General features: G+C 40.7%; 4 protein-coding genes and 1 pseudogene across 9 annotated transcripts; 2 read left to right on the top strand and 3 right to left on the bottom strand.

Moving 5' to 3' along the window:
- Positions 1-9,081: 9,081 nt before the first annotated feature.
- Positions 9,082-9,968, bottom strand: LOC134223412 (uncharacterized). Of its 3 annotated transcripts, none has more exons than XM_062702546.1 (2): positions 9,826-9,968; positions 9,082-9,704 (listed from the first exon to the last, which is right to left on the bottom strand). In XM_062702546.1, exon 2 carries the CDS (start codon positions 9,636-9,638, stop codon positions 9,144-9,146), a length of 495 nt encoding a protein of 164 aa, XP_062558530.1. In that variant the 5' UTR covers positions 9,639-9,704; positions 9,826-9,968; the 3' UTR covers positions 9,082-9,143. The 3 variants fall into 3 exon arrangements, with proteins under 3 accessions (XP_062558530.1, XP_062558529.1, XP_062558528.1); XM_062702545.1 differs by having other exon boundaries at positions 9,767-9,924; XM_062702544.1 differs by having other exon boundaries at positions 9,082-9,674; positions 9,749-9,918.
- A 3,070-nt stretch (positions 9,969-13,038) lies between these two features.
- Positions 13,039-20,646, bottom strand: LOC134222863 (integumentary mucin C.1-like; annotated as a pseudogene).
- LOC134226261 (glucose-6-phosphate 1-dehydrogenase) lies at positions 20,095-43,614 on the top strand. Of its 4 annotated transcripts, none has more exons than XM_062706919.1 (4): positions 20,095-20,271; positions 40,447-40,625; positions 41,826-41,972; positions 42,037-43,614. In XM_062706919.1, exons 2-4 carry the CDS (start codon positions 40,560-40,562, stop codon positions 43,312-43,314), a joined length of 1,491 nt encoding a protein of 496 aa, XP_062562903.1. In that variant the 5' UTR covers positions 20,095-20,271; positions 40,447-40,559; the 3' UTR covers positions 43,315-43,614. The 4 variants fall into 4 exon arrangements, with proteins under 4 accessions (XP_062562903.1, XP_062562902.1, XP_062562901.1 ...); XM_062706918.1 differs by lacking the exon at positions 20,095-20,271 and adding an exon at positions 20,688-21,007; XM_062706917.1 differs by lacking the exon at positions 20,095-20,271 and adding an exon at positions 23,269-23,407.
- A 127-nt stretch (positions 43,615-43,741) lies between these two features.
- LOC134226262 (irregular chiasm C-roughest protein-like) lies at positions 43,742-64,954 on the top strand. Its single transcript, XM_062706921.1, has 4 exons — positions 43,742-43,881; positions 60,424-60,494; positions 63,165-63,524; positions 63,928-64,954. Exons 2-4 carry the CDS (start codon positions 60,455-60,457, stop codon positions 63,966-63,968), a joined length of 441 nt encoding a protein of 146 aa, XP_062562905.1. The 5' UTR covers positions 43,742-43,881; positions 60,424-60,454; the 3' UTR covers positions 63,969-64,954.
- Positions 56,301-59,509, bottom strand: LOC134222861 (uncharacterized). Its single transcript, XM_062702007.1, has 4 exons — positions 59,401-59,509; positions 59,169-59,338; positions 57,412-59,111; positions 56,301-56,968 (listed from the first exon to the last, which is right to left on the bottom strand). The coding sequence occupies exons 3-4, from the start codon at positions 59,009-59,011 to the stop codon at positions 56,301-56,303; spliced, it is 2,268 nt and encodes a 755-aa protein (XP_062557991.1). The 5' UTR covers positions 59,012-59,111; positions 59,169-59,338; positions 59,401-59,509.
- Positions 64,955-71,798: the final 6,844 nt, after the last annotated feature.

Raw genomic sequence — 71,798 nt, 5'->3', positions numbered from 1 at the left:
AGAGCTCTTTATCCTTTTGGTTAATTTATTTAACAAATGTTTTCAATTGGCATACTTCCTAGATAAATGGAAAAACGCCAAAGTTGTTCCAATTTTGAAGCCGGACAAAAATCCAGCTGAGGCTTCTAGTTATCGCTCAATCAGTTTGCTTTCTTCAATAAGCAAACTGTTTGAAAAGATTATTTTAAATAGAATGATGGTTCATATTAATGACAATTCTATTTTTGCTGATGAACAATTTGGTTTTCGCCATGGGCATTCAACCACCCATCAGTTATTAAGAGTAACGAATTTAATTCGGCTCAACAAATCTGAAGGATATTCGACTGGAATTGCTCTTCTTGATATAGAGAAAGCATTTGACAGTGTTTGGCATGAAGGTTTGATTGTAAAATTGATGAATTTTAATTTTCCTCTGTACATCATTAAACTGATCCAAAATTATTTATCAGATCGCTCACTGCAGGTAAACTATCAGAATCTTAAATCTGATAGATTACCTGTAAGGGCTGGTGTCCCCCAAGGCAGCATACTGGGGCCCATATTGTATAACATTTTTACTTCTGACTTACCTGATTTACCACCAGGGTGTCAAACATCTTTGTCTCTGGTCTCTCAGCCAAAGGGCGAAGCCTTCGTGTCATTTGTAGTAGATTGCAAAAAAGTTTGGATATTTTCTCCTCTTACTTGCAAAAATGGAAAATTTCCCCGAATGCTTCCAAAACTCAGCTTATAATTTTCCCACATAAGCCGAGAGCTTCTTATTTGAAACCTTCTAGCAGACATATTGTCACTATGAATGGGGTTCCAATTAATTGGTCTAGCGAAGCTAAATATTTAGGACTTCTGCTAGATCAAAAATTAACTTTTAAAAATCACATTGAAGGCCTTCAAGCCAAATGTAACAAATATATTAAGTGTCTATATCCACTTATAAACAGAAAATCAAAACTTTGTCTTAAGAACAAACTTTTGATTTACAAACAAATTTTTAGACCTGCCACGTTGTATGCTGTGCCAATATGGACTAGTTGCTGCAATACCAGAAAGAAGGCACTCCAGAGGATTCAAAATAAAATTTTGAAAATGATTCTGAAGTTGCCTCCGTGGTATAGTACCAATGAACTTCATAGAATTTCTAATATTGAGACATTGCAACAAATGTCCAACAAAATAATTTCCAATTTTAGACAAAAATCGTTGCAATCTTCTATTGCAACGATTAGCTCCTTGTATCCTTAGTATAAAATAGGTTAAGTTTAGTTTAAGTTGAAAAGATTGTAATTCCTACATGGTTCAATTCAACCAGAGGAAAAATTCTGCCAGAGGCAATTGAAATGTATTAATAATAACTAAAAAGTAACATAGCAAATAAGGATGATAGTGTTAAGAAAACACGGAACACCTAGTCTAAGAGATGAATGCATGTATTAGATAATTAGCAAATAAATTTAGTAAAAAAAAAAAAAAAAAAAAAAAAAAAAAAATGTCTCCGGGATTTATTTGAAAAAAAAAGCACAAACAATGCTTCGATTAACCTTTTCAAGACTTTTTTTAAGCAGATTTGACGTACAAATTTAGGTTTTTTCATTGGATCCTGCCTGCAACAACTAGTATAGAAAGAACTAAAATGGCATTAAAATATTTTTCTCGGATGTCCTAGGCCGTTCAAACTGTTCTGGAGTATATATCCTCGAAAGCATCAGAAAATATGTCTAGAAACAAAGTGTCCTAAATCGAGGTGTATATATGTTCAAAAATGTCCATGTGATCACAATACAAAAGTTAATCGAGTTTTGAATAAACGTAAACTATTTTAAGTTCTCCAAAACGTCATGGAGTTTAGAACATGTGATCTACCCGATCAACCAAGTCCTGAACGATGTATCCGTGCATCGCTGAACATCCCAGCAGGTTCATTGTGCCGATAGGCTGGCACTCATTACTTTTACAAGCAACTACAGGCCTGCTGCCAAAACTAGTATAGAAAGAACTGAATAGGCATTGAAATATTTTTTTCGGATGTCTTAGGCCGTCCAAACTTTTCTGGAGTACATATCCTCGAGTGCATCAAAACTATGTCTAGAAACAAAATGTCCCAAAGCGAGATGTGTGTCCGAAAATATCCATGTGATCATAATACATAAATGAACCGAGTTCTGAATAAACGTAAACTATGGCAGGTTCTCCAAAACGTCCTGGAGTTCAGAACATCTGATCTAACCCATCAACCAAGTCATGACAGATTTATTCGTTCAGAGCTAAACATCCCAGCAGGTTCATTAAGCCCCTAGAATTTGACTAATTACTTTTACAAGCTACTTCAGACTTTTTTTATTCCTCCAAAACGTCCTGGAGTTCAGAACATTTGATATACCCCATCATCCAAATCCTGAACGATGTATCCGTGGATCGTTGAACATCCCAGCAGCAGCATTACACTCATTTGTTACACAAGTTTCAGTGGATCCTCCTTGAGTCGATGTTCTAAGACTCATTGTCAACTCGCGGAAGCATATGGTTCTGTACTAAATTTGTTTTCTTGGTTACTCTGCCTTTCTTAGTTGTGAGGCAACATGCGCGGCTACAATACAAAACCATGCTGAAGGTGACTGGGCTCTAATTCCGGTCGCAGTCTAGGAAATTTTCGGGTTGGAAATTTTCTCGTATCGTCGTGCTAGCCTCATGATATACGAATACGAAAATGGTATTTTGGCGTAGAAACTTCGAATTTGATAACTGTGGAAGAGCTTAGTGAACACTAAGGCGTGATACGGCAATGCCTCAGTGTGGGATGTAATGCGAATAAGAAAAAGAAGAAGTTAATCTGATGGTCCTTTCGACAATTTTCAAAGGAACTTCAGTTCACATTTCTGAACTTCTGTACGAATGTACATTGCTCGACACAAACACTTCCATGGTCATTATGCATCTGGTAGATTGTAGATACCTTGATCTTAACACAATATTATTTTGGAATATCTTATTCTTAAGCATCCCATGTTAAAACAAATTTAAGTCATAAACTTTTTGAATCGGATTGGGTGTTATGATTGGGACATTTCAAAAGACCTGCTTGATCTGGTAGATACCTTTAACTGAACTCAAGAACATCTCGTGTTCAAGAAATTGGGTTTACATTATGTGCATATGCTTATTGCACAAGATTGGGTATATCCCGATTATGAGGATTTTGCCAAAGACTTTGTTGATCTGGTAGATACCGTGGGATGGACTCGAAAACGTTTTGCAGAACCTTGCGTTACAATATCTAGCGATTGTCGGCGGAAGGAGTATCGGCTGAGTACCGCCAGAAGCTCGACGAACGGATAAGTGCAATCAACGTTAGCGACAACATCAACGGTCTATGGGAGTCGATCCATGGAGCGGTGAGCACAACAGCACGAGAAGTGGTAGGCACTGCACAGAGGCGACCCAGGACGGGTTGGTTCGATGTGGAGTGTCAGAGAGTGACAGACGAGAAGAACGTTGCCAGAAGCCGAGTGTTGGTGTCGGGTACCCGATCGAATAGAGATCGGTACAAGGAAGCAAGAGCAGTCGAAAAACGAACCCACCGCAGGAAGAAGAAAGAACAAATGATTAGCGAGGCGCAGGAAAAAATGGAGCAGAACAATATGCGGAGGTTCTATGAGTCTGACAATGGCGTGCGGAGAAAGACAGCGCCATCTCCCGTCATGTGCCAACAAGGGAATTTGCTGACAGATAAAACCGGAGTGGCTGCTAGATGGAAGCAACACTTGTAGACTTTGTTGAATAGTGGAAGTGACGCATCGGTGAACAGAATAAATATTAGCGACGATGGACAAGCTGTGGAGTCGCCTACAATAGATGAGATTCGAAAAGCTATTAAAGAGCTGACAAACAATAAGGCTACGGGGAAGGACCAGCTCTCGGCTGAACTTTTCAAACATGGGAGTGAGCAGCTTTATGAAGTTCTGCACCATATTATCGAAAATATGGGAAGGCGAGGAAATGCCTGCTAGCTGGTTGGACGGCCTCATTTGCCCTCTCTTTAAGAAAGGGCACGGACTGGAATGCGCCAATTACCGAGGAATAACCCTCCTTAATTCGGCGTACAAAATTATGTCCCGTATTCTGTTCAACAAATTGAGACCGCTTGAACAGTCCTTCGTCGGCGAATACCAAGCAGGTTTTCGTGAGGGCCGATCAACGACGGATCAAATGTTTACCCTGAGACAAATCCTTGATAAATTCCGGGAGAACAACTTGCAGACACATCATCTGTTTATTGATTTCAAGGCGGCGTACGATTCAGTGAAACGGAATGAATTATGGAAAATTATGCTTGAACGTGGTTTTCCGGCGAAACTGATACGGCTGATTCGTATAACGTTGGACGGATCGAAATCAAGTGTAAGGGTTGCGGATGAATTATCTCCATCATTTGGTACCTTAGATGGATTGAGGCAGGGTGATGAACTCTCGAATCTACTGTTCAATATAGCGCTCGAGGGAGCGATTAGGGGAGCGTGCAAAGAAGCGGTACCATTATCACAAGATTATCACTGGGTCGGACGATATTGATATTATCGGGATTGATCGCCGTGCCGTGGAAGAAGCTTGTGTGCCTTTTAAGAGGGAGACAGCGAGGATTGGACTCACGATCAAAACCAGCAAAACGAAGTACATGGTCGCTGGCAATCATCGTGGGACCTTAGTGGTGGTGGTAGTTAATTGGTGCTAGATGGTGAAAAGTTTGAAGTGGTAGAAGAATTAGTGTATCTTGGCACTTTAGTGACACTGATTGCGCCCGAAATACCCCGCCGGGAGTGTAGATCGGTTCCGCTGTTTGCCGTGGGAAGCCTCCGTGACAACTTCCCACAGGTTATGGGCCCAGTTTAGGTGGAAGAAACCGTTAAAATCGGCGTGGAAGTTCCTCGTAAATCGGCCGCGGAGTGTGAAAAATTTTCTTTGCAAATTTCCGTTCGGCAGATGCAAATTTGTTTTGTTCGTTTTCTGCCTGGATGAGTACTACCGGAGGACCGAGAAACAAAATGAAGGGTACAGTGAGCGTGAAGACCGTGCGCTTAAAGCGCAGAAGAGAGGTTGGCGGAGAGTAAAGGACCGCATTTGCTATGGATGCCGAAAACCGGGACACATCCGGATAAATTGCTCGGTGCTGCAAAGGGAGAATGTGCTGGAGGTGAAGACGGCAGCAAAGAAGAATTCCCGAATAGGTTTTGGCGTAGGAGGAGACCTGCAGCAGGGGAGCTGATACGTGGACAGTGGCTGCTCCAGCCACATGACCAACGACCGGAAGTTCTTTAGCGAGATTGACGAGAGCGTAAAGTTGGATGTTACGTTGGCGGATGGTTCCGCCGTGAAATCCGCCGGTGTTGGCGAAGGCTCGCTAAAATGTGTGGATGGTAACGGCAGATTGAGCGAAATGTTAGTACGAGATGTGCTGTATGTCCAGGAATTGGACAGCGGACTTATTTCAGTCCGGATGTTAGCACAGAATGGACTTAAAGTGAACTTTGTGGAGTCTAAGTGCGAAATTATCAACCATATGTTGAATGTATGTAAATAATAGTAATAAATTGACCACCGCGTAGAGAGTAACCGCTTGTATTTACTTCCACTGATCGCGTCCGAAATACACCGCCGGGAGTGTAGATCGGTTCCGCTGTTTGCCGTGGGAAGCCTCCGTGACAACTTTCCACACCTGCGAGGTGAAAAAACGTATTGCAAATGCAAATAGGGCTTATTACGGACTTCGTAGCCAGCTTAAGTCCCGTAGTCTGAAAGCAGAGATAAAACTTCAAACTGCGCGTACTCAGTCTGGTTACATCTAAATTAGTTTAAAAATTTAGGAGGATTAATAAAACAGCAAATGTCATCGTGTAAGCATAGAGGAGCGAAAAAGCCAAATTTGAATCACTCTAATGATTTATTTATATATCTATCGATATTTTATACAGTTTTAAGGCTATTTGAAATTCCTACTTATTTTAGAGCAGGGGCCCCGAGTATGCTTACTATCAAGGGCCGCACAGAAATTTTGAGTAGTTGAAGCGGGCCGTATATTTGCAACATTTGTTTTTCATTGTTCATATTAGAACAAAATTTTGTATTTTTTCAAATAAAATATTTGGGCTTGTAAGAACATTTTAAACAGAATTCGTTTGGGATTCGAAAAAGAACCCGTTCGTGATTCTGAACAGAATTCCTGCCGGGACTCGGAGCAGAATCCTTTTGGAGTTTGTTTGAAAATTTTAATAGAGCCAGTTTATAAGTTTCTATTTGTAAGTTCTGAGCAGAATCTGTTAGTGAGTCTGAAAAAACAGAATCCAGAGTCATCGTATTTTATAGAGGTGATAATCCAACAAAATTTACCCTATATTATGGTTCATGAAATTCATAACTTCACACATAGATGATATCTAGGCCGACAGCAAATATACTTCGATGTTATCGCTCCGGGTTATGATAATAGCAAGTTTGTATTCAATCGCAGATTTAAAGGAACTCAAGATTGAACTTCAGGTAAAAATAATGTTGTCATACACTGCTCCGTAATAAGAATGTCTTTATTCCTCAAAATAAGTTAAGTTTTGGAGAAACTAAACTTAAATTTGGTGGATTAACTGATTCTGTTTAAAATACTGATCGGATTCTGTTCAGATTACCGGACGAATGCTTTCCAGAATATCAAACGGATTCTGTTTAGAATCTCAAACGAATTTTGTTTGGAATCTCTAGCGGATGCTGCTTAGAATCCCAATAGAGTTTTATAAGAACCCCTTTGTAATTTGTTACGGAAAGTTATAGTGAACAAGTATCTAAAACATAAGATCAAAATTACAGAATCAGTTGCCACATAATTATTTGGGAAACAGCATAGAATATTTTCTGCCAACAGAGCCGACAAGATACTATGACGAAAAAACAATTTCTTATGACAAGTCCGCTACCGCAAAAACGCTAGTTTAGACTAAAAGTCAGCTACGGAGATAAAATCTGTAGAATGTAGAAAGTACATATTTTGTTTGAAAAAGATTCAAAGGAATACGATATATTGTTCGAATATTCAATATTCTATAATATGCAATATAAACAGAAAAACAAATTTTGCAAATATACTGCGGCCCGCTTCAACAGCTCAAAACATCTGTGCGGCCCTAGTGAGCATACTGGGGACCATAGGCTTAGATTATTAATCTTCAACGGTTTACAAAACTAATTGGCATACCACCAGCACTTCTGATCTACACGCTCGCCTGAATAAAAGTGCACGATTGGCTGTCCACAGAGCATCCTACGAAGTCTTTAGCTTCCCGCCAACAAACAGATCGCCAGTTTTCTAAGCCAGGCAACATCCAATCATTGAATATGGCAATGCCGGATTGCCCCATGAGTTTGAGCGTTTGATTTTTATTTGAATAGTTGAATGTTTGATTTACGTGATACGTTCAAAACTTCATTTGGTTTTACAATACCTCTATTGTATATAAACTATAGAGGAAGATTGTCGCTGTCGTCACTGGCGAAACATCTTTTGCTGGCGAAGATAGGGCACTAAATGTCAACGAAGGAAAAGTTAGAACCCAACATGTTTGGGAACGATAACAAAGGGAACCGCAGCGACAATCGTCCTCTATAGTTTATTACCTTCATTGGGTTTTACGATTACGAACGGCTACAAAAATGTACGCCACTAGAAACCTAACTAATTACATACTAAAAATCAAACGATTCGGAATAGGAGTATCCTGAATAGAAAAGAAAAGCAAATAAATACTTTAATTCGAGTCATTTGTACATTCCACTAGTTTTCTATTTATGTACTGGTCACCCTGGAACTAACACCCCCGCACATTACAGTGCGAATCGTGAACGCGCCGCCAGCAGCTTCATATTGTGGCAGTCAGCCAGCTATCAGCGTGGAAGAAACCGTACAGGAAAATGCAATTTTCTGCAATGGATGCAGAAAATCGCAGCAAGCAAGCACAAAAGTTGACGAGCTTCGCGGGGGTTTGGGGATTCGGTATGAAAACAGTAGCTCATATAGGAAAAACTTATTCGCATAATAATGCATATGTCTTTTTCCTATAATGCAGCTTTCGCATCCTGGCGGACGTCCCTTGCCCTTGTTTGGGATCACCGCACATTGGCACCGAGTTGTTGTGAGGATGGTTGGGGGGGTGGCAGTTAACGATTGCGTCTCGCGGAAAGTGTGCATCGCGGTAGCTCTTGATCTTCTCCACTGCTGTAGAGGGGGAACTATTAGAATTGAGTTATCCAACGAGAGGGCTTGGCTTATGAGTATCGTGGTTCATACCTACTTATGCCAGACATTGTGGTTGGGTGCTCTCTCTTTGTGTGATTTTTGAATAGAATATGTTTTTCTTTTTTGAAAACGGATGGTAAATTGTTGTGAAATAACTGATGGTAAGCAATTTTCTAAATGAAGAAGTGCTAAAACTGTTATTTAGTTGTAAATCACATTTTTTTTAAAATTTTATGATAAATACAGTTACTTTACGGGGCATAAGACCCAATTTCGTAATGTTTAAAGGATGTAAGCACAATGGTAGAAGCTACTCTATAACTGCTTTTCTGGAGGAAAACAAAATCTTAACATGAAGATGCATTGTTCGAAAATTTCAGAAGATGAAGGTTTTATCCTGAGCAGGAGCGATGACCTCGATAACAGAAATTGATATGAACTAGCATTTCATAAGAGGTAAAATACCAAAAATTAATATACAAAATACTTTCGGCATAACATGCTTAGGTATTTCAATACCAAACGAATAATAATTTGCGATGCATTTGGTATTGTAATAACAGAGTATGTTATTGTGCATATTAATTTTTGTTATTATTTTTTGGAATTTCACCTCTTATGCAAGGCTAGTTCATAAATGAGTATGGTATCAATAACAGAATGAGGTATTATTGAATTAATTTCTCCTGCGCGTGATGGTTAGCGGCTTCAGTAACAGAGCGCGGTTTCATGTTGCTTTTTTGGCAACATCCAATTCCATTGGACATTAACTACAATATGATATTGAGTTCGAGAAACTAAGTACTAACTTGTATTGATTCAAATGTATAATAGATTAATTTTATTGGTAATCATCATAGAAAAACTAAAGTTATCTTTCGTTGTCCATAGCCGCTAGAGCATTCGTGTAAATTCGCATCATTTGATCGTCATCAGAAGATACGACACCTCCCGACCGTTCTTGCAGCAATTGCACGGTTGGATTGTCGTCCACTTGAGCACTACCATCCGATTCCAAAACAATCCGCACCTGTTGTTGAGAATCGTCCCGATGGAGTGGGGCTTCCTGATCAGTCGTCAAATTGTTATCTTTCACAGGCTGGACTCCGTCGGCATTCGATGGTCTGTTCCTTTGTCTCAAGCATCGGCATCTTCTGCAAGCCTTCAGCATGATCAGCAGTGCACCAACAATGCACACCTCCACGGCACAAATAACCAATATCAGCAGGTTGATGAGTTTGGGTTGAATTTCGATGAAAGCTTTGATCGGGTCGTCGGTTGTAGTGTCGTTGAACAGATCCAGAACTTCGGTCGTTGATGCGTCAATCGGCCAACAACCGCGAATGCCACATGCCAATTGGTTCATGTTGAATATGTTTACTTCGAACGAGATGCTTGTTGACTGGAAGATTTGTTTCCGAATGAGATACAGCTGCAAGTGGGTCAAACCATTTTATACTACGATCAGCAACATACCTGACGATGTTTTCGTACCTATTTTATGGCTTCGAGTGTCAACAAGGAGTTATATCAAGTGAAGTAAACAAAATTACCTGCAATTTATCTAACCAGGTTCGTTCTAAATTTGTAATGTGCAGACCATTTGTTTTGTACCTAATGTACTACAGAAACTGAACAGATTTGAACACAATTTTGATCAATTTTTGGTAAGCTATAAAGTTCAGCGAAAGGGAAGCAAAATTTTTGGATAAAGCGGGTATTACACTTTATCTTGAAAGAAAATCCTATAATTTGAGCCTTTGAATAATCAATACAAGATTAGAAGGTATATTTCAAAAGAAAATTTTTAAATTCAAAATTTGTTTTGCATAATCTAGCGTTATCTTAAAGAGACTGACTTTTAATAAGTTTGAACTTGAGATTCGGTGATCTAACACAAGAAACTTTACAAACTTATAAATTCGACCTTTTTATCTCCTTGCGGAACGTGTAGGCAAACATGAGAATATTTTGGAGGATAATAGTGATTACAGAAACTCCACAATATCCCTGTGAAAATGTTATTTTGTGATACGTGCACTCAACCAGCGATTGTTAGATTTTCTAACAATTCTGTATAACCTACCAAAACTTGTATTGTCGGCGTAGCACCAACTTAGAACTTTCTTCCGAAGTTTTATCTTTTATTTATAGGCGAATCCAGCGCACTACTTCCGAAGTTGGTTAAATTGCCTCTATCTGGAGAAAAATCCAACTTCGGTATAAAAATCGTTCTAACTTTGTTCCGGATAGACAATATAAGAACTAGGCATATGCGAAAATTTTAGATACCATACAAATATTGTATGTGACCTTTAAATTTTGTAATCTTTCCTTACAATATTTGTTTGTGAGCTTAAATTTTTATATAAGATGCCTGTTCTTATACAGGCTTTGGTAGACCTTTATACATAATTGTTAGAAAAACTAGCCGTCATCTTCTAGTCAAATGATCGCTATGTGGTGAGTTATTTTTTTTAGATTGATAACTGTTCGATAGCCGAAGAGCACACCACTAGTTTCTTTCCTTTTGTGGACTCCGTCGGGGCTTACGGCGGATAATTATTAATTTAATAATTGACCACAAACGTTTTTTTTATTCGCACCTGGACTTTTTTTTAAACTTTATTAATGTGTTTTTTTTTAAATTCAGGATGAGGCTCAATACCTGGAATCAATCTTCCAGCTGCAACGACCCAACATGTGCTGCTCCCTGGAAGAAGACAATTTTGAGTTGTTTTCACCATAGTCCCGGATGAGTGAAAATAACATAAATTTGAGTTGGTGAAACCTCATTGTTAGTTAAAATTTCAACACGGGAGTAAAGGTAAATTACTCACTGCATAGTGAAAAAAAGATCTGGACAGCGACGACAGCGACAATCTTTATCTTGTAGCTAAATAAAATATTTTTTCATGGCACTTGTTGAATTCGTTACAGTGAATAATTTATATTACGTACTAGTAAATTCAAATTATGTAGCGTAGCAAACAAAAACTGTATCTGAATCATTTGTTTGAGAAAGCATAGCATAGCATAGTTACGGTGTACTTCGTAGATTGGACACTAGTGATACTCATGTTTTTCTTTTGAAATCCTTATTCGGATTGCTATCAGAAATCAAGGTGGGTGTGGTCCTTGATTTCAATCTAGGATAAAAATCACAAATGCATGAGGATTACTACTCCTGGCCACGCCCATCTTCACCGTAACTTGGGAGGGGAAGGAATTGTTGGTGTAGTACTAACTTAACGAGAGGCCCCCGACTCAGCGACACCCTCAGTACCACGGAGTTGGATATCGGGGAAGGTATTCGTTGGGTCAGGATTCGCCTGTAGCTGACAATGCGACCGTGGTAGATCTTACACCGTAACACACCACGCAAAGGTGTCTACCCAGCGTTACGGGAATATTTGAATCATTTGTTTGAGAAACTGCATAAATCCATTTTACACAATTTCGAGAAAACAACAAAAAACTGTTTTTGAACAAATTGGCACCGAATCTTTTGATTTCTTCGATGCAGATCAATAGTTTTTGGCAAAACTCAACGCCCTGGGGCACTTCCAGTGCAAAAACAATAAACAGTACTTCACAATTGCTCTTCAAAGTGCGGACTTATGTAGTTTCTCAAACAAACTAAAACAAATTCATACATTCCTGAACAAATTTTTTTTTTCGTTTTTTTTGCCAGAATACGTAGTTTTGGACGAGGATTCAGAATATATAAAAATCTCATTTTGGCCAAAAATGTTACATATGCAGTTTCTCAAACAAACGGTTCATTTATTCTGCTGGATGGTTTGTGTTTCAACCATCCTAAAGATTTTTTCAATAGTAACGCAAAAATTGAAAAATGTCTCCTAACAATGACCAAATGCTCTCAATTTTCATAGCTCAAAGCCACAAAAATCCTTAATCTTCTGTACTGATAAAAATGTCAACATTGCATCACAATTTTAGAATATTTATTTTTTGAGTTGTTGTCTCACTACACACTCAGTTTTTATTTCTGCAGCTCGGCAAAAATCCAAGCCGTGCGCCAGCAAAATAAATAACTGATATTCCGGCAAAAATTACGTTTGTTAGCTGATTTTCGGCAAATTATTTTCTGATTATCAGCAATTTTGACAGAAATCTCGGTAAAAACATGTTTGCTAGGGCACGGCTGTGCGATTCACGGTAAAAGTTCAACATTTTGATTAGATCCCGATAAAAAAAATTAAGTGTGTATGGGGACACTTGATTCCTCATTAGTCACCCATATAAAAAAAATAACGAAAAGAAATACTAACACAGACTGTCACATATCAGTAAAGCTAAATAATGTATTTCTTAAAAAGTCTGTATTAAAGCCGTGTAAAGTTCATTAATTTTTGGCTGTAATAAATCGGAAATGAGAAAAAGGGGATCAAGTCTCTCCTGCATTTATTTTTAGTATTTTCAGTAGTAGTAGTAGTAGTAGTAGTAGTAGTAGTAGTAGTAGTAGTAGTAGTAGTAGTAGTAGTAGTAGTAGTAGTAGTAGTAGTAGTAGTAGTAGTAGTAGTAGTAGTAGTAGTAGTAGTAGTAGTAGTAGTAGTAGTAGTAGTAGTAGTAGTAGTAGTAGTAGTAGTAGTAGTAGTAGTAGTAGTAGTAGTAGTGGTAGTAGTAGTAGTAGTGGTAGTAGTAGTAGTAGTAGTAGTAGTAGTGGTAGTAGTAGTGGTAGTAGTAGTGGGGGAGGTGGTGGTGGTGGTGGTGGTGGTGGTGGTGGTGGTGGTGGTGGTGGTGGTGGTGGTGGTGGTGGTGGTGGTGGTGGTGGTGGTGGTGGTGGTGGTGGTGGTGGTGGTGGTGGTGGTGGTGGTGGTGGTGGTGGTGGTGGTGGTGGTGGTGGTGGTGGTGGTGGTGGTGGTGGTGGTGGTGGTGGTGGTGGTGGTGGTGGTGGTGGTGGTGGTGGTGGTGGTGGTGGTGGTGGTGGTGGTGGTGGTGGTGGTGGTGGTGGTGGTGGTGGTGGTGGTGGTGGTGGTGGTGGTGGTGGTGGTGGTGGTGGTGGTGGTGGTGGTGGTGGTGGTGGTGGTGGTGGTGGTGGTGGTGGTGGTGGTGGTGGTGGTGGTGGTGGTGGTGGTGGTGGTGGTGGTGGTGGTGGTGGTGGTGGTGGTGGTGGTGGTGGTGGTGGTGGTGGTGGTGGTGGTGGTGGTGGTGGTGGTGGTGGTGGTGGTGGTGGTGGTGGTGGTGGTGGTGGTGGTGGTGGTGGTGGTGGTGGTGGTGGTGGTGGTGGTGGTGGTGGTGGTGGTGGTGGTGGTGGTGGTGGTGGTGGTGGTGGTGGTGGTGGTGGTGGTGGTGGTGGTGGTGGTGGTGGTGGTGGTGGTGGTGGTGGTGGTGGTGGTGGTGGTGGTGGTGGTGGTGGTGGATGATGGTGGTGGTGGTGGTGGTGGTGGTGGTGGTGGTGGTGGTGGTGGTGGTGGTGGTGGTGGTGGTGGTGGTGGTGGTGATGATGGTGGTGGTGGTGGTGGTGGTGATGATGGTGGTATGGTGGTGGTGGTGGTGGTGGTGGTGGTGGTGGTGGTGGTGGTGGTGTGGTGGTGGTGATGATGATGATATGGTGGTGGTGGTGATGATGGTAGTAGTAATAGTATGATAGATGGTAGTAGTATGGGTGGTAGTAGTAGTAGATAGTAATGGTAGTAGTAGTAGTAGTAGTAGTAGTAGTAGTAGTAGTAGTAGTAGTAGTAGTAGTAGTAGTAGTAGTAGTAGTAGTAGTAGTAGTAGTAGTAGTAGTAGTAGTAAGGAGTTTAAATAGCAACCCTTCTAAGAGTCATCCACGCATCAGAGGAAATCTTCTTGGAACCGTTTTTCAGTTAAGGTACCCCGGGGCAAGTGAAAATACGGGGTAAGTGGGTACTATGACTGCAGATGAATCGATGAACGTTTTTGATGGTTACAATGTTCTAGGAAGATGAAGCAGAACTATAAACGAATTCTCCCGACACAAAAATATTTGGAATCAAAACCATTAAAAGCACCAAACTAATGATATTGCTTGATCATGACTTTAAACTACCGATAAAATCTATTACTTTTATTTTATTTCAATGGATTTCAAACTAAATAGTCGCTTCTAAATTTATCATTGATGTGGAAAGTGAATGTTTTGAGCAATTAAATAATTGTGTGACATCGAAAACGATTTGAAATTTTTAATTAAAGCCAAAATCTGCCATTTTTATTTGCCCTTGTATTTTAACATACATGGGGCAAGTGGGACATATTTGAACAACATATCCGAAAAGCTATTTTAACTATTTTCAGATGGTTTCTAGAGAGAAATAACTTCGTCATTCATATATCATATGGATCTGAATCAGTTGCAGTTGGATTTCGATGTTAAAAAGTATTGTACAGTTAATTACCAAATGTGTATTTTGCATTCTGTAAATTATCTCCCGCATGAAGAAGAGCAATGGCTATAACTATGATGCGATATTCTTCCGTTTACAATGCAAATAATCTATTTATTCTACAATAGGTCAACAGGATTTGTCTTGTGTTTTGTTATTTTCAAACTTCGCATCAGATTCTCAGATAAATAAAGTGCGTAACACATAAATTGGAAATTTTGTTCTGTTACAAATTAAAAACACTGCGCATCGCCTGAATAAAAACGTTTCTTCTGAAGTACTGATTTATATAATAATTTATGTGTTAAACAGAGAAATATTTATTTGTACGAAAAGTGAATAAATATTTGCTTATCCTTGCCACCTAAAACATTTGGTACAAAAGTAAACTTATGGAAAACAAGACAACAGCCAACTAAACAGTAAATCGGCTGTTGTCTTGTTTTCATACCTGCTAACATTATAATCCCTTTCTTCTTGCAAAAATAAAGTCCACATGCAACCAATCTCTATCCATGATCTGGAAATACTTATGTATTATGTAGTTTCGTTCGACAGTAGAAAACAGAATAGGTCCCACTTGCCCCGTTTGAAGGGGTAAGTGAGTCCTGAAGGTAAATTTATTTCTAGCACTACCAATATTTTTAAAATTGAATAAATGGCTTCCAACACCTCTACACTTCAACAATGGAAGCATATAATGATGTATCTGTGGTTAATGTTCTTAAATACCCTGTTTTCTAAGTATGCGTTAACAATTTTGCTGAACTAGCGTTTTTTTAGGTCCCACTTGCCCCGGGGTACCTTATTCCGTATTTCAGTGTTCCAAACAAATATGACGTCTAACGCTAAATAAATATAATAAAAACGTGACGATGTCGGCAATCTGCTGACGAAAAAACGGAAGAAGCAGCAGACTTCAATTTTGGAAACGTCACCTGGAATTTTTACATGGAGACGAGCTGAAACAGGTGAGGCAACCAGCACGCTACCGATCAATGTACAAAGATGGAGGTGGTTGTTCCCTGTTGTTCCCAAGTGCGCGAACTGCAGCAACAAACACAAAAGGCTGTCTAAAGCGGACAGAGTTCCTCAAAAAAAAACGAAAGAAGTCTTCCACAATGACCGTCCCAAAGAAGAACCGATTCTCATTCTTCCATCGTTGTTTCCGCAGCGATAGCTGTGGCGGTTCAAAGCGCCATCACCACCGGCTCCATCTATCTGCAAATGCCCTTCATATCCTCCTCCTGGATTTCGTCGGCAGCCGGAGAACGAAACTGTCCCTCAGGAACAGTTCGCTCCGATTTATACTCCGGAGCAACTGGTTCCGATCTTCTCGCATCTCAATACTCAACTGCGAGGTTGCCATATCTTCACCATGTCTTCACTCTTGGCATGGCAAAATGACTGAAAGGGGAAGCATGGCCTATCCAGCGGTACAACGGACCTTTTTCAATATCTACGACACCCTAAAATGTCCTTGAGTTCAGATCCTAATATTCAAGTCGATCAACATGAAGATCTTCGATGTCCCCACTAGTTTTATGAGTTAGAATAGCTCCAGGGTACCTCGTAACACCATTACAGACACAACATAATTCGTTCGATATCTACGACACTTCAAACTGTCCTTGTGTACAGATCTGAATATTCAAATTGATCAACATGAAGATCTTTGATGTCCCCACTAGTTTTATGTATTGGAATAGCTTCAGGGCATCTCGTAACACCATTACAGACACACTAAAGAATTCGTTGGACATCTACGACGCTCCAAACTGTCTTTGAGCTCAGATCCTTATATTCAAATCGATCAACATGAAAATCTTTGATGTCCCCACTATTTATATCAATTGAAATAGCTCCACGGGACTTCGTTACGCTATTATAGTTACATTACAGAACTCGTAGAACATCTACGACACTCCAAACTGTCCATGAGTTCAGGTCTTATTATATTCAAATCGATCTACATGAAGATCTACGACATCCCATCAAATAGATGGGATGTCGTAGATCTTCATGTAGATCGTAGAATTATGAGTTGGAATAGCTCCACGGTATTTCGTTACACCACTATAGACACAGTAGAATTTGTTGACATTTTTGTACGACAATCCAAAATCACCATGAGTTCAATTCTTCATATTCGAATCGATCAACAAGAAGATCTACGATGGTCTAGCATGAATTTACAGCCTTAAAATTTGTATTGCGAAGGACATCTAGGGAAGATCCATAAAGTACGTCACGTAAAACAATTAACATTTTCACAACCCTCCCTCTTCGTCACACTTCTTGTAATGAACCTCTATTATTTTCGTCTTTCTCGTATTTTTATCAATCGTCACGCTGCTCAATCCCCCCTCCCCGTCCCAGTTAGGATGTGACGCACCTTGTGAATGGCCACCTTACACAAATTTCATCAAAAATAGGAGCATTTCTCGAAAAAAATAAATATTTGTTCGATGAAGAAGATTATTAACGAGGAACGTAAATAGTGATACCTTTTTGTACGCTGCTTCCAAAAAGTTTACTCCTAGTGTGCTGCATGTAGCAGTGCATCAGAGCTTAACGCGTCGTTTCGAATCTGATTGTTTTAAATGATTTCACAACTAAAATGAAAGTTTTACTGAAGCGCCTGAAGCGTCTGTTGATGATCTCGCAGAATAACATCAAATTGTTGCAGAGAAACTGAGAGATAGACTTTTTTAGCAACATGTTTTAGATATTACATTTAATTCATTTTGGGATAAGTATGGTGAAAAGCGTTTGAAGTGAAATTTTATTAAATTATTCATACGTCTTAGCTACAATCACTTTCGTGCAATTCTGAAATGAATTAAATTGTCGATTGAATATGTTGCGAGCTTTATTTAGTTCTAGGTTAGACTGTCATCTCATGATACCCCTTGGTGGTTTCAATACTCATAGAAATGGTAAACATATCGTACATCGAACGTGATCATGTAGAACCTCAAGCTCAAAACTCAATTGCAATTTTGATTGAGAATACTGTTATATGTAAAAAATATATAACATATGTATGATAATTGATGAGTATTAAGCAAGTGAGTATGACAATGTCAACGCCTTCTATGTGTGACTTACTCTAATTCTGATTGATTATGGAGTAGCAACAATTCACATGTACAGCCGGTCATCAAGGGACGCCGTGGTTTCGTAGGCCTAGATTTATTCTATAACACTATTGACGATAAAAGGAACAGAAAAAATGTTGATGCAATGTTTGTGATCATAATAAGAGGCTTTTTATTCGTACGTACGTAGTGTGTAATGATGTCAATTGAAGCAGTTCCACCTAACAAGCAAGTTTGGGAACCTATGCATCACTCTGTTATAGAATTCTAAAGTTCTGTAATTGTTCTGGGAATACTGTGATTTTTATATAATGGTGTAATGAAGTTCTATGATGCTTCTCCAGCTAACAAACAAGCTACAGAACCTATGAATCACTCTGTTGGTTTTTCAGACCTCCAATATCTGAACTTATGTATGATACCGTAGATATTCTGGGAATGTTGGGTTTTGTATATACTGGTGTAACGATGTCCCATGGGGTTGCTTAACCAACACACAAGCTCAGGACCTTATGAATCACTCTGTTAGTCTAGTAGACCTTCAAGATCTGAACTCAAGAATGATTTGGAGTACCGCAGGAACTCTAGGAATGTTGTGATTTGTATATAGTGGTGTACTGATGTCCCATGAGGTTGCTTACTAACTAACACACAAGCTCAGGACCCTATGAATCACTCTTTTGGTGTTGTAGACCTTCAATATCTGCACTCAAGAATGGTTTGGAGTACGGTAGCTATTCTAGGAATGTTGTTTTTTTTTATATATACTGGTGTAATGATGATTTGGGGCTTCTCCAAATAAGACACAAGCTCGGGAACCTATGAATTATTATGTTGATCTTGTAGACCTCCAAGATCTGAACTCAAGAATAGTTTGGAGTACCGATTTGATAAAAACAGTTTAATTATGTCTCAAGTACCATTACCATTTTCAAATTTAAACTGAGGGCCCGTAAAACGCTTTGTTGTTTATGTAGATCACCATGATCTGAACTCAAGGAAAGTTTGGAAGCTCTAGGTCACAAAAAATATATCTACTTTTTCATGGTTTGCATCCGTTTTTGAAGCAGTATGTCCAAAATTTATATTGAAACACGAAAAAAAAAATCCGTGTTGAATCGGTTAACCCTTTGGAAGGTATTATAAACTAAACAATGGAATAACAAAAACAGCAATTAAAATCAATGTTTATATGGTATTAAACTCAGAAGTATGTTTGTTATACAGTTAAACAGTTCATAAACATTGAAAATTGGTAGCAATATAATTGCCACTGCCGTAAAGGCGCGACAGAATATGTGACAAAACTTCTTTTTAAATACTTTTTTAAATCGCTTTTGCGTCAAAGAAATCAAAACAAAGTGCGTTGCACTTTTTCAATGAAGAATCTTATTCAAAAAAACCCACATCTAAAAAAGGTGTGAACAATTCCTAAATTTAATATGATTTCGTGTTGGACACGCAGCGCCCTGCGCTTTTTTTGTACGGCCGGATTTTCTGTCGCTAATTGGCGGCTTTAATCGTCTCATCAAGATTCCGTTCGTGATATATTTTACCCCGCTTCCGTCCGTTGACTGTCCACGAACCTCGATCCTAACCAAGGGATAGAGGACACAACACTTCCCACTCGGGGAATCAAATAGGTACGCGAAGCCGGGTCGCTTGGGTACGTGTGTCCCTACTTGGCGGAGCAGACCGTTCCGAGGAAATTCAGGCCAAGTGCCACAATACTCTCTCCGATCGAAATCGGAAGCTTGATCGCTTGATCCGTTCCAGCCGCCACTCTCTCAGCATCTTGAAATCGACCATATCGCACACGGGTCACCTTCATCGCTGCGCGCCACATTGCAGCACTGACACGCCAGTGACCGCCATCGTCGAGACATCGAAGGCTTCTCATCTTTCCCGCCGGCGTCGAATCATCAAAATCCTGCGCAGGTACATGAGGAGCTTTTCATTACATGGCGATGTTTGTTTCTTTTTCCATTCCGTACCTTTTTCGTCGCGTCCAAAACTCCCTGAACGGATACAGTGGAACAATAAATTCGACGCCATTTTGACAACTGATTAGTATTTGGTAATTACAAAATTCTTAAATTCACTAAAACTCTTCAAATAACTGTAAGGGTTTCACGCAAAGTCAACGGTAGCAACAGTAGGTAAGTAGGAAACCAACAACTGCTTTTAGAACAGCAATGCTCGGAGCTCCCTACGCGCTGTAATGTGCTTTGGCGCGCGATGACGTCGCGACGTCCAAAGCAGAGAGTGCGACGCTGAGAGCGGTAGTTTGACTCATACCACAAAGCCGTCAAGCCATCTTTGTTTTTGTTTACATCGTGCAGGCCACGCTAGGATATAGTCAGTGCGTCGGCGCGAATGCAGTTGGATATTCTAGTTTTTGGAGCAACACGTGCAAAGCGCGCCGCGCTGCAAGTCGAAAAGAACATCGTGGTGCTGTGCATTTGTGCAACCAAGTAATCTCCCAGAATTGTCTTCGGTATTACTTCGAGCAGGTGTAACACATGTAAGTAAGATTGGAATTGTTAGAACTAGATTAGATTAGATGCAGAAACCGCCGAAACGATGTATCCAGTTTGCATGATAATATCCAAAATTCTTATGGGAATGCTTACAGTTGTGTAGCGCTATCTATATTAGAAGTCGTGTATGCATGGAAGAGTGTACTGCATACTGTAATCGCCTTCAATCTATGTTTGCATTCGCAACGTATACTTGCGCAAATATCACTTAAGGGTGTACTTATACTTGCGGCGACGCGCAGTGACAACAAGAAAGTTGTTTTTTCATCACATTGCTGCCTATGGCGATGTCGATTTTCTTGCACACAATATTTACCTGCGATCAGTTGGTATTTGTAATTGGTGACCACGACGACCATGCATTGGTGAGGTAGGGTTCGAGCCACACATCTCGTGGGCACGGCTCGTCAGTCTTTTCGGGGAACTCGGTCAGATAGCTTGCGGATATCGTTTCAACACTGCGTGTGTAGCTTGTGCTGTTTTGGTGCACTTTGACGTGGATAAAATTAGCAGTTTCCAGTCCTATTTGCATTGTGATTTACTTTTTTTGTGTGCTATTTGTGTTCATTAGCTTTTTACATTCCGAATTGAGATAAATTCCTAAATTTCAACTGTGTTCGCCTTGTTTGTTGATTAGCACTTTATTTCCGTGTGTGAATTTCGAGGTTTAGTAATCAGTGCAGTAGATAACGAATCCAGTTAACAAGATGACGAGCAAAGGTAATCCGAAAAGCACTTTCACTTTATAAGAAAAAACAAAAACGAGTTCTGAACTGTGCGGCAATCCCAGTTGATCCAAATTCAAGTCACGTGACTTCACATCCGATCGAGATCTAGTAGCGTGGAGGTCATAAAGGCACTATGTAAACAGCAAAAGAGCCAATTCGTCGACGTCATGGTTGAAGCAGTCACAAGTTGAAGCCACCGTATAGTCGTTCCCAATGTCTGGAGATAAAGATCGCGATTTGTTCAGAGGGTGACTGTGACTTTGCATCAAGGGTATTATAGTGGCAGGTCCTATAACTAGCACTTGCAGCTACTGAGCCGGTCGCAGGCGTCCTAGTGCGAATGATTCAGACAAGATGCACTGCCGGAGGATGAAGTGGGGCGAAGCGAGCTCACGAGATAATATGGAACGAAATAGAGTATTTTTTTTACGGGCACGAGCATTAGATCCCCTCGATCGATGAGGGTCAGCAGCATGGCTTGTGGGGTAGGAAAGCGGTACAGGTTGTTATGTAGTGCGCCGCATCGTTCGTTGGCGTTCGCCGCTTGTTGTGTCGGTCAAGGACGCATTCGCTTGGATGATGTGGGGTCTCAAACGGTCCGAAGCGGTTACCTAAATATATAACGCGGTGCATAGTGGGGCGATCATTTATGAAGATGTATCAAAGTATTACTGTCATTGTCAGATTTCCAACCGGTTTCTAGGAAGTTTACGAGGAAATATAAGATGATCATTTTATGATGATCATTTTTCTAATTTTTAAAAAATTACCTAATTCAGAACTCATTTTACTCTTTTTTTCTTGATATGTTAATTTCCGGTTTTCTTGATTCGAATAGTTTACCTAGGGAAATGTCCATTTATTGAGTCATACTTTGTGTTGAAGGGGACGTGAAACAATTGAGGTGGTTCAACTCGCTTGAATTGAAAGATAGTTGAACACATGAAACTTTTGGTGAGTCAATTGCATTTAATAGGGTTGATCAATTATTTTGCCCAATCTAAACTTAGTATAATGCTTAGATGCTAAGATAAGACAAGTGAATTGAGCAATCCACTTGAGTTGAATACGAATTGAATGCCTCAACGGAAGGAAGTATAACACATTTAACTTTAGGCAAGTCAACTGAATTCCACTATATTGATCAATTCACTTGCCCTGCTTAAACTTACAACAAGGGTCAACAATCGAGTCAATTTCAAAACCGGCTTCAAACGAAGATTATGATGGAATGGATAAATGCGTTTCCAACAACAAAACCGGTTTGGACATCAAATGAATAATTTAGCATTGGAAGCCAAAGAATGCTATTGACATTCCGGTGTTTTGGGTTTCTCTACTCCCATTCAAATTACCTACCATTGTGATAGTGTTGGTTTTAAAATAATTTCCCAAACCCGTTCAAGATTATCAAATAACTCACTTGGGAAGAGCCTGTTAATCATGACTCATTGTCATCGTGAGTGCACTTTATTACCCATACCAAACATACTAAATGCTGATAGAGCACACCGGCGTGAAAGTCGTGATAAGTATTCCCCCCAGCAGCGCTAGCCGCAATCATTCAGGTGCTGGCTATTATTTTGGGAGAGCGATTTGTTATGGCTTATCACCACACTAAGGTCAAATATTTGTGGGGTGATACTGGGACGATGTTTGTTTTGGAAATCTGAGGATGGCCATCATTTATCAGTTAAATATATGCGGGTTGCGTCATAGTCTTGCATATAAATTCATGTGCTGTAAGAAATTTTTTCACGTAGTTTGAATTTAATCAATCATGCACATTTTTTCACACAGCAATCAATATTCAATGTCAGAAAGGTGGATTCAGGAGAATTGAGTTCCATTATTGTTAGAGTTGGGATAGTCATTTGTCTTTAATAGATAGATTCTATTCCAAAGTTTTTACATATTAATACAATTACCTTCGAACCAATTTTGAATGCCTTATATCCAACTGATTGAGTTCCCATAGCCGTACGCTGCACTTAATGCAGTAGTATTTCTTTCAATGAAATAAAAACAACGCGTGTGTGAGTGCGGCTTGTAAATGTCGCAACATCGAAACTAAAGTAAACTCTTGTGGTCCAAATAGCAACCAACCTCCGGCTACCACAACGGTGAGACCTTCAATCAGTTGAACGGAGTAGGTGGTCGGCGCTTGTTCAGTTGTTAATTGTTCAACGCATGTTGTGCTTTCCAAAAGATCAACCACTTTTGCTTTTCGGTGACTGATTTTGTAACGTGCGATCACACAAGATTGATATCACAATTCAACAGCGAAGTGGTCTCACATAAACTGTGATTTCAAAGGCACGAGCAGTGAAAATGCAAGCTGTTACAATGCTGCAACTGATGAAAGGAGTCGGTTCCGGATTGATTCACTACGGTAAAATTGGCTTAAAAAGCTTTTATAGATCTAAAACCCGAAAATGTGCGTGATGAGATCAGCAAAATTAAAACTGCCTAGTAATGGAAATAAAATAACTTTGTTATGTGTTCGGAAGTGTTACCGTTATTGCTGATTGAAGCTCATTTTCGAGACCTAATCTTATCGGCGAGATGCATCCGTTACGGTGCAAGACTGTATTCCATTTTTTCTTCTTTAGCGGCGTTACATACATCCTCTAACTAGACTATTGACGGCTCGCAACCTAATACTTTCACAGTTATTCCATAACTGTGAAATGAGATTTCTTACTCAATCTTGTCTTTGTATATTAAACAAACACGAAATTCGAACCCATAGTCAGATTCTTCTAATGCTAACGCCTACCGACATGGGTCATCCGCGGCACAGTAGCTTCATAATTCTGTTGGGTTAAAAAGCCCTCGAACGAGTGCTTTTGTGAAAGTTATTAAATCAACGAACGAATCGCCCGATGAACTGGCAGGTCACGCGCCGCCGCTACTGGTTTGGATCAAGCGAGCTGTCTGCCTATGCACCTACTTAATCGCCATACGTCCAAATGAATGGCGATCAGAGCGATAAGAATCTATTTCCCAAACGCCGGGCTGCCGTACGCTCGCAAGTGCTTTACAACACTTGCACGCTGTAGTACAACTAGAAGTGATTGGGTTGTATACTACTGGGCTATCGAACACTTAACTAGTCAAGCGTGACGTCCACTAGAAGTGCATCGAATGTTGTTTTTTGCAAATTCGTGAGTGGGGAAATGGCAGAATGATACATATGCCTAAGGGTGAAGCCAGAGTAAACGCGACGTGCGATGCGACGCGACAGTGCAATTTGACAGCCTGTTGATAATGATTGTTATTCTTTTCCGTGAGTCGCGTCGCATCGCTCGTCGCGTTTACTCTGGCTTGCCCCTAAGAGGCCACCGACAACCGAACTTCGAAACTGCGGATCAAATGCTTTAGGCTTTAGAAATGCTTTATGCCATGTCTTTTAAGGGGTTATTGATAAATCTTGTAGATGACGAATTCTGCAAGATTTTAATTTTTCCATTTTTTTTTAAATTTTTTCACTATGTGGTGTTTTGTTTCATGTATATCGTAATAAGTTATCAAGAATATTTCAGACACAAAGGTGGTTAACACGTCACCAGCCTGTCTTTCCTGGTACAGTACAAACACTGTTTTCATTCTTGTACTAGCTGACCCACCGAACTTCGTCACGCTCAAAATTAATAAGTTAGCGCAAACATTTATTTTGTATTCACAAGTTCGATCTGCTATTTCCACGTGCTAAATTGGAATCCATTTGCTTGAGATGATTTAGTTATCAATATTTTTTCACAATGCCAATGTTCTTTCCCGTCATTGTCGGTACCGGCTCCAGCAGTTGTAAAAGCATTTATGTTTTTTAAGAGTCCAAGCTCCTTCATACAGGTCTTAACAGCTCCCCTCAGGTCTTTTCCCGTAGTCGCTCCACTCATTGGTATCAAAGCTGCCACACCAGTATTGTTTTTTTTAAATTCCCTTTGAAAATGAAAGGAATATGACCTCGTTTTACTAAAGGAATTTCTGAGATATTTATAAAGGCCTTACGGGAGGTTTTACGAAAGAATCCCTGTCGGAATATTCAAATGAACTACAGGGGGAATTTTATAAATTATTCCTGGAGGAGTTCCCGACAGAATTCCTGGAGGATTTTCTGGAGAAATTTTGGAAGAAATTTCTGCAGGAATCCCCAAATGTATTTCAGGTAGAATTTCTGAAAGAATTCTTAAAGGAATTCCCAAAGAACAACCTGAATAGATTTTCGAAAATATTTTCTCAACTAATTTCTGAAGAAATTTAATAAAGAACTTTAAACGGAATCCACGAAAGAAAACAACACCCTGTTTTTAATCTGGAATTAAAACATGCCAAAAATATAAATCAGGTTTGCAGTCAAATAAATCTAGAAATACCTTCAGAAGGGCCCTCCTTAGCCGTGCGGTAAGACGCGCGGCTACAAAGCAAGACCATGCTGAGGGTGGCTGGGTTTGATTCCCGGTGCCGGTCTAGGCAATTTTCGGATTGGAAATTGTCTCGACTTCCTTGGGCATAAAAGTATCATCGTGTTAGCCTCATGATATACGAATGCAAAAATGGTAAACTGGCTTAGAAACCTCGCAGTTAATAACTGTGGAAGTGCTCAATGAACACTAAGCTGCGAGGCGGCTCTGTCCCAGTGTGGGGATGTAATGCCAATAAGAAGAAGAAGAAGAACCTTCAGAAATTCCTTTAGGAATTCATTCGAAAATTTCTTCCACAATTTGAGTTGAATTGAATTTTCAGAATTCTTCTAGAAAATCCTACGAAATTTCTATCAGGAATTCTTTTAGCAATACACAGAAATTCTTTCAGGTATTCCATTCCCTCGGCTCCCATAATTCCACCAGAATTACCGAATTTCCAAAGGAACTTGAATTTTTTTTAGATTATCTGTACATTCTTTCAAGAATGGCTTCCAAGATTTTTTAGACAAATTCTCAGGAAATTACTACGGAGATAAATACAGGAATTGTTCAGTAAATGGCTCAAGACATTCCTTTAAAAATTTATATAGGAAAATCTTAAAAAGAAAAACCTTAAAGAACACTTGAGTGTCTTGAGAACTTCTTCGGAAATTTCTTCTTTGGAAATTTGGTCGGAATTCCTACGGAAAATTCGGAAATACCAACGGAAATTGTATCATTGAAATCTCCCGAAATCTCTTAGGAGATTTCCCTCATATTTTTTTAACCGTTGTGTGGCCGGCAAAAAACACCCTTAACAGGCCGGCAGGGTACCCGGGTACCCACGAAACTAAAATGCTTATATCTCGGGAAATTTTCAACCGATTTCAACAATTTTGGGCTTATTCGATTCAGAATTTTCTCTTCTATAAAGATGTCATCAGGACGAAACCGATCCGGTCAATTCGATCCCTGGAAAATCCGGATTTCCAGGAACATGTCCTGCATAAATGATACTGATTGTGGATTTCGGTAGCTAATCAGCTATATGGGTGTCAAACTTCTTGAAATTTCATCACTAGATTGATTTTTATCGATTTGGGTCCATTAGAAGTGCAGACTTTCGATTGGCCATTTCAGAACAGGTTCCTCGAGGGGTCACAGGTGGCCATGAACATTGTTCAATGGAACATCAACAATATGGGTATCAAACTTCATGAAATTAAAACTTGCGTATGTCCTTCATGATCCTAGGCTCACCAGACAAGTTGACTCCGGAGTGGCCATTCTGGAACAGGTTCCCAGGGAGCCGGGGTTGACCAAAAACATTTCTCATTGGACCCCCAACAATGTGGGTGTCAAACTTCTTGAAATTGTCTCAAGCGTTTATTTCTGATCTATTTGGGTTCATCAAACAAGTTCACCCCGGATTGCCAATTCCGGAATAGGTTCCCTGAGGAGTCAGGAATGTTCATAAACATTTCCAGAGCCGCATTTTGTTTTAAATCAATTTATCTAGCAATGTGAGTGCAAAATCAAAGCAAGGACCACTAATTGACGCCGGGTGATCAGCAGGAGACCCACCATAAAATTCCGGACACTCGGATATGATTGATTCCAGAAATTCTTCTAGACAGATGTGATTTTTCATAAACCGTTTGTTTTAAGATTGTCACATCAAAACCAATACATGCACTACTCTTCGATTCTAGGTGGCCTCTATCTGATACTACGAAAGTTTGTTCTAGAAATTTGCTCCTTTTTTTAAACAATCCGTTGTAAAGTAATGTCCAGGGCCATCAATTTATTCCAGGTGGACACTAAGTTATCCTTGGGAAGCTCCGAATCATCCGGAGCAGTGGTTAATTATTGAAATTCGTCATTTGTTGTGAGAGCTCCATGGTGCTCCAGAAGTGCAGGGACATCCAGAGCAGTGGTCAATTATTGCAGTTCGTTCTAGAAACTTTCGAAAATCGTTTGTAATAGCAGTATAGAAGCAGAGTCTTTGCTCGCGCTTAGAATCATAGGGGCGTAACTGTATTGATCGATTTCTCTTCATCGATTTTATATTTACTTCAGGTAGAAGATGCAATCATCCTTCATTACAACCATGAACTCGTCGAAGATAAATCGATCAAAACAGTTACGCCCTTATGATTCTAAGCGCGAGATTGCGAATATCATTCATTGATCCCGAGTGGCCACCAAGAAGTCCTCCTGAAATACCGGAATTCCCGAAGCAATCGTCATTTCTTACATTTTGTTTTCAACAGTTGCGTAATCGTGAACAATTTTTTTGTAACAAAGTAAAAAGAGAAGGAGAAGAGAGCGGGCTTGGTAGTCATAAGGCTACTACTTCTGCCTCATACGTGAGAGGTCGTGGGTTCAATCCAAGGTCCGTTCCATTCTCCTACTTTGTATCTTTCTATATATTTATCTCTAGCAATTGCTAGAACTGGAAATGGACTTCCATACCATTTCCATTTCTATTCCTATACCTTCAATTTGACTATTCTAGCAGTATCTGCTTGATTTGGAAATGAACTAAAGAGCTTGTTTCCTACATCCAATTAGAAATTCCATCAGTTACTTTCTATCTATAACATTGGCAGTTCGTTAACCAAGACGGACCTCTGCCACTCGAACCTTGACCCAAACATTCCAATAAATTCCGTACGAACTCGTGGCAAGTGCAGAGGTATATTCGGCTTGCAGTGGGCGAGTGATTGCATCATCATTTCATCCCCCTTCTCTACATTGACTTGCATTCTGAATCCACTGAGAATCTGTGTGAAAAAAAAATGTAACTAGATGCGCTCCCTCAGTAGATGAAGAAACTGACTAGTCTTATCAGTTTTTTCGTTCTAGTTTCAAAATCTGGCCGTGAAGGCCGATCAACGACGGATGAGATGTTTAGCCTGAAGATGATCCCTTATGAATTTCGTTTCGCCTAAAATTAATTTATTCTCTGCTTAGATCTCGAGTTATTTCTGTTTCATTTGTATGGGAGCCCCCATTCCAAAGAAGGGAGGGTTCTCGAACCATCTTAAGAACCTTCCCCGGCCCCAGAAACCTCTGCATACAAATTTTCACGCCAATCGGTTCAGTAGTTTCGGAGTCTATAAGGTTCAGGCAGACAGAAATTCATTTTTATTTATATAGAATATTGCACTCGAGGGGGTGATTAGGAGATCTGGTGTGCAGAAGAATGACACTATCATCACATGTTCGCATATGCTCCTGATCTTAACAGACGACATTGACTACTTTCGATCGCATGGCAGTAGTGGAGGCTTTTGCCCTAATCAAGAGGGAGCCGGTGAAGATAGACTAAATCATCGACTTACCAAGACGGAGTACATGGTTGCGGGTAAAGATGAAGGTAGACCTATTGGTGTTAGTGCTGAGGTAGTGCTTGATGGGGAAGTTGTTGAAGAATCTGTTTATCTTTGAACACATGACATGTGACATGTGACAATGACGTTTCCTGTGAAGTGAAAAGACGTATTGCTGCTGCGAATAGGGGCTTTCTCGGATATCGGAAACGAAATTGCTCTGATTGACGTTTTCAAGCGAAAGTGCTACGTACAATTTTCGATGGGAAACTAGAAAAAGATGTGTGTTGCAGACGCATGAATCACGAGCTGTATCAAGTGTATAAGGAAGAAAATATTGTGAATCGTATTAAATACGACAAACTCCAGTGGGCCGGTCACTTAGTGCGAATGTCGGAAGAAAGAATAGCAAAAACAATATTCACCAGGGATCCGGATAGAGGCCAGTGACTTCGCTGAAGGCCACGAACACGCTAGCTGCTGCACGCGGTGGAATCGGACCAAGGGAACCCTAAACGTTTATGAAAACTGGAGGAACATCACCCAAGATTAACAATTGTGGAGCTCTACAATACGTCAGTCAAAGGTTGTTTAGAGCTTCTAGTGGAGTGTCTTCACTTGTCATAAGACGGTTTCGTACTATCCCATTTTATTCCATCACTTGAAGTGAACGAACGATTTATTGAAAGTCGCAGCATTACTGGATGTATTGTGGCTATCCGTTTAGATCTCATCAATTTTGCTCTCACATTTCTCAACAAGCGATTTCTAAAAACTCACAACTTTCTAGGACGACTTAAAAATTGGCACATCTTCGAAAGTTCCGAAGCTTCCAGATGCCCACCTAACGGCCACACGGTGTCAATGAATGATCCTCCAATTGTTTTTATCGCACACTACTAGGGCGAGTTTCTAAAATTGATTACCTTTTCGGCTATTCTGGAGCTTCTGGAGCTTAGTGGCCTCCCGGGGTCAACGTTCGATTCTTGAAAAAATATTGGTCTCATTTTGATACATAAATCGTTTTGTGAAACAGTACGGTTTACGAGGATGAATTTAAAAATTGGCCCTTTTCTCAGAATGTCCCGGAGTTTCCGGAGGACCATTTAGCGGAATTTTGCTCTCACATGTATAACAAACAACTGTATTCTAGGACAATTTTCAAGAATTTGTCTTTACTATGGGTGTTCCGGACCTTCAGTGCCAGATGATCAATGGTGGTCAATTCGTTGTTTATGCAATGATTTTACTCTCACAATGCTACAACAAGTAATAGTTTCTAGGACGGATTTCCCTAATTGGCATATCGCAAACAATAGATTTAAAAAAAAAATAGCAACTTCAAAATTATAATCTTCTATAACTGGTCATTTCTCCTGATGTTCCAGCACTTTCTAAAAACCACTTAGTGGCCATCCGGGATGAATTAGTAGTCCTTGTAATGATTTTGCTCGCTCATTGCTACAACACTAAAATTCTAAAAAGTCTCAGTTTTCTTGGATAAACTTTCAGAATCGGCAACTTCTCCGGATGTTTTGGGGCTTTCAGTGGTCCACTTAGTTGCCTTCTGGTGTCAAAGGGTGGTCCTTGCAATGATTTTGCTCTCAACAAACGGATTACAAAAAACTGCAGCTTTCTATTTTTTTTTATTTATATGTATTTATATTGACAAGTATTTATGGCCACTTAAGACCCTACGGGGAACCTGTCCTGGAATGGAAACTATAAAGTCAGCACGTCTGGTGGCTCTAAAACAATCAGAAACAAACTGCTGAGGCAATTTCAAGAAGTTTGATGTCTATATTGTTGAGGTTCCATTGAAAAATGTTTATGACCATTCCTGGCCCCACTGGGAACCTGTTCCTAAATGGCCACTCAAATTTTCACACATCTGTTGGAACCAAGATAATAAACAAAAGTCTGCTGTAGAAGTTTCAAGAATTTTGACATCCATTTTGTTGGGGATCCAATGAGAAATGTTTTTGGCCAACCAACCCCCCCCCCCTCCCTCCTTCCCCACCCGGGAAACTTGTTCCAAAATGAACACTCCGGAGTCAACTTGTCAAGAACACACCCTGGAAATAATTTCAAGAAGTTTGATACCCATATTGTTGATGTTCCCTTGAAAATTGTTCATGGCTATCTATGACCCCTCGAGGAACCTGTTCTGGAATGGCCAATTGAAGATCTGCACGTCTGATGGACCCAAATCAATAAAAATCAACCTGCTGATGAAATATCAAGAAGTTTGATAACCATATTGCTGATTACCTATCGAAATCCACGATCAGTATCATTTATGCAGGACATGTCCCTAGAAATCCGGATTTCCTGGTGATCTAAGGGACCGGATCGGTCCAATCCTAAAACAGCATGATAAAGGACAAAATTCTTAATCGAATAAGCCCAAAACGGTTGAAAACGGTTAAAAATTGCCAAAGATATAAGCATTTTAGTTTCGTGGGTACCCGGGTACCCTGCCGGCCATTTAAAGGGTAAAAAAATGTCGGAACCCCTCCCTCCATCCCTTCTTAATCAAAATTTCAGTTAACCCGTACAATCGATTTGGGCCGTCATTATTATGGATATGACAGAGTTTCAACCTCCTACTACGACAATTCATTTTGATATCGCGAATTGAATTCCAAAAAGGTACCCGGGTACCCAGCCGGCCACACAAGGGTTAATTGCTTTAGGATTTCCTTCGGAAATTGGTTTAGGAATTCTATTGCGCCAGCGAACAGACAGGTAAATCAAAGAAATATTTCCGATTTTATAACACTCGTATATTTGAGGATGGTAGGTGAGGGTCAAAAAATCCCTTTGGAGCAAATAAAAAGAGACATACATATATGAGCTTTGATTGCATATTAGCGGTTTCTTGGACAAACTTGGGTCGTTTTAGTAGATTTAGGACCTTGTTTTAAATTCATTTTAAGCTGTTAGATACGTTTAGTATTTTTCTACCTATTCTTGTCTGTGCTATTAGCAATTCCGTCTTGGTTGTACTGTAATCTAGATTTACTGTAGGATAAGTTGTACAATGTACATAGAACAAAGCTCATATTTACTCGTTGTTTTTGTTAATAAATTTAACGATTCTAATAGCAATCGCTACACTGGGAAATGCCTCAATATTCTAACTGTATAGATGAGGAAATGTTAGATTTAAGTTAGGTAATTGTAGTATAAATTAAGCCGTTTTCACCTGCACAAGTTTCATACACTAACAATAGTCATGCAAATTGTTTGTAATGATGGCAATGGCAGCTCGGTGTGTTGCTGACATGATAGTTGTCAGGTAGCTCAGGGTCAGCTCTAGTTGTCGTGCGAATCAAGGTAGCTGTGCGATAGCAGGTGCGTTGCAATCTGTACTGTTGCGACACTCCCCCTCGGTATGCCACTGTTGTACAGGTGGCGTATCAACGTTTGCACCAACGTCCAGCACTGCAACCTTGGTGGCTGGTCTCTCCAGAAGTCCACTGGCTGTTTGTACAGTTACACGATGGACCTGTCCGTCCTCGGCTTGTATCACTTTAACCACACGTCCTCGCGGCCAACAGTTCCTCGGTAGATTGCAATCTACGATCAATGCTACGTTGCCTCCCTTGATGGGTTTCACGGATTGGAACCATTTTGTTTCCATTTTTTTTCCAAAACTTGTCTGCGTATAGCTGGGCCATTCTCCATGATCTCTTCAGTACCATAGGTCTGTCATCGAAGGTGATCGGGGGCTTATTCCCATTTGGTGACCCCAAAAGAAAGTGATTTGGTGTTAAGAGCAATTCAAAGTCGTTGTCGAGCGGAATGTCAATGAGTTAAGGATCATCTCGATCTCCATTAACACCGACCGCAGTATTTCATCCGACGGCAGTCGTGGAAGGTTGAGGTCTTTCATTGTTCTTTTGACTGATTGAATCAATCGCTCCCAACAGCCACCGAAATGTGGTGCGGCCGGATGGATAAACGTCCACTTTGTCTCTGGACTGACGAATTGAACCATAATCTTCTGTTGGTTAACTCCTTCCAAGGCCTCTCGCAGTTCTCTAGAAGCTCCAATGAAATTTGTTCCTCGGTCGCTTATAAACTCTATTGGAAAACCTCTTCGCGCGATGAAATTTCGTAGTGCTAAAATACATGAATCTGTTGACAGCGAGTGTGCAATTTCGATGTGCACCGCTCTGGTTGTCATACAGGTGAGAAGAACGCCCCACCTTTTCTTGGTGTGTCTGCCTACGAGCACTGACATCGGGCCAAAATAGTCGACGCCGGTGTTTGTAAACAGTTGTTGGTATGTTGCTAAACGGGCATGTGGAAGATTTCCCATTGCTGGTGGACGAGGGCGGGGAATGTTGTACTTCAGACGAATTGCATTCAAGGCCATGTTGTGGTTCTGATGGTGGTACTTTTTGTGGTAATCGACAATTACTAGGTTGGTTACGTAATTTCACCTAGGAATCAGAATTGGGTTCTTGGTAGCTTCGCCTACCCATTCGCAAGCATTGATACGCCCTTGCATTCGTAGAACACCCTTTTCATCCATCGATGGACTCAGTTTGTACAAAGGACTGGTTTTCTGTAACACACGTTTCCAAGTACAAGGCAATGCACTCGAATTACGAATCAACTGAATTTCGTCCGGATGAACTTGTTGTTGTACAATCTGGTAGATGGTGTTCTCAGCTAGTTCCAGATCTTCTTGCATTAATGGTCCTAAATCGACAGTCTCCCTTCTGGTCCGCTTACGAGCATTTATAACAAACCGATGGACATATGCTACTGACCTTAGTAGTCGTTTCCACTTTGAAAAGCGCTCGAAGTTTACAAGTGGCTCGATACTTGAATGGTGAAGAATACTAGCACGTATTTCTTCTAAGGTAGTACCGTGATCACCCCTATCACTAGGCCACTCACTTTCGGGGTTCCACAAGAATTCCGGTCCACGGAACCACCTACTGTTTGGCTGTAGGTCCGGCAACCGTTGCCATTTCGTACCGTCGTCTGCTACAATCTTCTTGGATGGAAGCCATCTCCATTCTTCCACTTCTGTCGTATCGAGTAGTTCACTCATCCTGAAAGCCGCGAATTGGCTGAATCGTCGATGATCGGATCTCAGCCAGCAAACTACGTCACGGGAATCGGTCCAAAAAACTCGACGTGTGATTTTCATTCGATGTGATTTGGAAATGGAATCAGCTAGACGAGCTCCGATTACAGCAGCTTGAAGTTCGAGCAGCCATACCATTCTCACTGGCATCGCAGAAAATTGCGTTGTCCACGTTGTTCGTTTACCTGGAGGAAGTAACTGTTTGGTAACAACGGGGAATCAACCATCTTTCTGCCAGTTTTCCAGTGATTTCGTCATCCCAGCCGCATTTAAAACGCCTAATTTCCTGAAGCAGGATCTTCAAATATATTAGGAAATTGGCGATGAGCCCCATGGGATCGTATATGGCCATCAATGTCCTTAAAACCTCACGCTTTGTAGTCCTTAAAACCTCACGCTTTGTAGGCAAATCCACATCGTGTGATTCCTTAAAATAAACCCTCTAGGAAGAAATTCCTTCAGACCTTCGGATATTTCTTTGAGTTTTTTTTATTCTCTTTAGAATCAAATTTTCTAATTTTCCTTCTTCAAATTTTCAAAGAAATCTCATGAAAAATTGCTTGCTAGAAAACCCCTTAAGTTGGCGCAATTACAGGTTATGAATTATCACACAGGAATTGGAAATTTTCGGAAAAATATTCCAAGAAATTCCTACTGACCTTATCAATTATAGACAACTAAATGCTCCTCCCGAGACGAGCCTATGGCCAAAAGTCTCGTTAATAAAGACATAAAAAAAAATAAATGCAAAATTTTTTTTCGTTGTATTTGAAACTGTCTAACATTTAGTTCATTACTAGTAATAACCTGCAGGTTATCTGGTGAATCGAAAAATTAACGAAAAATTTCGTTTTGCGGATCCGGCTAGTTGTTCTCTCCGGGTTGAAACATAACGTGTCGTCCGGAGCTGGACAGTTACCGACGAACACAGCCGGGATGGATCTTCGGATGAAACGGGGTTTACGGATATCTGAGAGATTCGTTTTTTGGGTGCGGGACTCGCGTGAGGTTCTGAGTTGCGCTCCATGTTGGCCGGTGGGCGGCCAGAGTCGGCGTCGTTAAGGAAAACACGCCCTGTTGTGGGTCCCTCAGCCACGAGTTGGCCGGCAGTTTGATGTTTGGATGGCTTGGTTGAACCCGTCGTCGGAATACAGCTCGTCGCCGAATGTCAGCACGGGTAGAAAATCGGGTCACTTGGTGGCATTGTGCCTCTCGAAAGCCAGTAACAGAGCCAGATACGCTTCACTAGATGCCACAGCCGGGAAATTTGCTGAAGGTGGCGGCCACGCGGAGGTCGAAATACTCCCGTGGAGTTTGGAATGCGAAATTCCTCGTTTTCTGGTGTCAGCCTTCGTTTTCGCACGTGGATAGTGTAGCTGTGAAGTCCGAGCTCAGAGCGGTTTTACGGTTGTTCCGAATTTCAGCTCCAGCGGCAATTCCGATGTAGCGAACAACGCCATTTTTGTTCGCTCAACCGGGATCATTTTCTTAAATACTTTTCGCCCGCACTCCAGAATGCAACGTACACACCAGTCAAGCAGTTTGACGAACATTGACTCCGCCCCCAAGAAAACGCTTCGGTTGCTGCTTTGTTTGAACGTGTGTGAAGTTGTTCGAACAACCATTTGACAGTTGGCGGCTTGGTTGGAAAAAATAAAACGGTTTGATTTTGGTTTGAGTTGTCGGGGGTGGAGTCAAGGTTCGCCGAACATGTTTGAGCATTTGTAGTGAAGTTGCACAAACCCCCATATATTTTTTTTATGGTTGGTGCTCAAGTTGGCGCTTCGGTCGTTCGTGTGTGATATTGTTGGTCGAATAAATTGATTGTTCGTGCCGCTGTTGGTATGGATGTTTGAATAAACGAGAGGTGGAGTCAATGTTGGTCAAACTGCTGCGTTCCATATTCATTTATTCAGACTAAGGCCGAAGTGGCCTGTGCGGTATATAAGAGTCTGCTGCGTTCCATAATGTACAAATCGAATCAACTTGACGAATTGAGTAAATGTCTGTCTTGTTTTTACGAGAAAGAGTGCCTTTACGCACAGTGCCAGGGTGTGGGGATTCCTTCAGTCGTCTAGCCCTGCTCACTAAACTCACCTTGAGCTCCAACCATAATTTCGCCCTGGGCTGTATTTAATGTACTCACTCACACAGGCACTCACAACATGTGCTGCGCTTACCGTTCTGGTTGTGCCATCTGGCTGTGCAGCCCACGCGGTACCTCATGCATGGGACAATCCCATGCATCTTGGGAGTTTGGATGTCATATTGTCAGCTTCAGTTTTAAACCAAGCCTGCCCAGGTAACCAGTAAGCATTATATAAAGCATTTAAGTGGCATTATATGCGCCTTTACTGCAAAACTTTAAATGCCAATAAGCCCTTTAGTCGCCTTTAATGCTATTTTAATGCAGGTTTTAACCCAATATATGGCTGCTTAAATGCTCAATTCTACTTTATCGATAAAGTAGAAATTTTGCTGAGTAGCATTTATTCAGCATCCGAAATGCTGAATTAATGCTTAATTTTAAAAACAAAAAAAAAGGTTTTTTATTGGCATTTTTTTTTCTAATTCTTTTTTTTTTACATAGTTTTTTTTTTCATATTATATCGTTATTGTATTTTATCTCATATTTGAAATGGAACACAATTTTTTACTTTCTTCGCGAGCGGGATTCGAACTCGCGCTCTTGCCACCCGACGCTGTAGTTGTCATCGCCCTTACCAGCTGGGCCATAAGAGAGAGATGGTAATGGGAATAATTTTACCCAACATAAACACCACGCACCTTCAGGAACATTGAAACTTAATCTAACTCATCTCAGAATTCAACTGTCACAAACGTCATACCCAGTTGCAATGAAAGAGCTACGGTAGTGCTGCTTTAATGCATCCATCGAAAATAGTGCAATGGAATAATTAAATGTATCTAAATTATGTAATTAGTGATAGGGTTAGGTTAACGACAAGTACTCCTGTCAATGGTCGGAATGGAAAAAACATTCTGCACGTACCGATTTCTATTCTCAAATGTAAGTTCATTGGACAAATAGTCCCCGCTATATGGTTCCATATTGGAAAACGTTTGACGTATGGACACTACAGGCCTTAAAGTGGCACTAATGTAGCTGTTCCATTGCACTTAACGAAAAACAACATTGTGCATTCAAAATGCTATTTTAAGACTATGCCTCTCATGATTGCTTTGAGAATGCTTATTTAGAACAGCCAGGTTTTCGAAATGCTTATATACAGCCTGGTGCATATGCAATGCCAGTATAATGCTATTACAGTGCTTACTTTAATGCTTATTGGTTACCTGGGTGGTGATATGATCGGATTTACACCATTAAGCAGGTATCTCAGCGTAACGTGACTTCCTTAGTTGAAGAAGAGAAGATGGTAAATTTTCCAATAGCTCAACATATTGATAGGAAACTTGCAACTACAAAACAGAAAATTGAAGGAGAAATAACAGATTGTAATAGGATTCGAAACAAATTTTAGAAGTAATTCACATCGGTTTTTCAGCGACCATCAATCCATCGTGGAGTTCCTCGAGGTTCACAAGTATGAGATCTACACTCATGACCACTCCGGAACGAAGCCGCTTAGGGCTTTGCTGCAAGGACTCCACGACATGAAGGAGGAGGAGGAGCTCCAAGCAGAATGAGGCCTGAAGCCAGTGCCCGTGCAGAAGAGCGCTCGTCACGACAAGGCGAGGAGATATTGCGAACAGCTTTACCTGGTCCATCTGGAGTATGGCTCCACCACCTGGAAGGATCTCAAGCTCGACGGCGCACAGAGGGACGAATCCTTAGAAAGAGGGTCACAAGGTCATTTTCCAAAATGATGTATTCTATTTTTTAAATATTTTTCTCGCATTATACAGGTTATAAAACATTGTAAAAAACTTTGGTTGAGTCAATTTGACGATATTGTGCCCATTGGGGTACCTTTGAAGTTGGCATGAAAACTGTTTTTAACACCATTGATACTATATAAATATGAAGTATGATATCTTTGCAATATTTTTTCTAATTTGTTATTCAATCATTTCAAACTCAATACATCTTCAAAGATAACATAATCAACTATCAATTGCATACATTGTATCACAAATTCATGAAATATTAACCCTTGGCTTATGGAGTTGAATTTGGGCTTTTTTCGAAATTTACTCATTTCGTGGTGTTTTCATGTGGTCAGAAAACAATTTACCCATCATTACCCAGCGCTGAAAATCGCATAGCTACTACTTTACATTATATATTTTCAAACGAAACGAAATTTAGGGCCCGCCAGGGCCCGCAGGTTTTTTCCGAGGCATTTGAAAATGACGTAAAATACATGAAAATGTATGTATATGTACTGAATGCTACAATCACAACACTCGTTATGAATGTAGTTGAAAATGATAAAATTTCATCACAGTAAGTATAATAAACCCATTTGTTCTCATTTTAAGCCATATTTGTACTTTTGACCGTCTTTTTTACAATCCGTCCCACTGTGCGGCGTTATAAACTACACCGTCTTTGATTCGAAGCGATATCGGCCAGTGCACAAACTGCTTCAACTTCGGGCACGACACCCGGAACTGCCGCATGAAGCCGTGGCGACAAACATTGAACTACCATTGAACTATTGAACTACTCCGAAGCGAGCGGAGTTCCTGAAAATGACACAAGAAGAAGTCTTCCACCAGGAACGAGGTGAATTATCCAGCCATCTCGGCTTCCCGTAGCAGCACAAATGTTCCCCATGGATTACTGCAACTCATATGTGACCCGATTTAGTCAGAATCAACTTGTTGATTAAATTTTTAACTGACTTGTGCTGCTCGGGGTACAATCGACTTGCAGCAGCAGCTGCGCCGATTCAAACTCCAGATCCAGAACCACCGCCTTCACCCCCAGGGAATACCCCCCATTTCCTTCTCCTGGATTGATTTCATCGGCAACCGGAGAACGAAACTGTCCCACACCGGATGAATCTGCTCCGCCCTACACCCCGGAGTAACTCATGCCGATCTTCTCGCAGCTCGCCACTTGGCTGCACAGTTGACCCGTTTCGACCAGGAGGTGGTGTGGTCATCGCTCTTCGCTACTAAATCAATTGTCGCCTGCTTCCAGGCCATTGGTGTCGAAGTTACTACTTCTGTCGACACAATCACTGGAGCAACGCACAAACTGCCATATTTATTATTCCATGCATGAAATAATAAAAATGCCAGTTGTGCGTTACTTCCGTATTGAGTGGTGTGCCCTTGAAAACGAGAGTACTTTTAAATTTGGATTCTATGATACTTGTCCTTAAATGATGGATGGATTCACCAACAGCTGTTGCTACGAAGAACCTCACATCGATTGTACAACAGTGCTAACTAAAATCGCAACTTGATGAGACTTTCACCACAGACAAACACGCATAACACATTCATGTGTGTGCCACGAGTGATCGATTGGCCAAATAATGATTATTAAAACTGATAAGTAAATCAGTGAACGATGAAAATTTCTCAAACCTTACGTCTGTTTGTCTGTGCGTTCACACCCACAGCAGAACGTTCACAACAGCACCTTAAACGAAAATGGAAGCCATATTGTTTGGCCCACTTTTCTCCATCAGGAGTATAGGTCAATTGTTACGGTACAATTGTTCCATATATCCGACATGCAAAACATTGCTTTTCTTATAAGTGGACATATTGAGCGTTCATGAAAACGTGAAAAAGCTTAAGCAGCTTAAGCATCAGTTTCGGCATTTCAGGCCTGTCGCGGAGGATTGTCTGTTTGTTGTACGATTAGTGCCACTAGAGCAACCAAAATCAGTGTTAAGGTCGACTATTGTGATGAATGTTTGTTGAAAGTTGTGCATGCCCTTTTCAAGATATTCAAAAATAGTCCACTTTTCGAGGAGAATCGGTACAACCAACGCCATTTCGAGATTTGTATATTCATCCTAAGGCATGCTGCGAGTTGGCAAGCAACGAGTTGCGTTTTCTTTTCTACCATTATGGCGGTCGTTCAAAGAAACCAGAAAAAAAACATTTTAAACGATCTTGCATGACAATGCATGCTGTTTTCATCTCTCATTGAAGGGCAGTCAGTGTGGCCCTACATATTCCATTCTGATTGTTAATGACACATTATGTAGATGCGCAAGTACCGACACGTGCACCGTCCCCGTCCGTTGGGTCAGTTTATACCCTCTTGTTTATCGCCATATCACATGGAACGATGCAATGCTATCGTGCGCGCGGTTTGTGGTTGTTTTGCTGTAATTCGGAAACGGCGGAAGCGTCGTCCGATGCAACACGACGCGCAAAAGCGCTTGAATGCAACCTAGATGCTAGCTAGAAGTAGGCAAGTGCAAAGCCGTGCGCGGATGACTCGGTAGACCGTGCAGTTTTGGATCAGAACTTGATCGTCTCGGACCTTCTTGGCGCCTAGCGGCACCGTTCCGTTTCCTCGCAGTTCAGAACTATCTTTACTTTGTTTTGAACGTAACGCTGTTAGTACTCTTTCTAATCAAGGAGTTTCAAAATTAACCCACGCTTTTTTTTTTGCTGATTTCAGTATCCAACAGCGGCTATCGCACCAGCGAATCGGATAGCTCGGACAACACTTTCGGTACGCTGGAAGGAGAGGAAGCGTTGGCCATCATCAGACGGAATCTGAAATCCAGTGCCATGGATAGCGAGGGAACGCACTTCGATTGTAACTGCCCGCATGTTTTCGTGGTGTTTGGCGCTTCCGTGAGTATTACCCCAGTGTTTCCAGAAGCTTTCAGTCACACTCCGATTCTAAGATGGGTGGTGCAGTGCATCTTCACTTCAATTGGAAAATTAAAATCGATTTACGGTGCAGCTCGGTCAACATGCTAATTAGTGGAACAATTGTTTCGACTCAGTTGAAGCGCTGGTTGTGCAGATATGCATATTCCTTCGAAGGTGAACTAACTAACGACTTGTGAAGTCAACGAAACTGACGTCAAAGTTACACGAACAAACAAAGCTTACGCGGCAAGAACTTCTCTACTGACGCTGATAGACATCGACATAATCGTCATCTCTAATAACAGTTGGCTAAAGCACCGCAGAGATGCTTTTTCCTGACAATGCGTGGCACTGCGCGTGACGATGACTTGAATGAAACTTAATATTGGCTGCCTGAGCAAACGGTGTTTGGGTGCTTGAGACGCCAGTATCGGCACTTTATTATCTCATATTTACCCATTTGACATGGATTGGAAGAGGCAGCGAGAATGTTTAGTCATTATCGACAATTAATTTTGACGGCTCGTATGTTCTGAACAGTACATGAAGAAAAGATTATTGATAAAGTGGGAGAAATCTCTTCATAATTAGTCCTTCGTTTGTGCCAACAATTTAACTAAACTTTGTTCTTCATGCTTTGATTAAGACATTTTAGGACAATTTATTGTGGTAGAACTAAAAGGAGTACCTAAATAGCGACATGTTTCATGCAAATTATGGCAAATAGCAAGAGTTTTCATGAGAAAACGCATCCGTTGGCATATTATATCTTGTCGTTAGATATCAGACATATGCGCTTTTCGATTTATGCCTTCCTGACGAACATACATTTGAGGGCTTATATTTACAATTAAAATGAATACAAAAGGACAACACAGCCCAGAAAGCGTTAATAGCTTCGAAATTATTCTCAGGACAGCTGTACATATACATTTGCATTGTTCGACTCAACGAAACAATGAGTTGAGGCACAGACTTGTGAGGACCACAGGCTTTGTTAGATGTTCCTTTCGTGTTGCCAACTTTTTGTTCAATTGCAAGCGTTTGTAAGCAGAGGTTTACATAAATCAGTTTGCTTTCCAAATATGCTTAGACATGGTTTGAGTTAAAACATGTTAATTTGTCAAAACAAATAATAAAAATTTCAATCAAATTTTCAAACCGTCTTTTTCATTACAGGGAGATTTGGCCAAAAAGAAGATCTATCCCACACTTTGGTGGCTATACCGTGACAACCTGCTACCCAGCATAACCAAGTTCATGGGCTACGCGCGTAGTAAACTCTCGGTGAACGAGCTCCGGGAAAGATGCCACCAGTACATGAAGGTCAGTTCTTGCGTTGTCTATCTTCCATAGAGTTTCTTACATAAGACTTCATTTTCTCTTCAAGGTTGAACCAGACCAGCAGGAGAAGTACGAACAATTTTGGGCGCTAAATTTCTACTGCCCCGGAAGCTATGACGGACGGCGGGACTTTGAGTTGCTGAACCAGGAAATCAGCAAGTTCGAAACGGGTAAAATGGCCAACCGGCTGTTCTACCTAGCGCTGCCACCATCGGTGTTCGAAACGGTAACCGTGCACATCCGCAACACCTGTATGGGCCAGAAGGGATGGAACCGGATCATCGTGGAGAAACCGTTCGGTCGCGATGCGGACAGTTCGAATGCTCTGAGCGCCCACTTGGCCAGGCTGTTCAACGAAGACCAGTTGTATCGTATTGATCACTACCTGGGGAAGGAGATGGTGCAAAATTTGATGACCATTCGATTCAGCAATCAAATTTTTAGCCCAACCTGGAACCGCAACAATGTGGCATCGGTGCTGATTTCGTTCAAGGAACCATTCGGAACGCAAGGTCGCGGAGGATACTTCGATGACTTCGGCATTATCCGTGACGTTATGCAGAACCATCTGCTGCAGATTCTCTCGTTGGTGGCCATGGAGAAACCAGCCACGTGCCATCCGGATGATATTCGTAACGAGAAGGTGAAGGTTCTTAAAAGCATACAGCAATTGACAATCGATGATGTGGTTTTGGGACAATACACGGCTAATCCGAACGGAACGGATGACGACGCCCGAATGGGATACTTGGACGACCCGACGGTACCGAATGACTCGGTAACACCGACGTTTGCTCTAGCCGTTCTCAGCATCAACAATGAGCGGTGGGAAGGCGTGCCGTTCATCCTTAGGTGTGGCAAAGCTCTGAACGAGAGGAAAGCTGAGGTTCGTGTTCAGTATCGGGATGTTCCCGGAGACATCTTCGATGGGAAACCTAAGCGCAATGAGTTGGTGATCCGGGTGCAGCCAGGCGAAGCATTGTACGTCAAGATGATGACCAAGTCGCCGGGCATTACATTCGACATGGAGGAAACCGAACTGGATCTAACCTATGGAAACCGGTACAAGGATGTGAAACTGCCGGACGCCTACGAGCGGCTGATCCTGGACGTGTTTTGCGGCTCACAGATGCACTTCGTGCGATCGGATGAACTAAGCGAGGCTTGGCGAATTTTTACTCCACTGTTGCACTACATCGAGAAGGAACGGCCGGCGCCGATTAAGTACGAGCACGGTTCTCGCGGGCCGAAGGATGCGGATAAGAAGTGCGACGAGAGTAACTTCAAGTACTACGGATCGTACAAATGGCACAAGAGGAACTGAAGCACCATTCTGGGTTATGGATCAATTTCATATTCTGTTAAATATTTTGTTAAATGTTTTAATCATCGAATACTTTTTTCTCTCTTTTGGACTTTTCATGTATTTATTTAATTCATTCGATTTCATACTAGTTAGAGGTACAGTCAAAATGAAGGAGATTGGCGATTCATCGTAATATTTAATAAGTTTACTTTAGTACTTGTACTGACCGAAGAAGCGAAAGTTAATTTTGGATATATATTTTATACAAAAAATGACCTAAATTCTGAATAAAAACATTCCCTGGCTAATGTTTTAAAACGTGTTTTTGCTTTGAATCCTTGCTTCGTTCGTATCGGCGGGAAACTCGCGCTCTGATGATGGCGCATGCGTTGCAAATAGACTGGAGAGAGTTTGTTTTCATATGTTTACATTTGTGTCATATCTTTTAATCGGAACATTCAAAGGATATGTTTTCATTTAATTGAGAAATTGTAGTGTTTTATGTGTTTTTGACAACAGAGTGAATAATTCTCTGTATTGAGTGTGCGGAAATACGAACTACCGAGTGCTTGTAGTATGTTCAAGGTAAGTTTCCTTATTTTTCCTCAAGCTGTGTATTGTTTTCGCATCGTAATGTTTCAGATGTGAAAACATCTTTCAGTTTTGTGAAGAATTCAAAGAAATGCATTATATCATTTTCTTGAATCTAATCGTACCTTTACAATTCATCGGACAGATTCACAGACAAAATCTTTCGCGTGTTCTTTTATTATCATTGTTTTTGACTGTATCAAATGATACTTGGAAATGGAAGAGAAATTTTCTTCGCGAGTATTAGATGATCCACGTGCTGATGAGTTTATGGTAAAGTTGGAAATATTGGACATGCTTACTAACACTTAAATCAGAATATAATATAGAAGGGGGTTCATGCTTTGAGATAAAATAAAATCACGGACGCCTTTCAGCACTCCCGACCACTGTTCGAAATTATATTCACTGTTGATATTCCCTCGAGTAATTCTAAATGTCCAATCATGCCTATGTTCCGGGTATAAGACCACCCGACTTGGACATTATTTTACAATGTTATGGAAATCGCAGATGTGAATATGTACATTATGTGGAAGATTCTGATTTGAAAAATGTATGGAGGTAACCACTTTCCTTCGATGGGACTCGAACCCACATCCCTCAGTATGCTAGACGGGTGCTTTCAACCAACTAAGCTACGATAGACCTCCGTCGGCCTTCGCAACTTAACGGCTACTATTCTAAATGTAGTATGGACGACATTTAATTGCATACTCTTTGTTCTAAGGGGCTGTCCATGTATCACGTGGCCAGTTTAAGGGGGAGGGGGAGTATGTTGGTTGTCTACGGTGCATACAAATTTTTGAAAATTTATATGAGCAAATGTCCACGCTCGGGGACGGGGTATCTAAAACTGACCAAAACCTGTCCTCGTGCTATGGGAAGATCCTTAAAGTACGTCACGCAAAAATTGGCGATTTTCGACCCCCCCCCCCTTCGTCACACTTTTTGTATTAAACCTCTAACAGGGTTGGTTTGCTCTGAGGAGTATTCAAGTGAAGGTGTAAAAACTTCTCTTTCTCGATCTGTTATCCGAGTGTATTGTGCAGAAATACACTTTCTCTTTGTATGACAGAGCGTGCGTCATACACACTCGTCATTACACAAGCTCACAAGTGTAAAGAGTACAGGAAAATGCCAATTAGCTGTTTACCAAAATGCATACATTTAGGCTGTGTTCTAAATCTTCCATATATTGCCTGATTCTCTCAAAATTGCACGCGCCGAACTCTTCATGAAAGGTACCGCCGCGCTTTCTGCACCCCGTTTACTTGATTCTTATGGGTGAATAGCATTGCGGTGTATCGTTTGGCGCGGCCGTACCTTTCGACAGTCATTCGCCGCGTGAAGTTTTGTGCAAGTACCCATTTGGGAACATTACAAACGTCGCGCAGTGTATCATATCCAGAAAATCTGACAATAAATAAGTTGTTGTAAACGCCTAAACATAGACCTTTTCTATACTCAACAGCAAACCACACACGTTCGAAAATATTCTCACTCTTTATCGATCATGTTTCTCTAGGCTTCAATCACACGCACGTATAAACGCTCTCGAGTGTGAAACAATACACTTCTCTTTACTTGCACAAACTCTGCACATTTCAAGACGAAGTGTGAGAAATGGCCAACCCTGCCTCTAAATTGTTTGTATGAGTCGTCACGCTGCTCGGAACCCCCTCCCCCCTAAGAGCGTGACGTACTTTGTGTGCCCCTACATGGACAGCCCCTAACTTCACTAAAGCCTCCTGGAGGAAGTATTCTCTTGTGGTGTTTAGTCTGCTATCCCATTCCGCAGCCTTTCCATTGAAGCTTTTCGATGATTAGCGGCCTTCGTTCGTTCAGCTTGTCGGTTATTTTTCTTTACCATTTCCTTTATTGATTTGTCTCAATTGTTTAACAAAAAACTCTACGGAGCCGAAAACATTGGATATAATATTACAATTTATTCCGAAGAAGTATCAGAAGTTTCTCTGCGGGATGTTTTCTTTGGTGGGGATCAGTCCAATGATTCTACCGTAGTAAAATTTTCTCGTTGCTGACTCGTCGCCAGATCCGAGTATGATTTCCACAGTCTCTTTTGTGTATTAATTCATACATGTTTGGTTTATAACGGTCTTCAAAGCCATAATTTACTTTTTATGACTTTCATAAATCCGGCATAAAACTAAAGTGTTACTGGGGACAACTCTTACTCAGCTATGACCACAAGTGGCCGCCATACGGCCTTCCGGATAATTCGGAAGGTTCGTAAGAAAGGTCATTTCGTAATGCTCGTCCTAGAGCAGCGCTAAACCATTTCTAACGCTAATCTTTAAGTTAATACACAGTTCATACTCTCAATGAGTTACATACAATGAATTTTGCCTTACTCGATGTACTATACCTCGATGTGAAAAGTCAAGTTGAAGGTACAGGATAGAAATGGAAACGGTGCTAGAACATGAGAAATATAGAGAACGATACAAAGTAGGAGAATGAAACAGCCCTGATATTGAGCCCACGAGCTCCTGCACATGAGGCAGAAACGGTAGCCATATGACTATTAAGCCCACCTTTCTAAACACACTGTATTTCAATTTCCAAATCTTACAGACCCCGAGATATCGAACCAAAATGAACTCTCATATACAGTAGCGGATGAATTATTAACTAAACAGTTTTCATGTATAATCCAATAAACTCTGCTGTTAATTATCATAGAGCTGATTGGGATTTATATAAAACGTATATTGATAGGAATTTTGATGTTCGATACCAAAAGAGTTATTGATAATGTTCTCGTATCTTTGACAAATTTAACAAGCCAGAGGCATTGTAATTCCTAAATGTGAAATTAAATTCAACTCCATTATTGTTGGAGACGATCTTCAGCTACTAAACCGTCTTAAAAATGTTAGGCAAAGGCAAGTCCAAAGAATTCGGGATCCCGCGTTGAAAGTTATTTGGCGAGATTTGCATAATGAAGTTAGAAAATGTTTCGCTATTCTGAGAAATACCAACTTTGAGAATAATGTCTCAAAGTTGGATCCCAGTTCAAAACCCTTATGGAAATTAAAGAAAATTCTTAAAAACATTAAAAACCAATTCCAGCATTTAAAGAGGGAATTTTATTAACAAATGGCAAAAAGGCTCAAAAACTTGCTCAGCAGTTTGAGAGTGTCCATAATTTTGGTCTGGATTAAAGGCCGTTTCTTCAACTATAGCATCATCAACGTGCACTGCCCACACGAAGGGAGACCCGACGACGAGAAAGAAGCGTTGTACGCACAGCTGGAACAGACATACGATGGATGCCCACTGCGGGACGTCAAAATCGTCATCGGTGACATGAACGCGCAGGTAGGAAGGGAGGAAATGTATAGACCGGTCATCTGACCGGATAGTCTGCACACCGTATCGTATGACAACGGCCAACGATGCATAAACTTTGCAGCCTCCCGCGGAATGGTAGTCCGAAGCACCATCTTTCATCGCAAAAATATCCACGAGGCCACATGGAGATCACCTAACCAAGAAACGGAAAACCAAATCGACCACGTTCTAATCGACGGTAAATTCTTCTCCGACATCACGAACGTCCGCACTTACCGCAGTGCGAATATTGAATCCGACCACTACCTCGTTGCAGTATGCCTGTGCTCAAAACTCTCGACGGTGTACAACACGCGTCGAAGTCGGACGCCGCGGCTTAATTTTGAGCGGCTACAAGACGGTAGACTAGCCCAAGAATACCCGCAGCAGCTGGAAGTGGCACTCCCTACGGAAGAGCACCTAGGCGCAGCGTCTCTTGAAGATGGCTGGAGAGATATTCGATCCGCCATTGGTAGCACCGCAACCGCTGCACTTGGCCCCCGGATCAGAGAAACGACTGGTATGACGGCGAATGTGAGCAGTTAGTAGAAGAGAAGAATGCAGCATGGGCGAGATTGCTGCAACACCGCACGAGGGCGAACGAGGCACGATATAAACAGGCGCGGAACAGACAAAACTCGATTTTCCGGAGGAAAAAGCGTCAGCAGGAAGATCGAGACCGTGAAGAGACGGAGCAACTGTACCGTACTAATAACACACGAAAGTTCTATGAGAAGTTGAACCGTTCACGTAAGGGCCATGTGCCACAGCCTGATATGTGTAAGGACATAAACGGGAACCTTCTTACGAACGAGCGTGAGGTGATACAAAGGTGGCGGCAGCACTACGAAGAACACCTGAATGGCGATGTGGCAGACGAAGATGGCGGTATGGTGATGGACCTGGGGGAAAGTGCGCAGGACATAATTCTACCGGCCCCGGATCTCCAGGAAATCCAGGAGGAGATTGGCCGGCTGAAGAACAACAAAGCCCCTGGGGTTGACCAACTACCAGGAGAGCTATTTAAACACGGTGGTGAGGCACTGGCTAGAGCGCTGCACTGGGTCATTACCAAGATTTGGGAGGAAGAAGTATTGCCGCAGGAGTGGATGGAAGGTGTCGTGTGTCTCATCTACAAAAAGGGCGATAAGCTGGATTGTAGCAACTACCGCGCAATCACATTGCTGAACGTCGCCTACAAAGTACTATTCCAAATTTTATGCCGTCGACTAGCACCAATTGCAAGGGAGTTCGTGGGGCAGTACCAGGCGGGTTTTATGGGCGAACGCTCCACCACGGACCAGGTGATCGCCATTCGCCAAGTACTGCAGAAATGCCGCGAATACGTGCCCACACATCATCTATTCATCGACTTCAAAGCCGCATATGATACAATCGATCGGGACCAGCTATGGCAACTAATGCACGAAAACGGATTTCCGGATAAACTGATACGGTTGATCAAAGCGACGATGGATCGGGTGATGTGCGTAGTTCGAGTTTCAGTGGCATTCTCGAGTCCCTTCGAAACCCGCAGAGGGTTACGGCAAAGTGATGGTCTTTCGTGTCTGCTATTCAACATCGCTTTGGAAGGGGTAATACGAAGAGCAGGGATTAACACGAGTGGTACAATTTTCAATAAGTCCGTCCAGCTATTTGGCTTCACCGACGACATAGATATTATGGCACGTAACTTTGAGAAGATGGAGGAGGCCTACATCAGACTGAAGAGGGAAGCCAAGCGGATCGGACTAGTCATCAACACGTCGAAGACGAAGTACATGATAGGAAGAGGTTCAAGAGAAGATAATGTGAGCCACTCACCGCGAGTTGGCATCGGTGGTGACGAAATCGAGGTGGTAGAAGAATTTGTGTACTTGGGCTCATTGGTGACTGCCGAAAATGATACCAGCAGGGAAATTCGGAGACGTATAGTGGCTGGAAATCGTACATACTTTGGACTCCGCAAGACGCTCCGATCGAATAGAGTTCGCCGCCGTACCAAACTGACAATCTACAAAATGCTCATTAGACCGGTAGTCCTCTACGGACACGAGACCTGGACGATGCTCGTGGAGGACCAACGCGCACTTGGAGTTTTCGAAAGGAAAGTGCTGCGTACCATCTATGGTGTGGTGCAGATGGCGGACGGTACGTGGAGGAGGCGAATGAACCACGAGTTGCATCAGCTGTTGGGAGAACCATCCATCGTTCACACCGCGAAAATTGGACGACTGCGGTGGGCCGGGCACGTAGCCAGAATGTCGGACAATAACCCGGTGAAAATGGTTCTCGACAACGATCCGACGGGCACAAGAAGGCGAGGTGCGCAGCGGGCAAGGTGGATCGATCAGGTGGAAGATGACTTGCGGACCCTCCGTAGATTGCGTGGCTGGCGACGTGTAGCCATGGACCGAGCCGAATGGAGAAGACTCTTATATACCGCACAGGCCACTTCGGCCTTAGTCTGAATAAATAAAAATAATAATAATTTTGGTCTAGGTCTCACTAGTCAAATTGAGGATCACTGCCGCTAACCACAAGTTAAGCACATCTGTATATGGATGCCATTTACAGATGTGCTCGACTTGTGGTTAGCGGCAGATCAGGTTACACGGAGCTTCGAAGACATTCTCAATCAAAAGAATGTTTTTGACCCTTCGTTGGGAACTTATTTGGATGAAGTGAGATCTATTATTAGAAAATTGAAAAACATGAAAGTGATGGTATTTTCAACATATTGTCTGTTTCCTTGGTAACAAAACGCGCCGACCATTTTTTAGGCACTATCAAAATCGTCGCCAACATCTTTATTCTAAAATTATGTTAGTTTTATTAGAAAATAATGTCAATCTGCATTAAAAACAGGGCTCAATTTTGGGAAATAATGTGATTATTGAGTATATAAAATTTTGTTCTCAGTTGATTTGACAGATCTTATGGCCATTTCTGCCGGCGACGATTTTGGCGTCAATTTGTTTTGCGACGATTTCAAATCGTCGCGGCCGATAAGGTGGGAAATTGATAATACTTATCAAAAAACTTCCTGAGAGCTCTTTATCCTTTTTGGTTAATTTATCTAACAAATGAATCATTTCTCGCGTGATTTTTGAAAACGTCGTAAGTCCAAAAGAGAGGCACTCTTTGTTTACTTTCTCTTTCGATTATTACAAAGCCATACTAACAGTTACATTGGATTTTCCAGCACCGATATGAAGAAAATAGCTTTGTCTATTGTGCTGAGGTGAAAATATTTCAACAAATTTTAAACTAGCCTAGATATTAGCAAAAGAGAGCGTAATGAAAGAGAGTCTCTCATTTGGACTTACGACGTTTTTAAAAATCACGCGAGATTTGTTTGAGAAACTGCATAAGTCCATTTTACACAATTTCGAGAAAACAACAAAAAACTGTTTTTGAACAAATTGGCACCGAATCTTTTGATTTCTTCGATACAGATCAATAGTTTTTGGCAAAACTCAACACCCTGGGGCACTTTTGGTGCTAAAACTGTAAGCAGTACTCCACAATTGCTCTTCAAAGTGCGTGGATATATGTAGTTTCTCAAACAAACGAAAAAAAATCATACATTCCTGAACAAAAATTTTTTTTTCGTGTTTCGTTTTTGCCAGAATACGTATTTTTGGACGAGGATTCAGAATATATAAAAATCTCATTTTGGCCTAAAATGTTACATATGCAGTTTCTCAAACAAACGGTTCAAATGTTTTCAATTGGTATACTTCGCAGATAAATGGAAAAACGCAAAAGTTGTTCCAGTTTTGAAGCCGGACGAAAATCCAGTCGAGGCTTCTAGCTATCGCCCAATCAGTTTGTTTTCTTCAATTAGCATACTGTTTGAAAAGATTATTTTAAATAGAATGATGGTTCATATTAATGACAATTCTATTTTTGCGGATGAGCAATTTGTTTTCGCCATGGGCATTAAACCACTCATTAGTTATTAGTTATGAGTTACGAACTCAACAAATCTGAAGGATATTCGACTGGAGTTGCTCTTCTTGATATAGAGAAAGCTTTTGACAGTGTTTGACATGAAGGTTTGATTGTAAAATTGATGAATTTTAATTCTCCTCTTTACATTAAAAAACTGATCCAAAATTATTTATCAGATCGCTCACTGCCGGTAAACTATCAGAGTTCGAAATCTTATAGATTACCTCTAAGAGCTGGTGTTCCGCAAGACAGCGTTCTTGGGCCCATATTGTATATCATTTTTATTTCTGACTGATTTGTCACCAGGGTGCAGGGTTTGCAGAAATCGCTCTCAATAGATAACGAACAACGATAAAAGAGAGGCAAAAACTGTTCCGAATCATACCAAGCCATGATAACAAATTTATCAAACTTGAGCGAAAAAACAGAATCTGATAGGCAGCCCCTACAGAAAAATGGTGATTCTCGCTTTGTTTTCGCTCTTTTCGTGTTGGTTACTGCACAGCTGTGTAGAACAAGTTGAAATGAATCATCAGAGTCAGTGCTCCCCGCATTTGGAGCTTTCTAAAAGAAATTCATCATGGGATATAGCCTCCCGAATCAGTACTCTATCATGACAGCTTGCGAAAAAAGTCTCTCGCGGTATGCTACATATCGTATATGTATACAGAGATGATAAGTGAGAGACTTGTTCTTTCTCTTTAGGATTCAATCCCTGCCAGGGTGTCAAAAATTGTTGTTTACAGATGACACGGGCCTTTCACGTCATTTGTAATAGATTGCATAAAAGTTTGGATATTTTCTCCACTTACTTGCAAAAATGGAAAATGAGTTCAGTGCGTGTTGACTATTGTTTCGGACATCAGAACGATCGCGCGATTGCATTGGCAGAAATATTGTGTTCTGCATTGCGCGTCCGTCAGTGCCTGTTTTGTCGTGTTTCTGCTCAGTAGCAGATAGTTCGCTCGGCCGAGTGAGTAAACAATTTGTGCGTGATCGGACGTGTTTCAGGTAGGATTTAGAGCATTAGTAAAATCCGAGTTTCTGGTTCTGTTTTTAATGTTCGGTGGATAAGTGTGCGGTTGAACGTGTTTTGCATATGATGCAAAACATTTGTAAGATCCGAGTTAATTTGTCCTCCTTTGGACGGTTCGTAAGTAAATTGATGAATATATTTTAATAATTTTTCAGCATATACTGTTACTGACAAACTCTCTATATTGTCGAATAGAGCTCCCTATTATTCACCTTACCAACTAACAATACTTTTCCTTTCCGAGACATCTATGAAGGTAGTATGGGTTCCCTGCATCTTCACTAGTAGATGTTGAACTAACATTCCTTCCCTTCCTTCCGTAATTGTAAGGACGTGGCCAGGTATACAACTGCTACTGTATAGGAAAAGGTACTAATCCTAAGTACTGATTTGCGACAATATACAGTAGATTGCTCAATTGAGTATTGTATAGCCACTCACTATTTGTACAATCACATATTCTATGCTATGCAATGCTATGTTACTTACTTGCAAAAATGGAAAATTTCTCCGAATGCTTCCAAAACTCAGCTTATAATTTTCCCACATAAGCCGTGAACTACATATTTTGTTTTATAGAGGGATGAAGGCAAATCTGCAGATACCTGAAATTATCACTCAGGGAGTGGGGTTGACAGAAGGCCGATCCACTAAACCCACCCAAGTAGCGGAAGGTTACTTGAGTTACCCTCTCTGCTAATACCCTGGTTTCCACAGGAGCTGCCTCCCAGCATTACTTCTGGGGGATAGGCAGTACTTAATGTACACGCTTATTCACGCTCACACAGGCACTCATCCCGTATTAAACTTACTTGGTGCTCTTCCTAACATACGCTCTGATACACCCTGACACTCACCTTACGCACCATATGAGTTTTACTTGGATGCTCATCCTGCCACCTGATTCACGATCTAGCACATCAATTTGAGACTCCTTCTGACACACCATGTGGGACTTACTTAGGTTCTCACTTCTGACATGCCATGTGAGGCTGAATAAGTGCTCGTTCTTAACATGCCACGTGAGGCTGACTTGGATGCTCACTCTACTTTTTTCTGACATGCCTCAAGGTGTCGATAGCGATGGTACCAACAGTTCTACGCCACGACCCTTCTACCTCGGCATGTGCAGTTCATACTAGCACCTATGCGCTCACTCTTCTGCCTTGCCTCGTGGTGGCGACTGCGGTTGCCACCCGCTGTGACACTCTTACCTCGATATGTGCAAACCTCTCATTCACTTCCCCGCGCTCAGCCTGTTTTCGCTCTTACTAATCAATCAAGTTAGTCATGCTTGTCGACTGCTACTCGGCTACTCTCTGCAAGCTGCAGGCAATCTGAGTGGTTGCAGTCGAAACTGAGTTCCACTTCTTGGCACATCATCTGGATAAGGGTATCCGGGTTTGTGTTCCGACTGCAAACTTCTAGCATAGCTCTTCTTTCGACGTCGGTATGTGTGTACAGTATGTGCTCTGCAGTTTCACCAACACCTGGGCAGACGGGGCTCTCCGCGTGCCCAAAACTGTGGAGGCCTGGCCTGATAGAAATTGTGTCAGATGGAAGTGAACTTCCCCATGGGGTCTCCCCACCCAGCTCGATATGTTAGGTACCAGCCGGTGGGTCCACCGGCACACACCTTGGAACTGTTGGACATCATACTCGATAATGCCGCAACAGCAGTCGAAGCCTTCTTGCACGCATAGTCGACTTGGCTGGCGAAGGTCAGCTTGGCACACCAGGAGGGAACTTCAGCTTCAGAACCCCGTCATACATAAGGTTCCATAAAATCGGGCCCAGTATTGAACTTTGTGGAACTCCTGCGGTAATATGAACGCTTCTCTGACCGGCATCGGTCTTGTATAATAGTACACGGTTCTGGAAATAGCTTTCCAAAATCCGGTACAGGCCCACCGGCAGGGTAAGCCGGTGTAACGAGAGCGCGATAGCATCCCAACTTGCGCTGTTCAATGCGTTCTTCACATCAAGTGTCAATAACGCACAGTATCGAATACCTCGCCTTTTCTGTTGGATCACTATCTCGGCGGTTTTTACCACCGAGTTAATAGCGTCCAACGTGGACTTACCCTTACGAAAACCGAACTGATTGCTTGACAGGCCGTACGGAGTCAGCTTGTTGAAAATGATCTTCTCTAGCAACCTGCCCGTCGTGTCTATAAGACAGATTGGTCTATATGCGCCGATAGGTTACCCGGCCGTCGGCAACAATATCAATTTCTGCCTTTTCCATCTGTCGGAGAATCTACACTTATCAAGGGATCTCTGCACATCTAGCCTGATCATGTTCGGGTTCACTATGATTGCTGACTTGAGAGCGCTGTTCGGAACCCCATCAGGCCCTGTAGCTTTGTTCGTTACCAGGCCATCGCGAGTAAGCTTCTTATATGAAACCTTCTTTCAGACATATTATATTGCAAAATATTGAGGATTTCTGCTAGATCAAAAATTAACTTTTAAAACTCGCATTGAAAATATTCAAGCCAAATGTAACAAATATATTAAGTGTCTATATAGATATCAAACCAAACTAATCTCTAATCTACATTAGCGCCGCCTTGCGGATGAATTCTGATCTAAACAGTTTCTTACCATATTGGTTTCAAACTCCCGAACAACTTTGTACAAAGCGGCAACTTCCTAAATTTCATAGATCCCAAAACATCCAACACAACTGGTGATTTCATATAGTCTAGCACCGTCAAGCGGAACTCCATTTAATTTTCTTTTTTGACTCATAGGGTCGAATGGGATAGGATAAATGATATATTTTGGACATGTACATATTTTGGACAAGCCTGAGCTTCTTCGATCAATTTTAGATAATGTGTAGGATTTTTTTTTATCGAAAGTATGATCATTGCATACTTTTACCTCAACTCTAGCGGCTCCTGATGAGAATTCACAAATCAACTATTATTTATCGTTAAAATTATCTAAAATGTAAAGCTTTCTACCAAAGTGCCTGCTGGACGCCAGTATGCAGGAGAACATGCATTATAGGACTCTTCGTAACATGCACCTGAAACACGTTTAAATCGGTTCAAACGGCAATCTTGAGGTCCTGCGGCCAAAGTTTGGTTGTAATTGAGGTACTAACATATTCCAATCGCTTAACATGAACTTGAGACGAATGAAAAAGGAGTGACCAAAATGAAGTTATGTGTTTATGCATCAGACATTTATTGGTCACCCCATGTACAGTACATGGATGAACCATTAATTGCCAACTTTCAGGCTGTTTTCAATGATATCGATAAGATTGCGAAACAATGTTAATATCTGGTTTAATCTATGTCAGTTAAGCAAATAAATGCATTTAAATGAATGTGGATACGTGTAGGTAAGTCATACCATTGAGATCTGTAGGTGGCCATTTTTAAATAAGGAGAAAATGACTCTGTCCAAAATATATTCATTTTCCATGTCGAAATTATATATTTGATGTCCAAAAAGAAAATATTTCAGTTCGCAGTATATCACAGTTTACACCTAGTAAATGTAATTTACTCAAAAATTGGGCAATGGAGACACAAGACTAATCATAGGTTGTTCGGACGGTCGGATTTGGAATAACAAACCGTTTTTGGAATCGATCCTCGCACAGGATGATCAAACTGTGAATTCAATTTTATTATTAATATTAGTTACATACTTTACTTTCTGTTACTCACAATTTTTAGTTTGATGTCCCTTCCTTCCTTCTAGTCCTTCTCAATGTTTCTGATTTTCCGACTTGTTTTATGTTGTGTGTTAAATTGTCATCTAACTGATTGGTGGGCGATTCATAATAGGTTGAGCACCACTGCACTGTCCTCTGTCCATTCAATCAGCTGTTCATAATATCGTTACTCGTATGTGTTTCATTTCCAGTAATATTAAACATTCTACTTACTGTATGTTTTCTGTGATCTTATGATCAACTTCTACGCAACTTAAACTTTCCTACTACTGAAAAGATTTCTAATTTCTATTTTCCTCTGTTTCACTTCTTACTCACTAATCTTATCTTTGTTTATGTTTTTATGCTGTAGCTGTTATGTCCTTTTCAATCGCTTCCATATCTGTCAGTTATTAACTGACGTTTATCAGCATGCCTAATCGGCCAAACGTTGGTTGCGGCGTATCTGCGTCCAGGCAGTGTTGCCCGAACATTCCCCGGCCCGTAACTCTGACCGAAGGCCACTTCCGGCTCAGGGTTACTATCTCCTACCTCCATAATGGTCTGCTTCGCTGTCGTTTGTTTGTTCTTTCCGGTGTTGGTGTGTACCCATGCTTGACGGTTTGACGAATTAGGCTTTCTTAGCGTCATGTACTGGGACTCGGTCTGTCCGACTAGCTTAACAGAGTTAAGGTTGAGGCGAGTCTGCACACCCGACCTTTTTTCTCCGTAACCGTATATTGTCCAGCCCAACTTTGAACGCACAGCGATCGGTTCATTTGATCTGCCCACCCGTGATTCCAGCGGCGCAAACAAGTGTAGATTATCTAAACCGACGAGGATGGTTGGCAACCCGGGCGAATGGTCCTTTACCGGTACCCCAGTAAGATGCGTATACCGCTTCACTACATCCGTGTACCGAACATTCTGTTCGAGCAGCTGCAACTCAGACACCGTTCGTGTGTTGGATAGCGAAAACCTTTCCTTAGATCCCTTCGCCGAAATCATCATCTCTACATCCCGAGATCCGCTCTCAAAGCGACTGATGATGTTACCTGTTCATGTAACAATCAGTGGCTTAGGAGTTCCTTCGGCTTTCAGACGAGCGGCTACCGTCTCGTCCACTAGTGTAGCAGAAGACCCTTCATCCAAGAATGCAATTGTGTCGAATTGTCGCTTGCCAACGTAGAGTGTGACGGGCATCGTTCTAAATATAACCGAATAATCTGACTTGGCCTTTTGCAGCTGGACCGCCTCTTCCACTCAATGCAAGAGTGAATGGTGATTTCCATTACACCTATGTACCATACTTTGGCTCATCGAAAACATCGTCTATTTCCATGTTTAGTCAAGCAGACTTCACAAATTTGCTTCCTCCTGACTGCCCTTAGCCGTTCAGCAACATTCATTTGTTTGAATTCTAGGCAGGTACGAATCAGGTGATCCGAACTTCTGCAAATCCAGCAAGAGCGGCTGACTTCTTCGCTACTAGACTCACCGCTTTTCTCTTGCTCAGAGCCATGCACATGCACAAACTCTTTCCTCGGTTTTTCTTTTTCATATCGCATGTGTTCTTTTATCGACAGAGTGGAAAACTCTGTGACCTCGGACACATCGGAAACTATTTCATTCATGAAATTAGTAAACATCCTTAGCGGTCTATCCACTTTTCCACGCTTATACCGAACCCAATCCAACTTATAGCTAGGCGGCAATTTGTCTACCAATTCTTGGACTAGCATCGGGTTATTAAGATGATCGTCCAGATGCGCCGCTTCAAGGTGGTCGCATAACTGCTTCACCACAATCCCGAAACTGATGAACGACTCCAAGCGCTGAGCGTTTGGCACGGGAGCATTTCGAACCTTCGTCAGCAAAGTTTTAAGCAACTTCTCTGGTCTTCCAAAAAGATTCCGCAGGTCACTAATCACGTCTGGAACAGAATTCGGCAATACGAGTCGACTCCTTACTGCTTCGAGTGCGTCTCCCTGTAGACAGTCCTGCAGACGTTTTAAATTCTCCAGGTTTGAGAACCCACACGCGGATGTAGTGTGCTCAAAACTGCTGATAAACAGTGGCCAAACATCCGGCTCTCCCCGAAACTTTGGAAGATGTTGGGACACCGCTTTCCGAGCCGCTAGCTGCCGCTTTGAAATATGGCCGATTTCTTGCCCCGGCCCGTGAGAGCCTTGACTGCTACGCACTTTGCTATACCGGCTTCGGCTGTTCTTCACCTGGTCCCCCGATTCTTCGCTGGTTTCGCTTTCTATGTCCGATTCGTCTCTGCACTCGACGAGCATCGGCACTTTCTTCGCAAGCTTCGGCTTGTCACTGACTCTGCTGAGGCCTGCTCTCGCGCTTAGCGGGTCTGTATCTTTCGGATACGCTTCCCGAAAGTCCATGGCCGAGTGCTGCTCCGCCGCCCTCTTGATGTGACCGTCTAACCACTTCTCCACTTTCCGCTTAGGCTGTTCTTCCTTCGTCCCGCCAACAGCACAGTCTTGATCCTTCAAAGCGTTGACCCGCCTGACGCTTTCCTCGAATTGGTTCCTGATTACCGCCCGCTTCTTGACGAACTCCTTTTCTGCGGCGAGTTGGGCATCTAGCATCTTTTGCTCATGCTCTAGGTGCCGCTCCTCCATTTCGCGTTGAACCTGAAGCTCCATTTCCTGCATCTCTCGTTCTTGCCTCAGCTGCTCTTCCTTCCACGCTTTCTGTCTAGCGAGTAGCTTCTTCCGCGCCTCCATTTGATTTGCAAAGGCCTTCTCCTTGGCGAGTTGTTCCTCTTCCAATTGCTTCTCAATCGGATCTGCGTCGGAACCAACTCCCTGATCGGACCCTCCATCGTCTTTTTGGCCGGTCTTCTTGCCACCTCGCGTCTTACTTCTCGTGTCTGGAACCTTCAGCAGCTGAGCACTAGCGGAAACACACTTTTGACAGCGCCAATTAGTTTCTACAACCTCCTGATCTACACCAGCGCATGAGAAATGTGCCCACTGCTTGCATTTCCCACATTGAACCCAATCCACATCCTCTGACATCGACTCCGACATTGAGCAGAACAAACATTGCTCATTTTTCGAAGGAGAGGAAGCCATTCCGAAGTAATCCGATATAAAAATTTTTGATTTTGTTCGGACGGTCGGATTTGGAATAACAAACCGTTTTTGGAATCGATCCTCGCACAGGATGATCAAACTGTGAATTCAATTTTATTATTAATATTAGTTACATACTTTACTTTCTGTTACTCACAATTTTTAGTTTGATGTCCCTTCTAATACACTTCCTTCCTTCTAGTCCTTCTCAATGTTTCTGATTTTCCGACTTGTTTTATGTTGTGTGTTAAATTGTCATCTAACTGATTGGTGGGCGATTCATAATAGGTTGAGCACCACTGCACTGTCCTCTGTCCATTCAATCAGCTGTTCATAATATCGTTACTCGTATGTGTTTCATTTCCAGTAATATTAAACATTCTACTTACTGTATGTTTTCTGTGATCTTATGATCAACTTCTACGCAACTTAAACTTTCCTACTACTGAAAAGATTTCTAATTTCTATTTTCCTCTGTTTCACTTCTTACTCACTAATCTTATCTTTGTTTATGTTTTTATGCTGTAGCTGTTATGTCCTTTTCACTCGCTTCCATATCTGTCAGTTATTAACTGACGTTTATCAGCATGCCTAATCGGCCAAACGTTGGTTGCCGCGTATCCGCATCCGGGCAGTGTTGCCCGAACATAGGTTATGCATTTGGATGAACCTAGTGGTTTTCAATTGGTTTATACTATTCAATCTCGATATTTTTTCTAATGAATGTCCTGCGCTTGTCCAAGATACATCGCGCCGTTTATTGAAAAAAAATAAGATCATTTTCACCAGTGTTCCGTTGGTTCCGGATCTTCTGGAGGACCAGCATAAGATTCATTGGACTTAAGCAATGTCCTCAATGTATTTATCCCCTTTATTATTTTCCCGAAAAAAATCACGTTGATATCATTTTAATTGGTTTCAATATAACGGATTTGCAGACTGTTGTACTTTTTACAACATGCGAATTTTTACAACATACGAGTTCTGTACTAAAAGTTGAAGCGAGTCGCGGAAGGTTAATGAACAAATTTTCGCATCAACCTCCCACCAAGAGCCGCCACTCTAACCGTTACTGACGCCATCGAATTAGTCATTATGCGAAGAATTTAAAACAGTATCTGCCTCCGACGTTCACTTGTAAATCCAATACTGACGCCAAATTTTTGCCGTAACCAAGCGATTAATCTCGTAAAATATTTTTCATTATGCGCTACAAACTTATTCCAAATATTTAGAAATTAAAAATTGATTCTCGAGGAAAAAATCAGTGCTGTAAAGTCTCCGACGCATAGGACCCCGCATTTGAATTTTTTTTCTAATTCATAACAAGTTCAGATGTGAATCATAATTTACATAAGAAAATTTAAACAACTTTTAGCTTTATTTACGTATTACATACATTTCGTTCACAGAATACTGGTCGCTGATTAAAGGCTACACAAAATGATGCAAAAGAATTTCAACCGTTTAACAGCCCTCGTAGGTAAGTTATTTATATTCTTTTCAATCTATGTTATTTCAACTGACACTATTTGGGCAGGATATGGTCAACGTTTATGTATAAATATCTCAATTTTCATGGAAATTGTAAATTTTTAATCGGTTTTGAAAATTGTTGTTCCTGATCATAATACTAATCAATTTATACCACTGTACCTAATTGGATTCTCCCAAGATTGATTCTTAAATTATCGACATTGTTTGCTTTTCTCTTCATTTTTTGCAATCCGTATCGATAATGGAAGCTTGGTACTTTTTGCTGAACGTGAACTTGTCCTTTTCAGTTTGGAATGAGTTCTCATCCATTAAAAGGCAACAATCTGCGATGTGAGCATTTTGCTGGATGAGCGAAAGCAACCACTATCGCTTCTCATCCTCGTAAGGTGTAGCAGCCGTTGACTGCGGTTTATGCTACATAGCAAAAAATGAGAATGAGCTGGCAATTAATGTTTTATTGGGTAATCGAAGGACCAGTACGACTAGAGGTCTGAGAGATGAGGCTCAATACACATTAGGGAAGATCAATTAATTAAGTAACGCAAAAATCGACCATTTGCAACCCCCTCCCTCCTGAGTCACACTTGTTGTATGAAGTATCTAAATTTTTTATATGAATCGTAACACTTCGCTTTACCACTCCTCTCCCTCTAAGCGTTACGTAATATATGAATGTTCCCTAATTCAATATTAGCAATTGGAATGAAAAATCAACACTCAATGGAAATGTTACATTATTGCATATGTGTCACTAATAGTTCGATAAAAAATAACTAGAATAATGAAAATAAATAAAAACTTTCAGATGAAATCAATTATCTACGGTGCTTCCTAGTTGGCCAGGATAAAGCGACTAATGCATTATACCCAGTGTGCTCCTAGAAGGCATTTTCAATTATGGATATAGGATAGGTATCCCTCCTTAGCCGTGCGGTAAGACGCGTGGCTACAAAGCAAGACCATGCTGAGGGTGGCTGGGTTCGATTCCCGGTGCCGGTCTAGGCAATTTTCGGATTGGAAATTGTCTCGATTTCCCTGGGCATAAAAGTATCATCGTGCTAGCCTCATGATATACGAATGCAAAAAAAATGGTAACCTGGCTTAGAATCCTCGCAGTTAATACCTAACTGTGGAAGCTGCGAGGCGGCTCTGCCCCAGTGTGGGGATGTAATGCCAATAATAATAAGAAGAAGAAGGATAGGTATCAGAAAATTTCATCTTGACAAAGGCAAACCTTACTAAAATCTATTGGTTTTTCTATTTGGATTCAACTGCGGTTTTTGAAGTGTTCGATATTGTCTTAAAAACACAGTTTATTTATGGTATGTACAATCTAATTTGTTAAATTTTTAAATTTTCTCTACTGAAGAAAGAAATAATAGGGTAAATGACCCAATAGTGGAGGAACTAAGCCCTTTTCCTCACTGTTTTAGCTCTTGAATCTGATACATATTTTGTTTCGCTTACCTTGAGGGTGTATCCAAAAGCTATTGGACATAGCAAAAAATGCAGTCGGAAAACCGTCGCAACAATATTGATAATTGTGCTCTAAAATTAAACCACCAATTATTGATACAGTGTTCCAATAGTCGCGGTATTTTTTAATTTGTGTTCCTATAGTTGCGAATCCTATTGTTTTTCTATGGGACTCGCAACTATAGGAGCATTACCGCAACTATTGGTGCAAAGACGGAACATATTAATGTGTTTTAATGATAATTACCTATTTTTGGTGAATTCCGTGGCTGTTCCTCTTTGAATAGTATGTTGAAATGTCAAGCAAACGATAGATCATGTAGACTACTGCGTTTAATTCGTAGATTTGACGTAACATGGACTACCGCAACTATTGGTATACCCACAACCATCGGATCAATTGAGTTGTGAATTAGTGTAAATAAAAATTAAAGAATAATGAAGTTGTTTGAAAAATTGAGCCAAGTTTAAATTGAACATTCTTTGTTTTCCTTAAAATTAATTCAGACGGGTCAAGCAAAAACCATATACTGAAAATTACCACTACCTATTAAGGCTAGAGTAAGGGTTCGTTCGTTTTAATAGATGGCGGCGACATTGAAATTATTTAAATTTTTAAGCACAACAACTTATGAACAAAGTAAAAATCAAATCTGGTAATTGGGCTGCTTAATGGTTAATACAACATTAGATTACTATAATATCGTAGTTCAATCAAAGTTAATTGCCTATTTCCGGGGATTAAACCACCCGACTTGGACATAAATTTACAATGTTGTGAAAACTCATATGTGAATATGTACGTTAAGTGGAAGATATTGATTCGGAAAATGTATTGGAGGTAATCACTTTCCCTTCGATGGGACTCGTAGGGTCATGGGTTCGAGTCCTATCGAAGGGAAAGTGGTTACCTCCAATACATTTTCCAAATCAATATCTTCCACATAACGTACACGTTTTCACAACATTGTAAATATAATATCGTAGTTTTATAGAAAGATGGTTTATTAGGGATAAACAAAAACTAATGCTTCGGGGAATTAAAATATTATAAGACACTTGTCAGATAACGAATTAGTACTAATTGAATGTAAATCTTATTCAAATAAGCTTTAGAGTTGTTTTAAAGGGTAATGTTAGGTATTCTCATTTTCCGCATTTCGAATCCCTACTTATACAGTGTTCAGCTGCATTCTTGCTCCATCATTCCTCCCCCTGGCCAAGGCTGAAGTACAGCAGCAAGCATTCCGCATCACACCGAACGACGTGGAGGCCCATCAAGGGGACGAAGTGGTGCTGCGATGCGAAATCGAGCGGCTTGCCGGGCGGGTCCAGTGGACCAAGGATGGATTCGCACTCGGGTTCAGCAACGATATTCTCGGCTATCCACGCTTTTCGTTGAACCAAAACCACAGCAACGGAGTGTTCAACCTGCGGATCACCAACGCATCGGCGGAGGACGCCGCCAGCTACCAGTGCCAGGTGGGACCCGCCAAGCACAACCGACCGATTCGTGCCGGAGCCATGCTGACCGTGCTGGGTGAGTTTTGAGGAATGGGCTTTCTTCTTGAGGGTGGATGAATTTGTTTAGCAGATGTTATCACATCATTTCTACGTAAATAAAATAATACGTAATGTAGTTACCTAACGAAAAATAACAAACCTTCTAAACAGCTTTCAAAGCTCAAATCATTCAAAGAACTGCATAATGTCCTCAAGCAGTAAAAAATAATACAAATTTTTGAGCCACTTTTTTTTAAATAAAATTATGACAGAATTGTGCGAAACTTTGGTTCTCGATGTATTTTTCAAAAATGTAATATAGTTGAATCTCATTTGTTTGAATGTGAAGGGTAGGTCAGGTTAATGCTTCAACCGTTGCAAGTAGAACGAGTATCTGATGGCGAATTTTATGAACATTCTTCAAATTGCTTTATTTACAGGATCAACGAAGAATCATCGCAGCCCGCACCATTGGAATTGAATAATTAAATTCCTCTCGAATCTGAAAATTGGAGAAAATTTTCTCGATCGCCAGGACTGATATCAACCGGAATAATTATCATCGTTGAAATCGTTGCCAAATTAAATGCATTTATCATTATTGAAACAAACATATCAGTAATTTATTCACCTTTGAAACATTTTAAAATTCAAGAACCCAACAACATTGATATTAAACCTAGTTATTAAGGGATTCACATTAGAGCGTTTATCGTTAGAATGTAGTCTACGACTTGAATGGTGCAGCCAAATATTACACATAAGAAACAACATTGTCAAATAAAACATAAATTATTATCAATAAGACAAGCTGTAATACGCATTTTAAATCGTTTCTAAAATTTATTGAAGTAATCTTTCCATCATACCAATAATAAATCATTGAAAGCTTCGTCATTGCTGTTTCATTTGTAGGCTTGGGCGCTTTACCGAATAAGGCACGTTCCGTCCCAGTTCGAACATTAATAAGGATAATTCAATTTATTATTTATGATTGTTGATAATTCCTTGTTGGTGCCTTCCCACTGGGACAAAGCTGGCTAGCGACGAATTCTGCCGGAAGGCACCGAGAGAGCCCGCAAGTCGCAAATTTTGGAATGCAAGTTGGACTGTGTGCATCCTATTAGCTGGCCTAGTCACGTTTCTTGTCTCGTACCGTCCGTTCCGAACCCCAACCAACAGCCGAGAAGTTGTCCTCGCCACACCGCCATCCGGGGCTGTGGGCTTAGATGTGGGACCGAAGGAATTTGCTTGTTCTGTCGTCGTCTTCCCGGGAAAGGAAGAAGCGCGTGACTTACGTGATATCAAATTTATGCTGCTCGGTAGATTGAGACAGTCACTGTACAACGCCGTGAAGGGAAAGTGTCGAAATGGTGCGTTGTAGACTGGTTAAATATAATTAATATAATAACACGTTATTCGTATTACAATTGTAGTTATAATATTATTCAAGAGTTATCAAAGTTTTTCATAGAAATTTCAATGAATCCAAGGAAACAGACAATTTTCACAAAAAGTTTCCAAAGACAATTTAAGTAAGTTTGCATAGTTAATGTGAATAAATTTCAAAAAGAAATACACATCAACTTCAAAAGGTTGTTCAAATTAATTTCCAAAGAGAATTTATCCAAAGAGTTAAGAATGAATTTCACAAGAAAATTAGTATAGATTTCCAAAAAAATCGAATTATTTTTAACGGAAATTCGAAGGTAGCAAATTCAGACTAGTTTTCCAAGGAAGTTGGGAAGAATTTCCAAGAAAACTGGGATGGTTTTCTCATGGAAATAAAGATAATATTCTGAACAAAATATCATTGAATTTAGTCAGGAAAGCTGATGATTCTTCCGAATGAAATTGGGATGAATTTAGTAAAGAATTCTGGATGAAAATCGGATGATTTTTTCACAGGGACTTCGAATGAATTTCCAAAAAAATATGGTTGAATATATCATTAGGATATTTTTCCATGTGAATTCGCATGAATTTTTAATTGAAAGGAAAGGAAATTCGAATTTTCCAATGGAAATTAGGATTCTTGGGTGAATTTCCCAAAGGGATGAAAAAGAAATTCGGATGAATTTCCCAAAGGAAATTTGGATGAATTTCCTAAAGGAAATTTGGATGAATTTTCCAAATAAAATTCGGATGAATTTCCCAAAGGAAATTCGGATGAATTTCCCAAAGGAAATTCGGATGAATTTCCCAAAGGAAATTCGGATGAATTTCCCAAAGGAAATTCGGATGAATTTCCCAAAGGAAATTCGGATGAATTTCCCAAAGGAAATTCGGATGAATTTCCCAAAGGAATTCGGATGAATTTCCCAAAGGAAATTCGGATGAATTTCCCAAAGGAAATTCGGATGAATTTCCCAAAGGAAATTCGGATGAATTTCCCAAAGGAAATTCGGATGAATTTCCCAAAGGAAATTCGGATGAATTTCCCAAAGGAAATTCGGATGAATTTCCCAAAGGAAATTGGGATGAATTTCACAAAGGAAATTCGGATGAATTTCCCAAAGGAAATTCGGATGAATTTCCCAAAGGAAATTCGGATGAATTTCCCAAAGGAAATTCGGATGAATTTCCCAAAGGAAATTCGGATGAATTACCCAAAGGAAATTCGGATGAATTTCCCAAAGGAAATTTGGATGAATTTTCCAAAGGAAATTCGGATGAATTTCCCAAAGAAAATTCGGATGAATTTCCCAAAGGAAATTCGGATGAATTTCCCAAAGGAAATTTGGATGAATTTCCCAAAGAAAATTCGGATGAATTTCCCAAAGGAAATTCAGATGAATTTCCCAAAGAAAATTCGGATGAATTTCCCAAAGGAAATTCGGATGAATTTCCCAAAGGAAATTCGGATGAATTTCCCAAAGGAAATTGGGATGAATTTCCCAAAGGAAATTCGGATGAATTTCCCAAAGGAAATTCGGATGAATTTCCCAAAGGAAATTCGGATGAATTTCCCAAAGGAAATTCGGATGAATTACCCAAAGGAAATTCGGATGAATTTCCCAAAGGAAATTTGGATGAATTTTCCAAAGGAAATTCGGATGAATTTCCCAAAGAAAATTCGGATGAATTTCCCAAAGGAAATTCGGATGAATTTCCCAAAGGAAATTTGGATGAATTTCCCAAAGGAAATTTGGATGAATTTCCCAAAGAAAATTCGGATGAATTTCCCAAAGGAAATTCGGATGAATTTCCCAAAGAAAACTCGGATGAATTTCCCAAAGGAAATTCGGATGAATTTCCCAAAGAAAATTTGGATGAATTTCCTATAGAAAATCGGATGAATTTCCCAAAGGAATTTCGGATGAATTTCCCAAAGGAAATTCGGATGAATTCCTCAAAGGAAATTCTGATGAATTTCCCAAAGATAATTTGGATGAATTTCCCAAAGGAAATTCTGATGAATTTCCCAAAGGAAATTCGAATGAGATTTCCAAAAGGAAATTCAGATGAGATTCCCAAAGGAAATTCGGATGAACTTCCCAAAGGAAACTCGGATGAATTTCCCAAAGGAAATTCGGATGAATTTCCCTAAGGAAATTCGGATGAATTTCCCAAAGAAAATTCGGATGAATTTCCCAAAGGAAATTCGGATGAATTTCCCAAAGGAAATTCGGATGAATTTCCCAAAGGAAATTCGGATGAATTTCCCAAAGGAAATTCGGATGAATTTCCCAAAGGAAATTCGGATGAATTACCCAAAGGAAATTTGGATGAATTTTCCAAAGGAAATTCGGATGAATTTCCCAAAGAAAATTCGGATGAATTTCCCGAAGAAAATTCGGATGAATTTCCCAAAGGAAATTTGGATGAATTTCCCAAAGAAAATTCGGATGAATTTCCCAAAGGAAATTCGGATGAATTTCCCAAAGGAAACTCGGATGAATTTCCCAAAGGAAATTCGGATGAATTTCCCAAAGGAAATTCGGATGAATTTCCCAAAGGAAATTCGGATGAATTTCCCAAAGGAAATTCGGATGAATTTCCCAAAGGAAATTCGGATGAATTTCCCAAAGGAAATTCGGATGAATTTCCCAAAGGAAATTCGGATGAATTTCCCAAAGGAAATTCGGATGAATTTCCCAAAGGAAATTCGGATGAATTTCCCAAAGGAAATTCGGATGAATTTCCCAAAGGAAATTCGGATGAATTTCCTATAGAAATTCAGATGAATTTCCCAAAGGGAATTCGGATGAATTTCCCAAAGGAAATTCGGATGAATTTCCCAAAGGAAACTCGGATGAATTTCCCAAAGGAAATTCGGATGAATTTCCCAAAGAAAATTTGGATGAATTTCCTATAGAAAATCGGATGAATTTCTCAAAGGAAATTCGGATGAATTTTCAAAAGGAAATTCGGATGAATTTCCCAAAGGAAATTCGGATGAATTTCCCAAAGGAATTTCGGATGAATTTCCCAAAGGAAATTCGGATGAATTTCCCAAAGGAAATTCGAATGAGATTTCCAAAAGGAAATTCAGATGAGATTCCCAAAGGAAATTCGGATGAACTTCCCAAAGGAAACTCGGATGAATTTCCCAAAGGAAATTCGGATGAATTTCCCAAAGAAAATTTGGATGAATTTCCTATAGAAAATCGGATGAATTTCCCAAAGGAAACTCGGATGAATTTCCCAAAGGAAATTCGGATGAATTTCCCAAAGAAAATTTGGATGAATTTCCTATAGAAAATCGGATGAATTTCCCAAAGGAAATTCGGATGAATTTTCAAAAGGAAATTCGGATGAATTTCCCAAATGAAATTTGGATGAATTTCCCAAAGGAATTTCGGATGAATTTCCCAAAGGAAATTCGGATGAATTTCTCAAAGGAAATTCTGATGAATTTCCCAAAGATAATTTGGATGAATTTCCCAAAGGAAATTCTGATGAATTTCCCAAAGGAAATTCGAATGAGATTTCCAAAAGGAAATTCAGATGAGATTCCCAAAGGAAATTCGGATGAACTTCCCAAAGGAAACTCGGATGAATTTCCCAAAGAAAATTCGGTTGAATTTCCCAAAGGAAATTCGGTTGAATTTCCCAAAGGAAATTCGGTTGAATTTCCCAAAGGAAATTCGGTAGAATTTCCCAAAGGAAATTCGGATGAATTTCCCAAAGGAAATTTGGATGAATTTCCCAAAGGAAATTTGGATGAATTTCCCAAAGAAAATTCGGATGAATTTCCCAAAGGAAATTCGGATGAATTTCCCAAAGGAAACTCGGATGAATTTCCCAAAGGAAATTCGGATGAATTTCCCAAAGGAAATTCGGATGAATTTCCCAAAGGAAATTCGGATGAATTTCCCAAAGGAAATTCGGATGAATTTCCCAAAGGAAATTCGGATGAATTTCCCAAAGGAAATTCGGATGAATTTCCCAAAGGAATTCGGATGAATTTCCCAAAGAAAATTCGGATGAATTTCCCAAAGGAAATTCGGATGAATTTCCCAAAGGAAATTCGGATGAATTTCCCAAAGGAAATTCGGATGAATTTCCCAAAGGAAATTCGGATGAGTTTCCCAAAGGAAATTCGGATTAATTTCCTATAGAAAATCGGATGAATTTCCCAAAGGGAATTCGGATGAATTTCCCAAAGGAAATTCGGATGAATTTCCCAAAGGAAATTCGAATGAATTTGTCAAAGGAAATTCGGATGAAATTCAGATGAATTTTCCAAAGGAAATTCGGATGAATTTTCCAAAGGAAATTCGGATGAATTTCCCAAAGGAAATTCGGATGAATTTCCCAAAGGAAATTCGGATGAATTTCCCAAAGGAAATTAGGATGAATTTCCCAAAGGAAATTCGGATGAATTTCCCAAAGGAAATTCGGATGAATTTCCCAAAGGAAATTTGGATGAATTTCCCAAAGGTAATTCGGATAAGATTCCCAAAGGAAATTTGGATGAATTTCCCAAACGAAATTCGAATTAATTTCCCAAAAAGAATTCGGGTGAACAATTCAACTCAATCCCCAAGCTTGTCTGGACTCCGAACCGGACACGAGGTTTGACTTTGATGCTTAATTCCTTTTCAATTCAGATAGTTTTTTAGTGGTGGGGAGTCCCCCCATTGGAGACGTTTACCAGTCTAAGCATTCAACTTGGCCCTGCGTTGTACACGGCTTGTACGATTCCAGTTCCCGTTTTGCTTTGAACAACCAAACTTGTCCCTTCGAAAAGTTATTCCTTCCTTCGTGATGATTTATTGTGGGAATTAATTCGATATCACAGCCTTTAGCGTTCTGTATACGTCTCCGAAGGGTGCGATGGACGGCGATGAATCCTTCGAGAATGCAGATTGGCTGCCGTGACGGCGAAGTTGTTCGGTAAATATCTTGGTTGGTATTTGGGTTGGTTATGTCGTTTGGTAGCCCGACCTATGGGTTGCGTTGGTGTAGCGTAGGACAATAACAGTTCAATTTATGTGCACGATGCCGGTTCACTGCGGTGAGGTTATTATAATGCCATTAGTGTTGGATTATTGTTGTCATTGGCGGTGGTGTAGCGGCCCTCGACGATGTCTCAAATCGTAAAGTGAATTAATCCTGGCTGCCGGCTGGATGCCTCCCCTTTCCGGGCGGTTTCGATTCGAGTAGAATCAACGGAATGCGATGGCGGAATGTGGAACTACTAACTTTAGGTACTGGCAGAGAAGACTCGAAAAATGGTCATTTTAATTGGAATAGTTTATACATATTCAGCTCGGCCGATGTGCTACAAGCTAGTTTTGAACTTTACACGCTTCAACGAATTTAATGAACTAAAGTTAGATGTTTCATAGAGATGCAAGGTTACTTATAGCCTTGATATTGTTTTGTGATCATAATAACTCATATTTCTGCATGAAATAAATCAACCTACATGTCTGACATATGTCCTTACTCAATTCACGGTGTGTTTGTCCGAAGAGGCTTATTTTCAAAAAATCAGTATCTCTAAAACACACACTACACGAAAGTATAGGTGTTCCTCTTTCACGTAGGTGCATTTTTAAAATGTTCTATCGGGGGTCATTTTTCCATACATTTTTAGGGGGGTTAAATCGGCTATCATTTGAGATTTCTATGGAATTTGCACCAAAAATAGTGAAAAAAATAAAAATTGTTCTAGATCCCCCGATGGAACATTTTAGTTTACCCACTATATGAAAGAGGAGAGCATCTACTTTCACGTGGTGGGTGTTTCAGAGATACTGATTTTTGAAAAATAATGTTTCCCCATAGACACACCGTGAATTGCATATCATCAAGTCTGTATCACAAAATTCTAGAATAAAAAAATGTAATATGGCCATATCAGTACTTTTACCTCAATGAAAGTAAACACCATCACCATCGTTAGAATCTTCTAAACTTAATCCTAATTTCAATAGACGATGCTGTGCAACAACACCAATAACTGTGCACACACACACAGCAGGTTCGATCTAGAAAAAGACGACACGGGGAGTTTTCCGATTTTTCATCATGCTTGCCTGCAGCGTTTATCTGCATTATTCCAAACGACGACGATGGCAAGCTGCATTGTCAATTTGTAGTTTGTTATTATATTCTCCTCCCGTTGCTGTCCACCACCTAATGCTCGCTATCATGGAGAACCTATTCGATCTCTCATCGGCTCCCCAGGGGGGAGAGTTGTTCCTCCGGACTTCACTGTCATCGTTTGGATTACTGCATTGTGTCGATTTTGTTTCGATTTGTCATCAAGCTGTATTGCTGGTTCTGCGGCACTCTCTAATGGCTAACCCGCTTGGGATGCTGGGTCAGTGTGACTTGACTATAAGAAAAAAAAATTCTGCGGGCGGAAAAAAGACAAGAATGGAAGGTGCCATACACACTTTATTTAGGAAGTCAGTTTGTTAGATGTTATCGAATAAAATATAGCGCCAAGGAGCCCTGCCTTAAATAATATCTTATAGTGAGTAGCTAGTTAGTATAATACTACCACAGATGAATACTACAAAATGCATTCCTCAATCCGCTGATTTATTTCTATAGATCAATATTATCTGGTTGACTGGAAATCTTAGATACAATTTTCTATTTCACACATATTCCTTGAGTTGTTGTTTATTGTTTCGGAGCAATGGAAATTCGAATATACTTTTATTTTGTCAAAGAGACCCATCCGGAAACGAATCGATGGTGGAAACCCGATGGCAGCTTCAAACGTATTCGCCCCATTTCCGATCATCCATTATCGGTGTGCAGTGTCCCTTCTGTGAATCAGCCGGCTGGGATGGTCCCAATCGGAAGTCACCAATAACGAGCAGATTGAAGTCTTCATTTTATGATT

This window comes from Armigeres subalbatus, chromosome 3, assembly GCF_024139115.2.
Source record: "Armigeres subalbatus isolate Guangzhou_Male chromosome 3, GZ_Asu_2, whole genome shotgun sequence".
NCBI classification, from domain to species: domain Eukaryota; kingdom Metazoa; phylum Arthropoda; class Insecta; order Diptera; family Culicidae; genus Armigeres; species Armigeres subalbatus.
The sequence above is the reverse complement of the archived record's forward strand: the minus strand, read 5'-3'. Positions and strand labels throughout refer to the sequence as shown.

What these genes read in the sequence shown, in the direction of transcription:
- LOC134223412 (XM_062702546.1), bottom strand. Translation starts at nt 9,638, where the DNA reads ATGAACCAATTGGCATGTGGCATTCGCGGTTGTTGGCCGATTGACGCA.
- LOC134226261 (XM_062706917.1), top strand. Translation starts at nt 23,347, where the DNA reads ATGCAAGCTGTTACAATGCTGCAACTGATGAAAGGAGTCGGTTCCGGA. An exon ending in TTCCGGATTGATTCACTACG is followed by an intron (nt 23,408 to 40,446) that starts GTAAAATTGGCT and finishes TGCTGATTTCAG; the next exon opens with TATCCAACAGCGGCTATCGC. An exon ending in GATGCCACCAGTACATGAAG is followed by an intron (nt 41,973 to 42,036) that starts GTCAGTTCTTGC and finishes TTTCTCTTCAAG; the next exon opens with GTTGAACCAGACCAGCAGGA.
- LOC134222861 (XM_062702007.1), bottom strand. Translation starts at nt 59,011, where the DNA reads ATGGCTTCCTCTCCTTCGAAAAATGAGCAATGTTTGTTCTGCTCAATG. An exon ending in CTCTGAGCAAGAGAAAAGCG is followed by an intron (nt 56,969 to 57,411) that starts GTGAGTCTAGTA and finishes TTACATGAACAG; the next exon opens with GTAACATCATCAGTCGCTTT.
- LOC134226262 (XM_062706921.1), top strand. Translation starts at nt 60,455, where the DNA reads ATGATGCAAAAGAATTTCAACCGTTTAACAGCCCTCGTAG. An exon ending in CCGTTTAACAGCCCTCGTAG is followed by an intron (nt 60,495 to 63,164) that starts GTAAGTTATTTA and finishes CTACTTATACAG; the next exon opens with TGTTCAGCTGCATTCTTGCT. An exon ending in AGCCATGCTGACCGTGCTGG is followed by an intron (nt 63,525 to 63,927) that starts GTGAGTTTTGAG and finishes CTTTATTTACAG; the next exon opens with GATCAACGAAGAATCATCGC.